General features: G+C 45.3%; 1 protein-coding gene across 1 annotated transcript; it reads right to left on the bottom strand.

Moving 5' to 3' along the window:
• Nucleotides 1–35,747: 35,747 nt before the first annotated feature.
• On the bottom strand, nt 35,748–40,276 carry LOC140586304 (serine/threonine-protein kinase PLK3-like). Its single transcript, XM_072708116.1, has 9 exons — nt 40,184–40,276; nt 39,505–39,603; nt 39,295–39,411; nt 39,075–39,204; nt 38,821–38,908; nt 38,627–38,722; nt 38,302–38,497; nt 38,080–38,206; nt 35,748–37,988 (listed from the first exon to the last, which is right to left on the bottom strand). Exons 1-9 carry the CDS (start codon nt 40,274–40,276, stop codon nt 37,852–37,854), a joined length of 1,083 nt encoding a protein of 360 aa, XP_072564217.1. The 3' UTR covers nt 35,748–37,851.
• Between the last annotated feature and the right edge of the window lie 31,813 nt (nt 40,277–72,089).

Below are 72,089 nucleotides of genomic sequence, written 5' to 3'. Positions count from 1 at the left end.
CCCCCATTCCGTGACCTGCATGCTTTCCCCCTGATTGCCAAACCACAAACACCCCCCACCCAATATGTGGCCTGCATGTTTTTGTCTCGGTTTGACTCTGCCTGCCCCCCCCGATCAGTCGCCTGCTTGTTTTTGCTAAGTCTGACTTCCTCCCCCTCGCAGGTAAAAGCCACCACCTGCAGCAATGGTGGTACCTGCTACAAGCATGAAAACGCTTCCTGCTGCGCCTGCCACCTGCAGGGTTAAAGGTCATGTCCACCAGGGGGCCAGATATTTCATCATAGTATTTTGTAATTCGGCTGCATGACACTTGAAAATATCAATTTCTGCAATAAGAATTTAATTTAAAATGATGAGGAATGACCTGAAGAGCACATGCATAGCTCATGCAAAAGTAGTGGTGGTGTACTTTACACTAATGTTAAACCTGTAGTAGATAATCCCGAAAAGGAGCGTGTTACGTTCGGGCTCGGGCGAGCCATATACATGGACAGAAGGGGTTTATTAAGGACTGGATGACGGACAGGCATAAACACGGTAACAATACAATGACGGATATGGGGAAGACTGACTCAGACGAGGACTAAATACAAAAGACAAGCTAGACATAACAGGACTCAGGTGATCACAATCAGGGCTGAACACGAGGTAACGAGGTGGGCGTGGCACACATCGGGATCGAACGGAGCGGATCGTGACATAACCCCCCCCCCAAAAGGCGCGCACTCCGGGCACGCCCCAAGGGGAGGCGACGAAGGAGACGAAACCGGGGAAACAGGACCTGGAAGACCAGAACAAAACCATCAACGAGACCAGGGAAACTGGACCGAGACACAAAACAGAAACAGGGACGAGAAGAAGGACAAGACACGACAAAGAACAGGAAACGCGGACAGCCAGACAGAGACAGGAGGGGACAGTGCATAGGCGTATGTGTTGTGAGAGCAAAGTATAAATCAGCCCTTATGCTCCCTTCCAGACCCTACTTGCGGATTCCAGCCAATCAGCTGCAGCGGCATTTAGTGAGATTGGGGGGTTGGTGGTCATAAGACAAGAGCTGCAGAGGTGACATTACCATAAAAGCTGGAATGCTGGCCTCCCTTGTTATGTGTGTGTGTGTGTGTGTTTAAGTGTGTTTGTGTGCGTGGGGTCACTAACCCCCATTTGGTGCCTAGGCCAACGAGTACCTCTGACACCAGGCTAAGCCTCGTCTCAGGCAACCCAGAATCTCAGCCCTGTCGTATGTGCATGTGTGATCCTACAGAGAGAATAACTGTATATATTTCAATTCAACTTGTCGCTTTTATTATATATTTTTATTATTCTTTATCTTGTGAGTATAAATAATCAATGACCTTTTTGTAATCAGGATGGCTGGGAGGGGGCCAACTGCACGGTGAGTAAGGGGGCTTCCAGACCCAACTGCAGGATTCCAGCTGCTCAGCTGCAGCGGCATGTAATGAGATCGGAGGGAGGCTTACAAGAGCTGCAGAGGCTCAGTCTATAAATTTTCACCAGCAGTTACTGGGTGACATTACTTCTTGTCCAGAAGATGGTTCCCTGGTAGATGCAGAGTAGATGCAGAGTAGATGCAGAGGGCCCTCCTATCTGCTGTATGTGTCCAGGTTTTGGGGCTCCTGAGAGACATCACTGTCCCCTCTTAGCCTGAATCTGCACTTTATTAACATCTGAAAGCCCCGTGTGTGTCTGACTCTAGTCTGGAGTTGCATCACTGAAGCGCTTGAACCGGCGACTTCCAAAAACAGCAAAGCAGAAATCCAGGCTACGCTGATGATGTCAGCATAGCCCACACTAGCAGAGCTGTAATGGACTGACTGCCGTCAGTGTATTCCGGCATCCTGACCCACAGCTCCGATGTCCTGCCACCAGCTTGTGTTTCCTGTGTACGGGGGAGGGTGTAGTAACATCTTGTTTTCCATTTCCCCCCACAAACACAAACCCTCATCCCTGGTGAGTAAAGCTCTCATCAGTGACGTCTCTGACCACCCTGCCCATAGTAGCCTTTCCTTTTGGTGGGATGGTGACCACAAGCTGCCTGATATTTCTGAATATTTCTCTCTTTGATATTTCAAAGTAAACTTTAATCACTTGGGGGGGGGGGGGGTAGTGCCTGAGTTAATAGGAGTCTGTCAGGCTTTAATGGGGTCTGTTTATGAGTGGGGGTATTTTTGAAAAAGTCTGGATGTTGGGGCGGGTATGAGCATGTGAAAGGTCATTAATCATTATCCATGACTAAGTGTACTAGCAGGATTGAGTCTGTGGAGGGCACTATGAAGAAAGGTCTTTGTTTTGTCCCACAGTTACAACAGCGGCATCCGTATGGATGGGATGAACTGGTTTCACTGTAAATGCACCCTGGGATTTGCTAACCCAGACTGTCATATCAGTGAGTACTACAATTTTGACCTTTGACCCCTGCACCCCAGCAGTGGCTGGCCTTAGGAACCTGCAGATGACATGGATGAGTTACTACCTGTTTAAGCGATAAGCATAGTCAGATCCAGCAGTCTTTGTCCTCGACAGACATGCATGGTCATGTGAGGCTTGCAGATGGGCCATATGACGACTGTGGCTTGGCTGTCAAATTCACCCATGAGAATGAGCACGGCTTTCACTGTCAGTATAACAGTAGTCTGAGCCTCTCAGCCTCAGGATAGCCCCATTCCGTCCTTACGATTCAACGGGTGGGATGTGGTCTCAGGCTGAGGGTCTTCACAGTCAGGATGGCCCCATCTGCTGTCCAAATGGAACAACAGCAGCCTCATGCTGGCCATTATCGAGGTCAACGTTGAGACGCAGGTGTTCCCCAAATTAGCAGGTGAATTGGATCTATGGGAGGCACAGCGTCAGCTAGTTGTGACTTCATGCTCAATTCAGCCTTCTCCTTTGGCAGAATCATGGTCTGTAGCTGCCTTTGTTAAATAAGTGATCCAATATTTTGATATGTATGTAGTTGACCAGGGCTCCGGTCCTGGAGGGCTACTATCCAGTAGGTTTTCTATCCTAACTGGCTTCTGATGAGCCGCACTAGTTCTCAGGTAAATACCAGGAGCAGGTGTGGCTCATCAGAAGCCAAGTGGAACAGAAAACCTACTGGATAGTAGCTCTCCAGGACCAGAGTTGATGACCCCTGTAGTAGACTGACACACTGGGAGAATAAATGTGTGATCATTGTTTATGTCTGTGTAGGTCCAGTAGTATTGTTTACCTTTGTAAACAAGTCCAGCAGTTCTGTCTGTAGCCATCTGCCGTAGAGAATTCTGTTTCAAAATACTCTTACTCGTCTGCCTATATGAGTGCGAGCCTGCTTCCCTGTAGACTGTAACTGGAATTCTTGTGAGCCACTTCAGCCAATGGGCTGTGCAGCACGGGCTATAGTGTCTTCTGATTGGCTATCCTCCTGGGAAGACTACCTGGTGCCGACCCTGTGCACATTCTTTTACATGCTGTCGTTCTCCTGCCTGGTGATCTGCGTCTGGTGGACGAACAAATGGATAAAAGAGTGGGATTGGCAGCAGCCAGCAGGGCTAGACAAGAACATCACCAACCAGTGGGAGGCGCTGTGGCACATAGTGCAGCAGCAGGCCAAGCACAACAAGGAGGTGCCGCAGTGCAAGAAGCTCATGTTCTCCCCTTATAGGATATGCAACAGTGAGGAGGAAGAGGAAAAGGGCAATGGACCAGTCATTGTAGAGGTGAATAAGTACTCTGAGTAGCACGCGTACCCTTTGACTGTACCCCTGGTGTGCACCATGCGCAGCTTTGCCCGTAAGCAGGAAGAACATCAACTGCACCAGCATCAGCAAGTATGAAGCCCCCTGTGAGCAACTGGAAGCCGACAGCCAACTCAGCTGGGGAGAACTGCCAAACCTCACTGGGCATCGGAGTCACGACTGGTTTACTTTTTGGAAATGATTCATGGCTTAGAGATGGAGCCAAGACTGTATATTATAATTTACTGTGTTTTATGTAAGGATAAAACTGTTATTCTTTCTCAATTTGAGGGTAAAAGAAGCCTAAGTTTGCCCACATACAGTCTTTGAAGTGGGCCTAAGATTAAACGAGTAAAAGAAGAGAAGTAGGAACTTTTTTGTTTTATGGAAAGGGGAGATATGGAAAGTGGGGGCTGGGGGGGTGGAGGAGAGACCAACACTCTAACATGCTTCTTCAAGGATTGTAACATACAGGTTGGGGGCACCTTCCCCCATAGTGTTTTGTTGATTTCTTTGTCTCGGACCAGCCAGGATTTCAGTATTTGTGTTGATAAGTGCTTCCTGAGGACCTTCACTTTTGTCCCTGTGATTAAGAAGACGTTTCTTGTTTCTGATTTTTTTTATTTTCAGACCACTGAAGAGGAATTTCTCAAAAATATACCTGCATTATGTACATATGTATATAATGAAGTCTGCGAATATTTAGGTCTGGTAAATTTTAATACATCTTTACCACTGTATAGGGAAATTAATTAAGTTTTAATTAATCATTATTTAATGATGATTATTAACTAATTGTTTTGCCGAATGGTTGGTTCCTCCAAACTCAATTGCGGTATCCCCATGAGTTACCAGTATTGCTTACTGTAGTAACCTGGGTTAGAAGGCTCGTCCAGCGAGCTGCGTCACCAGGTAATGTAAACGATTGGTAGCGAAGCTCTCCTCACGGCCGATGAGAGAGAGTCTCGCGATATTTCAGGCGAGTTTGAGGTTTCAGAGCATAGTAGCCAGATCGCACAGAGGCAGGGACTATTGTGAGCACTTAATGAACGGAGGCTGAAGTTGTGTAAAAGACATGCATTTATTCCTAACTAACACAACACTAACATAAGACAGACATTACACTTAGCATAAACAACAAACACGAAATAACAGAATAAAACCAAACATAATGTAACATGGAAATGCAGTGACCAGATTTAAATGGGTAACCTTAAAAGGGAAATACTGTTCTGCAAAGCAAGCAAGGAAGTTGGTTCACTTGGTTGCAGAGTGGGGGGGGGGGGGGGGGGCTTGGCAGTTGGTGGCAGAGGCTGATGAGCTGACGGGATGACGGCACTCAGGGAGACGCGGCGTTTGGAGTGGTTGTTGAAGTGGAGCCCCTTGGATTTTCTCTCCTTGTGAAGCTTTAGGGTAACAGTCTTTGTCTTGGGGTTGCCGTTCTCTGTTGGGTGGTAGGCCTTCACCGGCAGGCTTCAGGACGGGCTCCTTTACTGGGCTTCGTGATGGTCTGGCAATTTCTTGATGTTTTCTGGAGGGTTTCTTGCATGCTTCTCTCCGGGCTGCTCCTCTCTGCTCTTCTCTTCTCTCTCTTCCCCCGAGGCTTTGCTCTGAGGTGTCAGGTTTTATGGACTAAAGTTCATGAATAGGGATGACCAGGAACCCGACACCTGAACCAATGGCTGCCCATCTAGTTGGCGGGCTTTCGGAGTGGTGTCTGTGGCAGTCCTTTTGGTATTTATGACTAGACTGATGCCACTTTACCAATGATTTTCATTAAACTGGTATAACTTTTGATGCATACACCTTCATGGTAACCACAAGATTTGAAATCAGGAGTGATTTTCCATCAGTTTGACACCAAACATGCCATACCAGCCTGGCGGTTCATACCTCAAACCATCTGTATTAATTAATTAACAATTTGTTATATTATGTATGTTAATGAATCCCATCCGTATACAGTATCTGTGTTTTGTGTTGCACATCAACAAAGGTTGCTACTTTGGATAATTTGTACAGACACGACATTGCATATTCACATTTAAACAGCACGTCTTACCTTTAGATAGGTGTGGCCATTAGTTTGTGGTAATACCAATTTAACTTAAACATCTGGGAATGATATTTTGGTTGGTGTGGCTTAACCCAATGATCTGCTCTCCAGAATTGATGATATTGTGGCGAGAGGAAAAAGGCAGGAGGCAGATGCTTAGTCCGTGAAAGGGACGATGCACTTTTTATTAACAACCAAACAAACAAGAAGAGAGCAAGATCCGGTTGCCGTCAAGATAACCAAAAACAGCAACAGGAAGTCGAACAAGCCTTCAGAATAAGAGCACATCTGCCCTGAGAATTCTGATTGCCTATGAACCCGCTACACAGACCCCCCAGAATTCACAGAGGCAGAGGATCCCACTTCTTAGGGGGTCTGATCACCCGCCCTGACCTGCTCACAGTACCACCCACAGGAGCAGGAACAACCTGGGCTGGGGCCAGGGCCGGTGACGGGACTGAACCGCGCGGACGACCCCTACGAGGAAGCTGGCCGAGCGGCACTGGGGCATCTAAATCCAAATGGGCCGGCTTCAAATGGTCCACAGAAACGCGGTCGGCCTTACCACCCATTTCCAAAACAAAAAACTTGTCCCCAGGCTGCAGCACACGAAAAGGCCCATCGTAGGGGGGGCGCAAAGGATCGCGATGAGCATCATGTCGAACAAACACAAATTGAGCATCCACCAGATTCGGGAGAATATGATAACGTGGAAAACCATGATGTGACGTGGGTGTTGGACCAAAAGTAGCCGCAGTGTCCCGAAAAACGGAGCGCTGCTGTGAGGCCGACCAAGGAACTGACGCATCTGGCAAAAAATCACCAGGTACCTGCAAGGGCTGTCCGTAGACTAACTCAGCAGAGGAAGCCTGCAGGTCGGCCTTCGGCGCGGTCCGCAAACCCAGCAAAACCCATGGCAACCTATCAGACCAAGAAGCACCCTGAAGAGATGCACGAAAGGCAGCCTTCAGAGAGCGGTGAAAGCGCTCACACAACCCGTTAGCTTGCGGGTGATAAGCGGTGGTGTGGTGTAGAGTGATCCCTAGCTCACGGGCAAGTGCACCCCATAGCTCGGATGTGAACTGTGGTCCGCGGTCAGATGACAGGTCAGCAGGCACCCCAAAACGAGAGACCCAGGAGCTGATCAAAGCCCGAGCCACATCTGCCGTTGCCGTGGAGGCTAATGGCACTACCTCCGGCCAGCGGGTTGTCCCATCAATGATCGTTAAAAGGTGCATGTAACCACGGGATGGTGGCAACGGACCAACCAAATCCACGTGGACGTGATCAAATCGACGCACCGGGACAACAAAATGTGCCAGGGGAGCTTTGGTGTGTAGCTGGATCTTAGAGCGCTGACAAGTAAGGCATGAAGCGGCCCAGTCACGTATGTCCTTTTTCAGCCCGCGCCAAACAAACTTAGCTGAAAGCAGCTTCTGTGATGCCTTGCGGCCAGGATGGGAAAGGCTATGGACAGCATCGAACACCCGGCGCCGCCAGCCATGCGGCACAACGGGCCGCGCAGTTCCTGTTGAGACATCACAAAGCAGTGACGCATCACCGAAGGGCACATCCTGGAGCTGCAGACCAGTGTCAGCAGACCGCAACCCCTGAATCTCACTGTCAGCTGCCTGGTCCGCTGCCATTAGTGCATAATCCACACCGAGGTGGACAGAACCAACCACTGAACGTGAAAGGCAATCAGCCACCACATTGTGTTTGCCAGCAACATGATGGATGTCAGTGGTGAATTCAGAAATGAATGCGAGCTGACGCTGCTGACGTGCAGACCAAGGGTCCGAAATTTTACTCATGGCAGCCACCAATGGTTTGTGATCCACAAAAGCAGTGAATGGGCGCCCTTCTAACAGAAAGCGGAAATGGCGCACAGCTAAATACAGGCCTAGGAGCTCACGGTCAAAAGCGCTGTATTTGCGCTCACTCGGGCGCAACTGGCGACTGAAAAAGGCCAGCGGCTACCATTCCCCATTAACCAGTTGTTCATGTACTGCGCCCACAGCAATATCGGAAGCATCCGTGGTGATGGCGATGGGAGCATCTGGCAAGGGGTGAGCTAGCAACGTAGCATCTACCAAGGCCTGTTTAGCATTACGGAATGCTTGACACCGCTCCGGAGTCCACTCAACCACCGCCTTAGAAGAAACACCCTTCAGTGCAGAGTATAGTGGGCACATAATGCGGGCAGGCCCAAGGATGAAACGATGGTAAAAATTACCCATTCCCAGAAACTCTTGCAAGGATTTGACCATTACTGGCCGTGGGAAATCCCGAACAGCAGCAATTTTCTCTGGGAGAGGCATCGCCCCCTCTGAGGTAATGCGGTGGCCAAGAAAGTCAACAGAATGGACACCAAACTGGTAACATTTACAATTAACCCGTGAGCACTAAGACGTGCAAACAATGCCCGAAGATGAATCAAATGCTCATCCAAACTGGTGCTGGCAACTAAAATGTCATCTAAATAAACAAACAGAAAAGGCATGTCCCGCACAACACTGTCCATCAAACGCTGGAAAGTTTGGGCTGCATTTTTGAGCCCAAAAGGCATCTGAAGAAATTCGAACAGACCAAAAGGTGTAACAACAGCGGTCTTAGGGATGTCCTGGGGGTGCACTGGAACCTGATGATATCCCCTAACCAGGTCCACCTTAGAGAAAATGAGAGTGCCTGCCAAACGGGCAGAGAAATCTCGGATGTGTGGAACAGGGTATCGGTCAGGGGTAGTTGCATCATTAAGGCGTCTATAGTCCCCAGAGGGGCGCCAGCCACCCCCAGGCTTGGGCACCATATGGAGAGGAGAAGACCAGGGGCTGTCAGAATGTCGAGCATTCCCCAAACGCTCCAATGTGGCAAACTCCTCCCTGGCGACAGCCAGTTTCTCAGGGTCTAGGCGCCTTGCTTTGGCATGCACTGGTGGGCCTGCTGTGGTTATGTGGTGCTCTACACCGTGTTTCGCCGAGGATGCAGAACAGGTGGGTGTGGTGAGGGTGGGAAACTCTGTCAGGAGACGCTGGAAAACATCAGCCGAAGCAGAAACACCAGACAGGTTGGAAGGGCCAGCCCCGCTGAGTGTGCAAGGGAAAGAGCAAAAAGCACTGCATGAAAAGAGGTGTATCTGTACTAGGAAACTCCCGTATACACCACTGATTTTCGGGAGTATCTACAAGTACCACTGAGCGTATACATGAAATTCCACCAACCTAGGATACTTCCGGATTGATACCAATTCGGATGTATCTTGCTGAGGGATTCTTCCATGGTACAGCCATTTGTTGCCATGGCAAATAATCCACTCAAGGCTCTTTCAAGGAGACATTCACACCTCAAGAACTATTTGCATTTTACACCTCTGCACAACTCTGCTGTTCCCCATTGGTCCTTTATCTCAACATTGATTGGTTGATTTAAAAAAAAAAAAAAACAACAACCCTGACATCTATTGGGACATTACCCAGTGACTTTCCTGTTATTTGATTGGTCACACTTTTTATTTAGCCCAACCCAAGCCCTCATAGCTTAGTGACTTGATTGGTTATTGGGCAGGTATGTAGACGGACCATATACACTCCCCACCCCCACCGTACTATATATCCCACACCCCCTTTAAAAAATGAAAATAAAATTGCTTCAGAAATGTTTTTATTAAAATGAAGGCAAACACTAATAAATATACAAAGTGCAAATAAATATACAAAATGTGCAAATATCAGAGTTCCAGAAATGTATCTTCTTCTGGCCCGATTCCATCAGCTCTTACACGCTGACGGTGCGCAAGACCATAGCGCATATCCGCCTCCAATCGGGATTGAAGCTGCCGGCAAAGCTCCGACAATTGTGGGTTCCTGTGAGGTGGAGACCTCACAACCCACACCGGTCTTCCATCAACGATGGCATCCTCTTCATCGGACATCAGGTCCGAAACTGCAGTCTGCCACAGTTCTCTCTCTGCATCCGTTTGGATGACTTTAGACCTGGACTCCAGCAACTGCAAAACACACCATATGTTAACCCCTAAAAACACCCAGAGATGTACCAAACTTATATTTTATATATATATTAATTTGTACACTTACTCGTCTTCTCCTTTGTCGGTTTTTAGCCCCTTTCTTAATGGAGTCTCTTAGCTGGGACTTTCCTGGCTGAGACAAAGAATATTTCCTCCGCAATGTCTCATAGTAAGTCCTGCAGCATGCTGAATAAAAAAAAGTATTCATACATATTCAGTAGGGGTTATATATCTGGCCATTTTGAACTTGCCACGAGAAGATCGTTTTAAGGAGGAGAACATAATTTTAGTTGGAGTTATACCAGGACCTACAGAACCAAAAAACAACATCAACACTTATCTTGAACCTTTGGTGGATGAACTTCGTGAGCTGTGGGATGGAGTTCCCATATTTGATTCTTCATTTTTGGGGTGCCAAGTCTACAGAGCGGCTCTTCTGTGCCTTTCATCAGACATTCCAGCTTCACGCAAGTGTGGTGGCTTTGTGGGCCATGGAGCTTTAAGAGGTTAGTTTTCTGCTATTGTGCCATAATATCTGTTGTTTTAAAATTTAAAAGTACATCTGAGTTTAAGAGACATCATCCATTTATTGTTGTATTTGTGTTGTGTAGGATGTAACAAATGCCTGAAAACATTCAAGAAAACATCCTTTGGGGGAAAAACAGACTTCTCTGGTTTTGACCGATCATCCTGGGTCCCACGCACTTCAGAGGAACACAAGTTGTATGCTAAAATGACGGAGAAGGCAACTACAAAGGCAGCCCAAAAAAGACTGGAAGCTCAATATGGTGCCAGGTGGTCTGAACTTTTTCACCTTAAGTATTATGATGCCATACGATTTGTTGTCATTGACCCAATGCATAATCTACTTCTTGGAACAGCTAGGCACATATTCAGGTTATGGACTGAACTTGGTGTTTTAAGCACCCAAAAGCTTGAGGAAATACAAAATAGAATAGACTCTTTGAAAGTGCCTCAGGATGCGGGAAGGATTCCACGGAAAATTGCTTCTAGGTTTAGTGGGTTTACTGCTCATCAGTGGAAAAATTGGACTACTATCTATTCTCTTTTTTGTTTGAAGGGATTAATTGATGACAAACATTATGATATGTGGTATGACTTTGTACAAGCATGCATTATCATATGCTCAAGAGTTATCTCCACAGATAGACTCGAAGTAGCTAACGGGTATCTGCAGACATTTTTATCTAAGTTTGTCAGTCTGTATGGACCACTAAATTGCACACCCAACATGCATCTGCATTTACATTTAAAAGACTGCATTTTAGATTATGGACCTGTTTATTCGTTCTGGTGCTTCTCTTTTGAAAGATTTAATGGAATGTTAGGGCAGTATCATAATAACAACAGAAACATTGAGGTTCAAATCATGCGGCATTTTCAACAGAACCAACAGCTTTATATGCCATTACCTTGTGAATATGGCACTGAATTTATGAACATCCTAGCAAGCAAAAAATGTGATACTTTGTCTCCTTATGGAGCAACTGACATGATGTTGTTGAAACGAAATTCCCAGATCTCATCTGAAACACTTATTCTAGAGGATGGAGACAGTATTGAGCCACTGTCCCAATTTCAGGAAGTTGTGCTAGATGAATCTGACAGAGAAAATCTGTTATTAATGTACAACAAAATATATCCTTACAACTGTGTCTTACAGGTGTCTTGTTTGGCAAAGACTTGCTCTAAAGTTAAGAATCTTGGAGTAACTCTGTCAGTTAACAGTTGCAGAACTGAAAGGTCTGCTTGTGTTTTGGCTAAATGGTGTGCTGGTAATTCCAGCTTTGAGGAACCAGTCCTAGATCCAAATGCAGATTTCTGCCCTGGAATTATTGAAAGGTTTCTGATAGTTACTTTAAAATCTAAAGCATGTACCTTTCAGCATATTGTTGCAAAGGTGACATGGTTGCACCCTCACCCAGACAGACATTTCTTTGGGAGTCCTGTGGAAGTTTGGAGTTTGCAGGGCACACCTACTGATGCTGCTGTAGCATTTCTCCCTGTGGAGCGTATTGCATGCAGATGTGTACTTAGTACTTCAACTGTGCAGTTAAGTCACACTACAGAGAAGGTCTCGGTCATAATTCCACTATGCACAGTGGTTGAGATTTAGGCCAATGTAATTACAAATGCTTGTTTGTTTATACTGTTATTGTGCATTTTCATAATTTTTTGTCATTATCTGTAAATGTAAACCTTCACAATAAAACTTTTTCATGATATTCTGAAACAACGTTTGTTGCATTCCTCTTGACTACTATAATCGACGAAGTGTCAGACACATGTATAACAGTAATTTTCACACATTAAAAAAGGTAATCATGTCTATTGAATTTAAATTATTTTGAATGATGTGCACATTTTCTCAAAAACACAAATGAAGCTATCCTAATATTAAACGTATGGAGTAAACACAATTGTACAGACAGGGTGTTTTACCCAGTTTTTATGTAAAATATTGAAGTATCTGCTGTCCCATGGCTAATCCCCCCACCCGGCTATGATAACAAAGACAACACCTCTACTTGATAGTCATTAACATATGAAAGGCTCTTACACCTCACAGCCATCACACCTCATTGCTAGCTGTGAGGATTCCTTGAAACTTCCACCGATTCCTGTATACATCCACATACGTAAGGTATCTGGTTGTTTCACGAAATTTCCTTTTGCATGCTACCTTTCCAAGCACTCTACCTCATACATCTGGCAAACGTAGAGTTTAGCGGGGATTTCCCATACCATATTTGTCCGGATACAGCTCTTTTCATGCAGTGAAGTCTCTGCATTTATCAGGCGCTTATTTTTAACATCCACTAGCAAATTGTTGGCACACAAAAAATCAGCCCCTAACAATGGAGTGGAAACAGAGGCCAAAACAAAAACCCATCGGAAATGCTGCCCGTGAAAACAGAGTTCTACTGGCCGATCCCCAAAAGTTTCAATCGAAGTGCCGTTAGCAGCCTCTAGGGGAAAACCACGCACTCCTGACTGCATGTCTAGCTGTGAGGCGGGGAGGATGCTCACCAAAGCGCCCGTGTCGCACAGAAAACGCCGGCCAGAAACGGAGTCCTCAACGAATAGCAGGCTGCTTTGCCGTCCGGCGCCCAGCGCAGCTACAGGGCGCCGGTCCTGACGTTTCCCGGCGGCTTAAAGGAGCAGGGCGGAATGCATCTCTTAGCGCGCATACCAAAACGGGCATGATAAAAACAATGACCGGACTTAGAGTCACGCTGAGCCGCAGCAACGACACCAGGGGCAGAAAAAGTGAAATCAGCCGGTCTTCCACTGTCCAGCACAGCGCAGGACTGCCGACTGGCAATGTAAACTCTGTCTGCTTCTCTCGCCAACTCGCGGAAAATAAAACAGGGCTGATGTCTGCCCAGCAAAGACAGCATGTGGTCCATAAGTTCGGATGGCTTCTGATCTCCCAAGGAGGGCAAGGCAAGAAGCCGACGTGCCCGCTCCGGCTCTGACAACTCGAAAGTTGCTAGCAGCAGCGATTTAAAAGCCCCATACTTGCCGTCCGCTGGGGGATCCTGCAGAAAGCTCACCACCCGGGATGCCGTGGCGTTGTCCAGTGCAGCAACAACATAATAATGTTTCGTGTCGTCCTGTGTGATGCCCCGGACGGCGAACTGGGCTTCAGCCTCTGCGAACCATACAGCGGCATTGTCACACCAGAAGTCTGGCAGCTTTAAAGCCACAGCATTAGCTGTCATGCTGAGGGAAATCTCGAAACACGTACAAGGATATGTCGGGGTCACCAATGTGGCGAGAGGAAAAAGGCAGGAGGCAGATGTTTAGTCCGTGAAAGGGACGATGCACTTTTTATTAACAACCAAACAAACAAGAAGAGAGCAAGATCTGGTTGCCGCCAAGATAACCAAAAACTGTAACCGGAAGTTGAACAAGCCTTCAGAATAAGAGCACATCTGCCCTGAGAATTCTGATTGCTTATGAACCCGCTACAATATACACATTAATTCAGTCTTCTAACACAGAGCAGAATAGACCACAAAGATCAGATAATGGCCAACAGAGGTGTGCAAAAAAAAAAAGGGGGGGGGGGGGTTGTTCGACTAAACTGAGGGACCCCTGTCCTTGAGATTCATTCTGATGTCTGTAGGTCCCTAAATCTCTGGGCCATAAAAGCTGGAATGCTGGCCTCCCTTGTTATGTGTGTGTGTGTGTGTGTTTGCGTGTGTTTGTGTGCGTGGGGTCACTAACCCCCCTTTGGTGCCTAGGCCAACGAGTACCTCTGACACCAGGCTAAGCCTCGTCTCAGGCAACCCGGAATCTCAGCCCTGTCGTATGTGCATGTGTGATCCTACAGAGAGAATAACTGTATATATTTCAATTCAACTTGTCACTTTTATTATATATTTTTATTATTCATTATCTTGTGAGTATAAATAATCAATGACCTTTTTGTAATCAGGATGGCTGGGAGGGGGCCAACTGCACGGTGAGTAAGGGGGCTTCCAGACCCAACTGCAGGATTCCAGCTGCTCAGCTGCAGTGGCATGTAATGAGATCGGAGGGAGGCTTACAAGAGCTGCAGAGGCTCAGTCTATAAATTTTCACCAGCAGTTACTGGGTGACATTACTTCTTGTCCAGAAGATGCTTCCCTGGTAGATGCAGGGTAGATGCAGAGGGCCCTCCCATCTGCTGTATGTGTCCAGGTTTTGGGGCTCCTGAGAGACAACACTGTCCCCTTTTAGCCTGAATCTGCACTTTATTAACATCTGAAAGCCCCGTGTGTGTCTGACTCTAGTCTGGAGTTGTATCACTGAAGCGCTTGAACCGGCGACTTCCAAAAACAGCAAAGCAGAAATCCAGGCTACGCTGATGATGTCAGCATAGCCCACACTAGCAGAGCTGTAATGGACTCTGTCTGGACTAAATATTCCTGACTCACAACTCGGGCGTCCTGCCACTTGCATATGTTTCCTGTGCGTGGGGGAGGTTGTAATTACAGTACATATTGTTTCCCCCACAGACACGAACAATTGTAAAGCTCTTATTTAAATCATCTGGTTTGGGAAGTGAACTTTAATCACTTGGGGTCTATTTTTGAAAAAGTCTGGATGTTGGGGCAGGTATGAGCATGTGTAAGGTCACTAATCATTATCCATGTCTAAGTGTCACGGATTGAGTCTGTGGAGGGCACTATGAAGAAAGGTCTTTGTTTTGTCCCACAGTTACAACAGCGGCATCCGTGTGGACGGGGTGAACTGGTTCCACTGTAAATTCACCCTGGGATTTGCTAACCCAGACTGTCATATCAGTGAGTACTACACTTTTGACCTTTGACCCCTGCACCCCAGCAGTGGCTGGCCTTAGGAACCTGTAGATGACGTGGATGAGTTACTACCTGTTTAACCGATAAGCATAGTCAGATCCACTTGTGGGAAGACTGGATGGACCACGTGATGGACAGGCAGCTCTCCAGGGTGTACCCCAGCCACATTCCCTATGCCACCCTGTGACCCTAACTGGGACTAGCGTCTTCTGGTTTATACTTTCATTTTTTCTTTGGTACATGGAGGAATCTGATCAGTCACTGAAAGGCAGATTAGGATATGACTGGGTGGGTTGAACCAGAATGAAGTGCAGATTTATTAAGGCTCAGTTTTCAACACAGACACAGTAGAATCTGCAAAGTATAGTTTAGTTAGAAGGTTAGTTACCCCTGACTCAGCCAAGTGGCTCTTTGTGGTTTGAAAAACAGCCAACAGGAAACATGCAATGCGGCCAATGTTAATATCTGTTGTTCTGTATAGGAAACACCCAGAATGCATGTGATGTCAGTTCCAACAAAATCTGCCCCTCTAACTTGTCTGTGGTCAGTTAATTTTAGGTACATTAAGTGGTAATTGTTTTTTTTTTTTAATTTTTCATCCACGCCACCCCCGCCACCTCCAGACACACAACCCCTCTAAAAGGCTGTGGTTCGACTCTGCTGGCCTCAGTTTAGCTGCAGAAAAGACACTGATCATCAGAGACGTCCAGTGGAATCATGAAGTCCCATCAGATCTCTGCCTTCTTCCTCCTGGTGACAGTGCTGCTGTCCTCCACTCTGGCTCACAGTCTGCAGCATCTCACAGCTTTTATCAGAACTTAAGATTCATTAAATTTCTTTTATATAAGAACCAGGTTACAGACCAAATTGTGAGTTTTTTTGGTGTGCATTATTTTTTATGTATATATTCAGAGCGGCTGTATATATTTTGTATGTAGCCTGTTATACATGTTCTGTTCTTCATATCTCTCCAGATGCCAATGGACCAGAGCAGTGCTGTTTTAGATACTTTACTGGAAGACTGAGGATGGACCTGATAGCTGGATATGAAGAGACCAGAGAGGACTGTCCTAAACCTGGAATTATGTAAATATTTACTCTATTCATGGATTGTTTTGAACTATTACTGCTTTGAAATTTAAAGTGTGTTGTGTGCAAAATGTCTATAACAGAACTGACTTGTAGTTCGGGATCAGATGTACAGTATATGGAGAAGGATTCTAACAAGTGACAAACAGACTCATGTCATTTTATTTTTCATTTTCAGACTTTACACCAAAAAGGGCAATGAAGTGTGTGTCGATCCCAAAGCTCACTGGGTTCAGGGGGTGAAGAAAAGGCTGGATCAGAACTTCTTTCAGTAATGCCTCCTTCCTGCCTGGAAAAATATGAAGAACAATTTTATGAAATTACATTTCAGCCACTTTTTTATTCTCCTATAATATTTTTTCCTGTCATCTTTTGCTGCATAATATACGTCAGTATCTTTAATTTATTGTTTTTTAAAAACAGTAGCCTAATTCTCCTGTAACGTTATTTCCTATCTTCCAAATAGTATACATTTTAACTGCATATTATTGTTTAATATCTAAAGTTTTATTTAGCCAGTAGTTAAATTTGAGTTGCACATATACTGTATTGCAAACATGTTACTAAATAAAGACAATTAAAAGGTTATGGTTCAGGTTTTTCATTTACATCATTTAATTTGCAAAATAACATTCTTCTCAATATTTGAATGAATAATGTAACTGTATGCATGGAAAACAGACACATAAATCCATGTGTCCATGCTAACCCCAGTCAGAGGGTCCATTCTAACCCCATTCAGAGGGTCCATGCTAACCTCATTCAGAACTCCATGCTAACCGAAGTCCACTGTCCAAAGAGCCTACAATGGCCATGCAAATGATCGATCAGGACCATAGATCAGTGGAAGAAGGCTGCCTGGTCAATGAATCCTGCTTTTAATTGTAGTAAAAGTAGTATGTGTCAAGCATCTATGTGATGCATAAAGGACTGTTCACAGTTTTTTACATTTTGAGGAATGACTTCTACTGACCTGTAACTCAATATAGTGACAGTATGATGAGCTGCTAAGCAGCCAGTGGTTTGATTACAGGCTCAGTCTGCTGTTTATCACACCTGAATCAGGCACCTGAGACAGGAACCAGGGCAGTCATGTGTGACTCAGCATGGAAAGATTAAGCACTCAGAGACATTTCTGTTAGCTGCATATTTACAGAGCTTTATTTAATAAAACAGTATTTACACATCTACCGGCATATTTCCCTTTGGAAATAGTATAATTACACACAGACCCAAGGGAAATGCAGAACACACAGAAGTACGACACAAAAACAGACACTCAGACAATACCAGTGTTATAGGTCTGCACCTCATCCTGGGTTATTCCCTGCCTTCTTTCCTTGTGCTTTTTTTTAACTGTATATATGAGGGAGTTAATTAGTAAAGTGATGGATGGGTTAAACCCTGCTGAAAATAGCAGGAATGAACAACAGATGAAGGCAGAAGAAGGTCCAGAAGAGACACAAACTGCAGAGAAGTTTGATGATAAATCACCAGGCAGCAGTGGCAGTGATGACAGAATAGAAAGTGCACTTGGCTACTGTAAGGAACCTTCCTTACAACAGGCAGCTGACAAGTGACTGTCCTGTCCTGACTGTCCCCCTGAACACTCTGCGGACCGGGTTGAGTAACTGTAGCTCCATCTGCTATTTCTGACACCAATGATTCTATGAGGATCCGCAGACAGTCTGTTACTCCTTGTATTAATCCATTCATACTCGTCATTTTATTGTTATATTTTACACACAGGCTCCCCAGTGTGTTGTATCTGAACTATCGGGGACAGTATTATTCAGGGGAAAGTGGCTTAGCCTACAACAGGAGGGAATCAATGAGATCTATCACAGTTATTTCTATTTTTAACCCATTTATATGCAAGTTAAATTTAAATACACGGTGTCCGCATAATCAAAGCCGGCGCTCCACCTTCTAGTCATTGGAAGGTACTGCTCCCCCCACAGCTGTGCGCCTATTACATACGTCTCGTGACTCAGCAAAAAGAGGAAAGACATTTTGTGTCAATCTAATGATGAATCGCGAATTGGTGCTTCAGCATGCTTCAGCATGTCTACCAGTGTTCTGTCGATTTATGCTGCCTTGTCGAAAAATGCTACCGTAATGCTAACCGATAGCCCTAACCCTAACTATTACCCTAACCCTAACCCCCCAAAACCACTAAAACCCTTACCTTAACCCTAACCCTAACCCCTAAAACCTAACCCTAATCCCAAAACGGTGGAACTGCACATGTGCAGAAAGGCTCAATAGCATGTCTCGATTGGTAGTATTTTTCGACAGAACACCAGCACCACCAATTCACCACCGAAGGTTATTAAAAGGGCAAACTACGCTAAAAACCTGGACATGCAAGCCTTAGTTTACTTGGTAACGCTTTATATTAAGCGCACCTTCATAATGCATTCATAGAACATTCAGGGCACCTTCATAATGCATTCATAGAACATTCAGGGCACCTTCATAATGCATTCATAGAACATTAAGTGCACCTTCATAATGCATTCATGGAACATTCATAAGCAGCATGCAAGTACACCTTAACATCCTAACATCCCTTAACAGCTATAATATACATTAATAACAAACATTATATAATAATAACAAACATTATAATTGTATAATCATGTAATGTTTGTTATTAATGTATATTAAAGCTGTTAAGGGATGTTAGGATGTTAAGGATGTATACATGCATGATGTTTATGAATGATTTCTGAATACTTAATGAATACATTTTGAAGGTGTACTGAACGTTCTATGAATGTAATATAAAGAGAGCCATGGCTCCCAGCACACCTAGATCCGTGTTAGAGGAACGGTCTCATTGTGACAGGGCGCTGCAGCATCCATACTAAAACTTTTAGCTTTCAAACTTTTAGCTTTTAAGATTTAAGCTGCAAAAACCCCCACACATTAGCAAGATAAAAAGTAAGTCAGACTCCAACAGTAAATACTCTTTCTGTATTTGTTTGTTATTGATTGAGGGTGGGGGGTTACGATGTGAGAACGTCGAGACCATAACTTCATGGGACATCGTGGAAAAACTATCATGCAATGCACTTCCTGTACAGCGTAAATGGAGAAAAGGAGGGAAAACAAGCCAAAAGTGATGTGGAGTGTCACTGTGCTGGCAGGCTGATTTCCTTACATTACCCAATCAGAATGGGGGTGTATAAAACGTCTGTATCTGGAGGGTCAGTGAAAACCCGTCAGGAAGGATCAGCCCCCACAGGTTAGGAGGCCACTTCCTAATATAATCTGGAGCTGCTAATAATTCCTGTTTCCTGGCTCTCACTTTCCACTGCTCTCACTTTCCACTGCTCTCACTTTCCACTGCTCTCACTGGGGGATGCAGTCGGGACTCTAGGGGTTTAGTGCACAGATTTTTCTAATACCCCAACCCCCCATCACGTATCATATTTTGTATACTTGTCCATGACCAGATGTCCCAACTAATCATTTAATAAAAGTTCATCTACTCATCATACATGGCCAACAGCCAAGCAAACGTTTTTCACTTTGTCATTATGGGGTACTGTGTGTAGAATTTTGAGGTAAAAATTGAATCTAACCCATTTTGGAAAAAGGCTATAACAAAATGTGGAAATAGTGAAACCCTGTGAGTACTTTCTGGATGCACTGAAAACTGTGAAAAGCAATGGAAATGATGCGATAAGCTTAAGGCATGTATCTGATCTTTCCAAATCTATGAACCAGCAACCATGTGGTTACCATGTCCAAGAGAGGGACCGAAGTCTCTTCACTTCTGGGGTTGTGTAGTTCAGCAGTGAAGTAGGTGGGGGTCGCTGCTCATGCTTCAGTGAAGGTCTCGGAAACCACAGGGGCACCATGGCTGTAGACCTGGTGTGCAGAGAGGCGTGGGCTGCTCAGAAGGACAGGGACTGGGGTGCTGACCATTCACACGGGGTCTGCTCCTCAGGGTTTGCACCTGTGGTGTTTTCCTAGCAAAGTGTATTTAGGTGATGATGGCCTCTTGATGGTAATACTTTTCTCAAAGACCTTATATGTTTCAGCATGTTTATAGATCTGTGTCAAGATTGCAAAACCCTGAGGACCAGGCCTGCCTCAACACCTGATTTGATGTTTGCTAAGGCATGAGATTTTTTTGAAAGTGCCAAACTGGCATTTAGCTGGCCGTTCTGTCTTGGATTCACTCAAGCCCCTTTCAGTCATCGTACTTTTGTGCTTTTGGATCAAGACACAACATTGGGTTCTTTCACAGATATGAAGATGCTTCTGGTCTCGTGCTGGAGCAGTGCTGTGATAATTATGATCAACTTAATGTCTTGATGGCTCCACTTGGGTCATGTGACCCATGTTTCAGAAGTGAGGTTTGGAACCATTGGACCCCATGGTGATGATAATGAGGTTCTGTTTAACTTCCTGCCCAAATTAATATGCTGAATCCACCTGTGAAGGCTGTGGGACTCTCATGCGAGTCCATGGGCTGAGAACCACTGGGGCGCCATGATCTTCTCTGGCAGTAACAGAAATGAGTTTCTCCTGACTGATCGGACTGTCGATGTCTTTCTGTGGCATGGATTAAATTCAAGATCTGGCCAGACTGCGTGTTTTTGCCATGGTCTGTCTGCCCCCCCCCCCCCCCCCCCCCCCCGTTCCGTGACCTGCGTGTTTTCCCCCTGATTGCCAAACCCCAAACACCCCCCACGCAATATGTGGCCTGCATGTTTTTGTCTCGGTTTGACTCTGCCTGCCCCCCCGATCAGTCGCCTGCTTGTTTTTGCTCCGTCTGACTTCCTCCCCCTCGCAGGTAAAAGCCACCACCTGCAGCAATGGTGGTACCTGCTACAAGCATGAAAACGCTTCCTGCAGCGCCTGCCTCCTGCAGGGTTAAAGGTCATGTCCACCAGGGGGCCAGATATTTCGTCATAGTATTTTGTAATTCGGCTGCATGACACTTGAAAATATCAATTTCTGCAATAAGAATTGAAGTATTTATAATGAAAAAAGTTGTAAATAAAGCAATTTCCCACAAACATGTCTGTTCATGAGTGATTTAACAAGCAAGGATGAAAATGATGAGGAATGGCCTGAAGAGCCATGCAGAGCTCATGCAAAAGTAGCGGCGGTGTACTTTACACTAATGTTAAACCTGTAGTAGATAATCCCGAAAAGGAGCGTCATTAAAGTTGCACGGCTTGCTAAGTTTTGTTTCTTATAACAATATAAATGTTCTAGCGAAACGTAAACCCCACGCTCTAGGTGAATTTTGTAACCAAGATTTATAAATAGCGGAACTGTTTTGAAAAATAACATTGCTTATGAAAGCAGGCAAGTCAGAATTTCAAGTTAGAATTTCATTGTACCTCATACACATAATGCCGCTTTCTTACAATCTTAACCTGCCATTAAATTTTGAAGACGCTGTACACAGAGGGACACAATAGTGCTCTCAATTTTCTCTTGCCTCTGAAAATATACAGCTCTACCGGCCATTCATTCTTAAACAATCAGATGTTACTTTAATACTAACTGCCGTATATAAACAGATAATCCCGTGACAAAAGGTGACCGTAATGCCACCCCAGTTTTTGGTGGGATTGCATCTCGTGTACATGCATCTATGACGTGTGGAATGAACACAGAAAACATGTGGCAGCCATGATGCACAGGCGTATGTGTTGTGAGAGTAAAGTATAAATCAGCCCTTATGCTCCCTTCCAGACCCTACTGCAGGATTCCAGCCAATCAGCTACAGTGGCATGTAGTGAGATTGGGGGGTTGGGGGTCACAAGACAAGAGCTGCAGAGGTGACATTACTTCTTGTCCAGAAGGTGGTTCCCTGGTAGATGCAGAGTAGATGCAGAGGGTCCTCCCATCTGCTGTATGTGTCCAGGTTTTGGGGCTCCTGAGAGACATCACTGTCCCCTTTTAGCCTGAATCTGCACTTTATTACCATCTGAAAGCTCCGTGTGTGTCTGACTCTAGTCTGGAGTTGTATCACTGAAGCGCTTGAACCGGCGACTTCCAAAAACAGCAAAGCAGAAATCCAGGCTACGCTGATGATGTCAGCATAGCCCACACTAGCAGAGCTGTAATGGACTGACTGCCGTCAGTGTATTCCGGCATCCTGACTCACAGCTCCGATGTCCTGCCACCTGCTTGTGTTTCCTGTGTACGGGGAAGGGTGTAGTAACATCTTGTTTTCCATTTCCCCCCACAAACACAAACCCTCATTCCTGGCAAGTAAAGCTCTCATCAGTGGCGTCTCTAACCACCCTCCCCATAGTAGCCTTTCCTTTTGGTGGGATGGTGACCACAAGCTGCCTGATATTTCTGAATATTTCTCTCTTTGATATTTCAAAGTAAACTTTAATCACTTGGGGGAGGGGGGGTAGTGTCTGAGTTAATAGGAGTCTGTCAGGCTTTAATGGGGTCTGTTTATGAGTGGGGGTATTTTTGAAAAAGTCTGGATGTTGGGGCGGGTATGAGCATGTGAAAGGTCATTAATCATTATCCATGTCTAAGTGTACTAGCAGGATTGAGTCTGTAGAGGGCACTATGAAGAGCTTTGTCCTCATGCATGCATGGTAATGTGAGGCTTGCAGATGAGTCCCTCCGCAGACTGTGGCTTGGCTGTCAAACTCGCCCGTGATAATGGAGCACGGCTTTCACTGCCACCATAACTGGTCTGAGCCGCTCTACCTCAGGATAGCTCCATTTCATCACCTTAGGTTTCAGCAGGTGGGATGTGGTCTCAGGCTGAGGGTCCCCACAGTCAGGATGGTCCCATCTGCTGTCCAAACAGCACAACAGCAGCCTCATGCTGGCCGTTATCGAGGTCAACGTTGAGACGCAGGTGTTCCCCAAATTAGCAGGTGAATTGGATCTGTGGGAGGCACAGCGTCAGCTAGTTGTGACTTCATGCTCAATTCAGCCTTCTCCTTTGGCAGAATCATGGTCTGTAGCTGCCTTTGTTAAATAAGTGATCCAATATTTTGATATGTATGTAGTTGACCAGGGCTCACCAACTCTGGTCCTGGAGAGCTACTATCCAGTAGGTTTTCTATCCTACCTGGCTTCTGATGAGCCACACTAGTTCTCAGGTAAATACCAGGAGCAGTTGTGGCTCATCAGAAGCCAAGTGGGACAGAAAACCTACTGGATAGTAGCTCTCCAGGACCAGAGTTGATGACCCCTGTAGTACACTGACACACTAGGAGAACAAATGTGTGATCATTGTTTATGTCTGTGTAGGTCCAGTAGTATTGTTTACCTTTGTAAACAAGTCGAGCAGTTCTGTCTGTAGCCATCTGCCGTAGAGAATTCCGTTTCCAAATACTCTTACTCGTCTGCCTATATGAGTGTGAGCCTGCTTCCCTGTAGACTGTAACTGGAATTCTTGTGAGCCACTTCAGCCAATGGGCTGTGCAGCACGGGCTATAGTGTGTTCTGATTGGCTATCCTCCTGGGAAGACTACCTGGTACCGGCCCTGAGCACATTCTTTTACATGCTGTCGTTCTCCTGCCTGGTGATCTGCGTCTGGTGGAAGAACAAATGGATAAAAGAGTGGGATTGGCAGCAGCCAGCAGGGCTAGACAAGAACATCACCAACCAGTGGGAGGCGCTGTGGCCCATAGTGCAGCAGCAGGCCAAGCATAAAAAGGAGGTGCCGCAGGAGTGCAAGAAGCTCATGTTCTCCCCTTATAGGATATGCAGGAGAGACTAACACTCTAACATGGTTCTTCAAGGATTGTAACATACAGGTTGGGGGCACCTTCCCCCATAGTGTTTTGTTGATTTTTTTGTCTCGGACCAGCCAGGATTTCAGTATTTGTGTTGATAAGTGCTTCCTGAGGAGCCCAGGAAATCGGGGAATACAGAGTTTAATTATAAACAAGGCAGGCAAAACGCAGACAGACAATACAATGACCGTATTGGGGAAGCAAACTGAAACACAGACTAAATACAGAGGACTAATGACAACAACCAGAAACTGCTGATCACACGGGGATTCCACACGAGGTTAACAAGGGGGCGTGGCACACGGAAGGTGCGGACGATCGGGGCATGACAATTACTTTCATTTGTCAGTTGTCAATTTTTTTTATATAGTTTAACAAAATATGCAGCGTCCTTCTTTATCTTGAGAGTATAAATAATCATTGACCTTTTTGGCTGGGAAGGTGCCACCTGCACGGTGAGTAAGGCGGCCTTCCAGACCCTACTGCAGGATTCCAGCCAATCAGCTGCAGCGACATGTAATGAGATTGGGGGGGGGGGAGGGGGTCACGAGATGCAGAGACTCCATCTATAATTTTTCAGCAGCAGATACCAGGTGGCCGTATTTCTTGTCCAGAAGATGGTTCCCTGGTAGATGCAGAGGGCCCTCCCATCTGCTGTATGTGTCCAGGTTTTGGGGCTCCTGAGAGACATCACTGTCCCCTTTTAGCCTGAATCTGCACTTTATTAACATCTGAAAGCCCCGTGTGTGTCTGACTCTAGTCTGGAGTTGTATCACTGAAGGGCTTGAACCGGCGACTTCCAAAAACAGCAAAGCAGAAATCCAGGCTACGCTGATGATGTCAGCATAGCCCACACTAGCCCCACTGTAATGGACTGACTGCCGTCAGTGTATTCCGGCATCCTGACCCACAGCTCCGATGTCCTGCCACCTGCTTGTGTTTCCTGTGTGTGGGGGGAGGCTGTAATAACATTTTAATTTCTATTTCCCCCCACAGACATGACCAATTGTAACCTTCACCCCTGGCAAGTAAATCTCTTGGTCAGTGGCTTCCCTGACCACCCTCAAGCTGCCTGATGTTTTTGAATCAAATTTAAGTCGTCTGGTTTGGGAAGTAAACTTTAATCACCTAGGGGGGGTAGTGTCTGAGTTAATAGGAGTCTGTCAGGCTTTAATGGGGTCTGTTTATGTGTGGGGGGTATATTTGAAAAAGTCTGGATGTTGGGGCAGGTATGAGCATGTGAAAGGTCATTAATCATTATCCATGTCTAAGTGTACTAGCAGGATTGAGTCTGTAGAGGGCACTATGAAGAGCTTTGTCCTCGGCGGGCATGCATGTTAATGTGAGGCTTGCAGATGAGTCCCACCGCAGACTGTGGCTTGGCTGTCAAACTCGCTCGTGATAATGGAGCACGGCTTTCACTGCCACCATAACTGGTCTGAGCCTCCCTGCCTCAGGATAGCTCCATTCCATCACCTTAGGATTCAGCAGGTGGGATGTGGTCTCATGCTGAGGGTCCCCACAGTCAGGATGGTCCCATCTGCTGTCCAAACGGCACAACACCAGCCTCATGCTGGCCATTATCGAGGTCAACGTTGAGACATAAACTCATGTCCTCCTCTAACAGGGCTTGCAACGGGGAGGAGGAAGAGGAAAAGGGTGATGGACCAGTCACCACAGAGGTGGACAAGAACTCCAGGCAGCACACGTACCCCTGGTGTGCACCATGCGCAGCTTTGCCCGTAAGCAGGCCTATGGGACACTCAGCCCCAAAGACAACCACAGGAAGAACATCAACCGCATCAGCGAGAACCTCAAAGAATAGAGTGACTCTGCCCGGCCAAAAAAAAAGTTGCCATTTGAATTTTTCATTGGACCTCCTTTAGCTGTGATTATGGTGCACATTTATCATGGCATTGTTTCCACAAGCTTATGCAACATCTCACCCTTTTATTTTCATCCAGATTTGCATTCATTTCTCACCGATAGCCTCCATACGGCATCGAGGGAGGTGCGGTGGTGCAGGTCCAGGGTTTGAGCCTCTTCCTCAGCTCCACTTGTGTGGAGGTCCTGTGTTCTTCCTGTGTCATCATGGTGTTTCTTCTCGTCTCCCCCCATACCAAAGTGAACTAAAGCCAAAATATCCAAGTATGGGTGCCCATGGCCTCTGGGATAGCCCCCCCCCCCGAATAGGACCTTTTGTGAGATACCAAAACTTTTTGTAATGAAAAGTAAAAAGGGAAACCTTGTTCTGGGGGCCAAATAAGTTTCTAGATGGGCTGGATCTGGCCATTTGCTGACCTTTAAAAGAGGGCATGCAGGTTTAGAAGATGGATGGAAAGGCATACAGCTACAGTTTAACCTTTTCCTGAAGCAGAGTATAAATTCCAAAAACAAGAAGGAAGAGGTGGTTCCAGTATTTTGTGGGAAGAACACCCACAAAAGAAGTGAGGTTTGGAACCATTGGACCCCATGGTGATGATAATGAGGTTCTGTTTAACTTCCTGCCCAAATTAATATGCTGAATCCACCTGTGAAGGCTGTGGGACTCTCATGCGAGTCCATGGGCTGAGAACCACTGGGCTGGGAGTAAAGGACGGGGACATAGTGAGTTAGGTAATTATGGGGCCAACTCAGTGTTGTGTTTGCAAGATGTTTGCCCTTCTGGATGCTTGCGTCCAGTCGGACTTCGTCTGCGAGCGATGTGGGTTAGTTGACTCACTCATGGTCCAGGTTCGTGACCTAGAGGAGCGACTGGCTCTCATCCAGCATAGCAATGAGTTAAAGGAGAGAGTTAATACGCCTTCTAGGGAGACTATGTGTACGTCACAAGCGGGGAGGGGGGAGAATGATGAACAGGTAGGTCGAGAGAGCTGGGTGAACGTAGGTCGTAGACGTAGAAAAGGGCGTACACAGTTCACAGAGGCGGCATCACCTGAAGTAACGGTTTCTAACCGCTTTCAGGTGCTTCCAGCTTTAGAGCCGGAAGAGACTGGGGAGGCAGGTGGGCCCTTGGGCACCAAGGAGCCACCTAACCCCAGTAGGAGGGAGGTTGTGGTAGTAGGGGATTCAATTATAAGAGGTGTAGATAGTTATGTGTGCACCCGTGATAGAGGGTCCCGTACGGTGTCTTGCCTGCCTGGTGCCCAGGTAGGGGACCTTCCAGATCGAGTGGACAGGCTTTTGGCCCCAGCCGGGGTGGATCCAGTGGTCGTGGTGCATGTTGGCACCAATGACATAGGAAAGGGCAGAAGGGCTGTTCTGCAAGATAAATTTATAGAAGTCGCGGATAAGCTTAGAAGCAGAACATCCACGGTGGTATTCTCTGGAATACTTCCCGTGCCACGTGCAAGTCAGGCAAAATTAGCTGAGATAAGGGGATTAAATGCGTGGCTAAAATGGTGGTGTAGGAAAGAGGGGTTCAGGTTTATGGGGCACTGGAAGACCTTCTGGAACAGGTGGGACCTGTTCAAGCCGGACGGGTTGCATCTGAACCATAGGGGAACCAGTGTATTGGGGAGGCGTATGTGCAGAATAGTTGAGGAATGTTTAAACTAGGGACTGGGGGGGCAGGGAGGTCAGTTATGAATTTATGTGGGGAGAGACGGAAAGCCCAAATAAATATTAAAAGTAGACAATGTAAAAGGCCTACCATTAGTGGTCTGTATTTGAATGCTAGGAGTATTAGAAACAAAATTAATGACTTAGAGGCTTTAATTTCTTCAGACAATTACGACATTATAGGAATAACTGAGACATGGATGAGTGACAATGATGGTGATGAATATAATATGGATGGTTATACGTTGTTCCGTAGAGACCGGATAGGCAAGAAGGGAGGTGGTGTTGCAGTATACGTAAAAGAAAACTTGCAGGCAAGGGAACTCACTGATAAAAATAAAAATTCAGAAGCTGTATGGATCAAACTTGATGCTAAAGATTCAAATGGCCTAATTGTCGGGGTTTGTTATAGGGCACCTAATGTAGCTGTAGAGGAAAGCAGAATATTATATGATGATATCAGGATTATGAGTAATAAAAATGATGTGGTGGTTATGGGTGATTTTAATTTACCTGGGATACAGTGGGACACAGTCTCTGGCTCTTCTGTAAATGAACTTGAGATGGTGGAATTAGTACAGGATTGTTTTTTTACTCAGTTTGTTAATACTCCTACCAGGGGAGAAGCCCTTCTTGATCTCGTTTTTTGTAATAACCAGGATAGGATTGGAAAATTAGAGGTTTTAGACCCATTGTACGGTAGTGATCATAACATGGTTAAATTCGAGGTTAATTTTAGTGTCCGAAGAGCAAAGTCTAAATTAAAAGTATACAATGTTAGGAAGGCTAACTTTAATGGTATGAGACGGAAATTAGAAACTGTAAACTGGACAGAGTTAAATAGCAAAACAGTTGAAGAGGCATGGGAATTTTTCAAAAGCACATTGTTGCAAGTGCAAGAGGACTTCATACCTGTTTCCAGCAAAGCTAAATCTAGGAAACGACAACCAAGGTGGTTTACTAAGGAAATTAAGAATAAAGTCAGGAGGAAAAGGGCTCTGTTCCACAACTGGAAAATAACTAATGATTTCAAAATCAAGCAGGAGTATCTAAGTCTACAGGCAGAGTTAAAAAATGACATTAGGCTATCAAAGAGGGATGTAGAAAGAAAAATTGCATTGGAGGCTAAGCATGACAGTAAAGGTTTCTTCCAATATTTTAACTCTAAGAGAGCACTAAAAGCTGAAATCACTAATTTGCAGGATAGTAAGGGCCTTATAATTGATAACGAAATTGATATGGTAAACGAGTTTAATGATTATTTTTCAAGGGTGTTCACAATAGAGAACACAAGTAATTTACCACCAATTAATACGAATACAGCATCGTCTATGACCAATATATGTATAACTGAGGTTGATGTGATACTAAGCCTAGCTAAACTCAAAATAAATAAATCGCAGGGGCCTGATGGCATCTTACCTTTAGTCTTGAAAGAGATGAGGGATATTATTAGCCAACCTTTGACTTTAATATTCCAGAAATCGTTATCTGCGGGTGTGGTACCATCAGATTGGAAGCATGCTAATATAACACCCATATTCAAAAAAGGGGATAGAAGTAATCCAGCAAACTATAGGCCAATCAGTTTAACTAGCATTACTGGAAAAATAATGGAAGCTATAATTCAAGTGAAAATGGTAGATTACCTAGATGCAAATAACATTATAAAGGATAGCCAACATGGATTTAGGAGAGGTAGATCCTGCTTAACGAATCTGCTTGAGTTCTTTGAGGAAGCTACAAGTGAAATTGATCACAAAAAGGCCTATGATGTGATTTACTTAGATTTCCAGAAAGCCTTTGATGTTGTCCCCCACAAACGGCTCTTGTTAAAGCTTAAAGCTGCAGGAATTTTAGGAACTGTGGCAGCTTGGATCAAAAACTGGCTAACTGATAGGAAGCAGCGAGTAGTTATTAGAGGCACTATGTCACAGTGGGCCTCCGTTTATAGTGGGGTACCGCAGGGTTCAATTTTAGGACCACTATTGTTCCTAATTTACATTAATGATATTGACACGAATACATACAGTAAACTGGTTAAATTTGCAGACGACACTAAGGTGGGCGGGGTAGCAGATACTAATCAAGCAGCAGAGAGGCTTCAACGGGATCTGGATTTAATTAGCGAATGGGCTGATACTTGGCAGATGAAATTTAACACAGATAAATGTAAGGTAATCCATGCAGGGAGCAGAAATATACAGTACAGATATTTTATGGGTTCCACTGAAATAAAGGTAGCTGATTACGAGAAAGATCTCGGTATGTATGTTGATGCTTCCATGTCCCACTCTCGCCAATGTGGGGAAGCAATAAAAAAGGCGAACAGAATGTTGGGTTATATCTCTAGATGTGTGGAGTTTAAGTCAAGGGAGGTGATGTTACACTTATATAATTCCTTGGTAAGACCCCACCTAGAATACTGTGTGCAGGTTTGGTCACCATACCTCAAGAAGGACATTGCTGCCTTAGAAAAGGTGCAACGAAGAGCTACGAGAATGATTCCTGGTCTTAGAGGAATGTCTTACGAGGAGAGGTTAGCGGAACTGAATCTGTTCAGCCTTGAGCAAAGGAGACTAAGGGGGGATATGATTCAGGTCTATAAGATTCTAACGGGTCTGGATGCTGTTCAGCCAAATGACTATTTCAATATTAGTCTAAATACTAGAACTCGTGGCCATAAGTGGAAATTAGCGGGAGAACATTTTAAAACAAATTTGAGGAAGCACTTCTTTACACAGCGTGTAGTCAGAGTATGGAATAGTCTTCCTGCTATTGTAGTGGAAGCTAAAACCATGGGTTCCTTTAAATCAGAGCTAGATAAGATTTTAACAACTCTGAGATATTAGCTAAGTTCTCCCCAAACGAGCTTGATGGGCCGAATGGCCTCCTCTCGTTTGTAAATTTCTTATGTTCTTATGTTCTAATGCATATAATCAGAGATCCCCAGTCAGATGCTTTCCAGTATTTCCGTCCTTTTACTGAACATGGGACTCCTGTTAACTCTACTGGAGGTTGGACCACACAGTTAGGTTTTATACACATATGTAACTGAAGAATGCGTTATGATTGGCTCTTTAAGTGTTTTCATAAACCACGTTACTGTACACACACACACACCAGACAAACAATAATAGACAATAATAAATATTAAAATCCCTCTGGGTTAAGAATAAAAAGCCAATAGACAATAGTCACAGTAAAAAAATCACACTGATTTATTTAAGACACATATGACAGCCAGGACAAATGAACATTTAAATTTTTATGATATAAAATAAACATGATATAGCATGATTAAAACACATTAAATTATTAAGCATAATTATCATTTATTGACCAGATTTGATTGATTGAACTTAAATACAAAGAGATTAGCCCATACATAGCTAATTTTTTTTACAAACAAACAAAACCATATTCGACCCCCCACCCCACCCCTCAATACACCCTGAGACAGCACCTCAAAGGAGACCAACAAATGGTCACCGGCACACCCAAGCCCCAAAGGGCGCAGCTAAAAAACTGAGGAGAAAAGAGATAACATACTTAAATCAATAAAAAAAAAAGGAATACAGCTTCAGGACGTGACCCGCAGCCAGTCCTCTACCAGCTGCACGTCACGGAGCCAGCTCTGGATCGTAGAAGCAGACGAATTGTTAATCCGGGCCGCAGAGATTTCCAGCAGAAGCAGATCAAGAAAGGTGGACTTCCAGACAGTGGGAATGGCACGATCAGGAGACTTCCAACGAGAGGCTAATAACAGCTTAGCCGCTAACGAGGCAGACATCAGGAGCCTCCGCTGGAAGCGAGATAGAGAGAGAGAAGAGAAGTCCAGGAGAAGAAGGACCACGGGAGACAGAGGGATGGGAGAGGAAAGAACTGAAGAGAGAGATCTGGCCACATAATCCCAAAGAGCAGCGCTGCGGAGACAGTCCCAGAACATATGAAGAAAGGTACCAGGGACCTGAAGGGGACAGAGGTGACATAAGGGGTCAGGCTCTAAGCCCATGAGATGGCGTTTCCGGGGAGTGGGGTATAATCGGTGAACAAACTTAAATTGTGTTTGCTGGTGATTGGGATTTTAGAGCAGTTTTTAATATTATGAAAAATAACACTCCAAGATAGGACAGGGGTGTGAGAGAGCTCCCTCTGCCAGACAGAAATTATGGGGAGAGGTTATGAGAGGATCTGGGAGGAGAGAATAGAGACTGGACACGGGCTTAGAAACGGGGGAAAAGGACAGAGCAAATCTGCACAGGGGTGAAGCGGAAGAGGCGAGGAAAAGAGATATTACAGGCCCTAAGCATGGACCTTAGCTGGAGGTAGAAAAAAAATGAGGAAGAGGGAAGATTAAATGTGACCTTAAGGGACTGGAACGATTTGAGACCAGAGCTGTCAAAAATGTCACCCAGGGTGGAGATACCCGACTGAGACCACGGCGAGGAAGAGATGGGGTGGCCTCCAATGTTCAAGACAGGATTGTGGAGCAACGGAACGCTGGGATGCCATTATGGGAAGGGGCCCAACAATTTCTCAACCCTTCTCCAGGTGCGAAGCGTCTGAGAGATAATCGGACCGGCTGAGGCAGAGATGGATTTTAATTCAACAGGGAGGAAAAGAAGCGAGGCTAGACGATGGGGGAGAGCATATTCTGCTTCGATAGGAAGCCAGGCGGGTGGATGTTGGGGAGGACTGATCCAGCTCCAAACCGGCCTCAGGGTAAAAGCAAGGTGGTAAAATTCTAAGTCCGGGAGAGAGACACCCCCATCCAACCAGTCGCGGATTAGGGTAGAGTGTCTGACGGAGGGTCTCTTGCCATCCCAAAGAAATGTGGAAATAGCAGACTTGACAGAGGCCCAGTACCCAGGTGGAGGGGAGAGAGGAAGCATGGAACTAATAAAATTAATTCTCGGGAGCACGTTCATCTTAATAACGGCCAGCCTAGCCCGAAATGAAAGGGGAAGAGAAGACCACGAGGAGATCGAGGCTTTAATGCCCTCGAGAACGCGGCGGAAGCCAGCAGCTGTGAGCTCTGGGACTGACGGATAGATGTCCAGCCCCAGGTATCTGAAAGACCTCGCCTGGGGAATAGAAGGAGGAAGTGAAGAGGTGTGGCAGGCAGGATTCAATGGAAGGAGAGAGGATTTTGCCCAGTTAATCTTATAGCCAGACAGGGATTCACATGTTTGAAATAGGTTAAGGACATGAGGAAGATCTACAGGAGCGTTGCCAAGGTAGAAGAGCAAATCATCAGCGTATAAAGAAACTGACTGAGGGACACCTTTCACTAGGATGGGGGAAATAAGGTCTGAGTGGCGGAGGGCAGCAGCCAGAGGCTCCAACGACAGATTAAAGAGCAAGGGGGAGAGGGGACAGCCCTGCCTGGCCCCCTGAAGAAGCCGAAAAGGAGGAGAGATGTTGGCATTGGTCAAAAGGACAGAAGAGGGGGAGGAGTAAAGAGTCTGGACAAGGTTGTTAAAATAAGGGCCAAAGCCCATTCTATGCAAGACTCTCCACAAAAATGACCAATTCATCCTATCAAAAGCCTTCTCTGCTTCTAGGAGGGAATAGAGACTGGACACGGGTTTAGAAACGGCGGAAAAGGACAGAGCAAATCTGCACAGCGGGTGAAGCGGAAGAGGTGAGGAAAAAGAGATATTACAGGCCCTAAGCATGGACCTCTGCTGGAGGTAGAAAAAAATGAGGAAGAGGGAAGATTAAATGTGACCATAAGAGACTGGAATGATTTGAGACCAGAGCTGTCAAAAATGTCACCCAGGGTGGAGATACCCGACTGAGACCACGGCGAGGAAGAGATGGGGCGGCCTCCAATGTTCAAGACAGGATTGTGGAGCAACGGAACGCTGGGATGCCATTTTGGGAAGGGGCCCAACAATTTCTCAACCCTTCTCCAGGTGCGAAGCGCATGAGAGATAATCGGACCGACGGAGGCAGAGATGGATTTTAATTTAACAGGGAGGAAAGGAAGCGAGGCTAGACGATGGGGGAGAGCAAATTCTGCTTCGATAGGAAGCCAGGCGGGTGGATGCTGGGGAGGACTGATCCAGCTTCAAACCGGCCTCAGGGTAAAAGCAAGGTGGTAAAATTCGAAGTCCGGGAGAGAGACACCCCCATCCAACCGGTCGTGGATTAGGGTAGAGTGTCTGACGGAGGGTCTCTTGCCATCCCAAAGAAATGTGGAAATAGCAGACTTGACAGAGGCCCAGTACCCAGGTGGAGGGGAGAGAGGAAGCATGGAACTAATAAAATTAATTCTCGGGAGCACGTTCATCTTAATAACGGCCAGCCTAGCCCGAAATGAAAGGGGAAGAGAAGACCACGAGGAGATCGAGGCTTTAATGCCCTCGAGAACGCGGCGGAAGCCAGCAGCTGTGAGCTCTGGGACTGACGGATAGATGTCCAGCCCCAGGTATCTGAAAGACCTCGCCTGGGGAATAGAAGGAGGAAGTGAAGAGGTGTGGCAGGCAGGATTCAATGGAAGGAGAGAGGATTTTGCCCAGTTAATCTTATAGCCAGACAGGGATTCACATGTTTGAAATAGGTTAAGGACATGAGGAAGATCTACAGGAGCGTTGCCAAGGTAGAAGAGCAAATCATCAGCGTATAAAGAAACTGACTGAGGGACACCTTTCACTAGGATGGGGGAAATAAGGTCTGAGTGGCGGAGGGCAGCAGCCAGAGGCTCCAACGACAGATTAAAGAGTAGGGGGGAGAGGGGACAGCCCTGCCTGGCCCCCTGAAGAAGCCGAAAAGGAGGAGAGATGTTGGCATTGGTCAAAAGGACAGAAGAGGGGGAGGAGTAAAGAGTCTGGACAAGGTTGTTAAAATAAGGGCCAAAGCCCATTCTATGCAAGACTCTCCACAAAAATGACCAATTCATCCTATCAAAAGCCTTCTCTGCGTCTAGGAGGGAATAGAGACTGGACACGGGTTTAGAAACGGCGGAAAAGGACAGAGCAAATCTGCACAGCGGGTGAAACGGAAGAGGCGAGGAAAAAGAGATATTACAGGCCCTAAGCATGGACCTTAGCTGGAGGTAGAAAAAAATGAGGAAGAGGGAAGATTAAATGTGACCATAAGAGACTGGAATGATTTGAGACCAGAGCTGTCAAAAATGTCACCCAGGGTGGAGATACCCGACTGAGACCACGGCGAGGAAGAGATGGGGCGGCCTCCAATGTTCAAAACATGTATATCAAAAGCCTTCTCTGCGTCTAGAGAGAGAAGGGCAGCAGGGAAGGGAAAGGAAGGAGCAGCGTGAAGTACATGCAGCAGGCGACGGATGTTGTCGGCCGCATGACGGGATTTAATAAAGCCAGTTTGGTCCGGGTGAATCAATTTGGAAATCACCGCCTGCAGTCGACGGGCAAGCACCTTGGCAAACAGTTTGATGTCTGAATTCATCAGGGACAATGGGTGATAGCTGGAGCAATCTGAGGGGTCCTTACCCTGTTTGAGCAACAAAGTCATCAAGGACTGATTAAGAGAAGGATGGAGATGGGAGGCAGAAATAGCAGAATTCAGCATGTGGAAGAGCGGGGTAGAGAGCTGCTTCCAGAAGGCAGAAAGAAGTTCAGGAGGGAGGCCATCGGGCCCTGGAGACTTCCCAGGGCTCATGGAGTCCAGAGCCTCTTTAAGTTCTGACATCGAAAGGGGAGCCTCGAGCATAGAGGCTTCTGGGCCTGAGAGACAAGAAAGAGGTACAGAATCAAGAAACAAATCAGGGTCAGAGGGTGGAGAGACAGTGGGAGGGGAGAATAAATGAGTAAAATTGAAAAAAGCTACTGTTAATTTCCTGTGGGTCAGTGGTGAGAGCTCCATCCTTGGTTCTAACAGAAGAGATTGTGGAGAAAGAGTCACATTGCCGGAGCCGAGAGCCAACAACTTACTGGGCCTAGCACCCAAGACATAATATCGAGACCTAGTGCGATGAACCAAAAACTCGGCACGGCGTGACAGAAGAATATTTAGCTCTGCCCTTGTGTTTAAGATGAGGGTCTCATGATCCGGATCAATCACTGCAGGACGAACACTCTCTAAGTGAGTTAGGCGCCTTTCGAGATCACAGATCTTCTGGCGACATTCATGAGCCAGGCCACTGGCAAAAGCAACCGTGGTGTCACAGAGAAAGCCCTTTATCGCCATCCAGCAGTAGACTGGGTCATCAGTTGAGCCTGAATTAATTGAAATAAATTCTTCAAGTCTAGGGATCAAATAGGATATATATTTGGAGTTTCGAAGCAAAGAAGTATTGAGCTTCCATCGTGGGGCCCGAGGAGAAAGAGAAGGTACAGCTAAGTGGAGGAGAGCACACTTGTGGTCAGATAAAGAAGAAGAGATCAGAGAAGCCGTAGAAACAGCGGGGGCAACAGATCGAGAAACAAAGATGTAGTCTATGCGAGATTGGGAGTTGAAGCGGGGTGAGAAGAAGGAAAATTCTCTAGCGGAGGGTTAATTAGGCGGAATGAGTCGACCAAATTCAGGACCTCCACGAATTTATACAGGGAACGTGTAGAGGGGGGCAGCAAGGCTACCCACGAGAGGGGGAGATTTATCAAGGACAGGATCATGGACAGCGTTAGCATCAGTTCCAATAACAAAGTCCAAGTCTTGAAATTTAAGAAGGTGGTCAGAAAGATCCTGAAAGAATGAGGTGCGTGGGGCAGTGGGAGCGTATGCAGCAACAAAGCAGACCTTCCTGCCCCCCAGGTCGGAGAGGGCATAACAGTACCTGCCATCAGCATCAGCCCCGGAATTGAGAATATGAATCTGAAGGGTCCGCCTCACCAGTATGGCCACCCCACATCTACGCGAGGAAGCTGATGAAGTGGAGACAACCCTGTAGAACCTGGAGGCCGCCCGCAGTGCATCTCGCTGGAGTAAATGGGTCTCAATTAAAAAGGCAAGGTCAGCGTGCTGCCTTTTCAGAAATTCAGTCACACTGGACAGTTGTTGTTCGGGGGTATTCAGGGCCCTAACGTTCCATGAAGCTATATTTATATTGACCATTATCAAAACAGAACAGACAGTAAGGTGTAAACAAGGAAAAAATAAAAAATAAAAATAAATAAAAGTCTCAATATGCCAGGCATGCACCAGAGGCTGAATGCCCTGGTCGGTCAACCGTAACTTTAGGAAGTGTGTCTCAGGGAAAACCCCCTTCCCACCCCCCCAAACAAACACAACAATTCCCCAAACCCATGCTCCAGACCGGCAACGCAGCAGCAACATTAAACACAATAGAAAGGTAAATGGTTCTGCTGCCAGGTCCAGAACATCTACCCTCCCGCCCCCTCCGACCGATGTCGGAAACTGCGCGCACGTGGCGCCCGAAGCCAAGCCGCAAAACACACTGACTGTGCGCACACGTCCCCCACCTCTTTCTGAGTAACAGCAACGGAAGTAAAATAAAACTGACCCCGTGCCACTGCTTGCTGCCCCGTGTACAGAGCAGGAAAAAACGGCAAATGGGAGTAACCGTCAGCGAACTGGGCAACAGCAGTACAGCAAACGTCCAATTAATATAGTAGTAGAAGCAAAAAAAATAAAAAATAAAAAATCACATAACAGTACATTAATAATAAAATAAAATAACTGGCGTATAGGGGCGAGAAGAGGTTTCGGACCGGCCGTACAGCCTGTGGGCACGGTCAATGGCTGGCAGGAAATTGGGAAGATGGGGGAAAATAGCCGGCCAGAGCTTATTAAGGAAAGACCGCATATCGCCCCCTTCGCGCCCTAGCTTAATCCAAACCACTTTAAGATTGAGGCGACGGCTGCGGTCCTCAATCTCCGTGATTTTGTTATCCAGGGAAAGCAAAGCCTTATTAAAATCAGCCAGCTCCCTGGAGTGCCGATCGGTCACAGCCTTCACTGAGGCGACTTCTTTTTGTATAGATTTAAAGTCTGCCCTCAGCGAGTTCAGGTCAGCACGGAGCTCCGAATGGTGTTGCTGGAGCGTGCCATTTAGCGAGTTCACCTGTTCGGAAACGAAGTTCTTCATCTCCGCGAGAAAGGGAGCCAGGAGAGGGGAAAGGGCCTCCTCAGTAACGCCGCCATCAGAGCGGGGAACTTTCTTCTCCGGCCTGGAAAGGGCTGGGCGAGGTCTACGCTGATTAGCAGCCATCAGGAGGAATAACAGGGCAAGCGCCGAAATCGTGCGAAATTGCGAACGGGAGAGTGACAAGGGGACAGACTAAAGGACAAAAAGGTGGATGGGACGCGCGGACGAGCAGAGCTAGGCAGCCATTAGCGACGAGCGTCCCCATACATAGCTGATACCTAGTAAGTTGGCCCAGCCCTCGGAATATTTTTCCGTATGTGACCCTCACTAAAAAAAGTTAGGACAGCCCTGCTGTAGACGAAAGGGCCGCTGTTCTCTCTGCTGGGTTTCATGTTCAATTCACAGTGGGGCATATCTGCAAGAACACATGGGAAAATCAGGTATCTGAGCCTGATGAACTGAGAGATACTAGACTAGCAAGGTTTGTGTTGAAGGAGCTTACTTACCTTTGGGTCTCCTTTGTCGAAATATGCGGCGGAACAGCCTGACGAAGAAGTGCTTTACACGTTTAACTGTGCTGAAACTTGGCACCTTGTGGTAGCTGTTTGATGGGATTTCCTCAGGAGTGAAGCCCTAGGGTTGTAGTTTAAGATGTTTCGGTTGAGCAAAGCAATTCCTCAGGACGCATGAATACTATTGAACTCAGCAGACCAGCAGTTTGCATGTACCTTAGTGAAGAACGTATGATTCAGGATTTGCTCCAATGTGGGCCGATCCTGTGGATTCTTTTGCAGGATCCAAGAAATCAATTTCTTGGCTGATGAGGAGAGGGACTTGGGTAGAGTGTACTCTACTTTAGTGACACGCTGCTTGATTTCTTCAGCGTCGCCATCAAAGGGGTATGCACCAACAAGCATCGTATACCTGTATCGAGAAAGTCAGCAACGGCATTTGAGTTTCATTTGCATATAACAACATTCTGCATTGGTGCATTTCAGATATCATTCTTGACTCTGGCTCTGACTGTGAGGACGATTGAGAAGGTATACATACATGATACACCCCAGCGCCCAGACATCTGACTCTGGCCCGTGTCCCTCCATCTTCCACACTTCAGGAGCCGCATACTCTCTCGTCCCACAAAAGCGTCTACAACACACACAAAAGGAAAACAGTATACATGTGTTTCAGCCTGCCGCATGAGCAATTTGAAAGATTTGCTGGAGAATCTAAGAAAAAGAACCCACTTCTGCCTGCTTTCCAGTGGCTCCAGCTTGGTGGCCAGTCCAAAGTCGGCCACTTTTAATTCCAAGGCCTCCGTTAATAATAAGTTCTCTGAAAGACCAATGACTCAAATATTTCACCTAATAACACCAGACATTAAACAGTTGCAGAATACAACAGCAGGCAGCAATCATATAAACCACACAGGAAATGCCATGTAAAATGCCAACACTAACATGTGAAGAATTAAACAAATCACGTGTGCAGGCACACATACCTAATTTGAGGTCCCTGTGGACAATGCCTTTGCCATGGATGTGTCGTAAGGCCCCAATGAGCTGCCTCATGTAAAACCTCACTTCAGGCTTGCTCAGGATTTCTCGTTCCTGAAGGAGGTCTAGCATCGACTGGAATGGGAAAAGAAAGGATGGCGTGAGTCGACATAGAGTCTTAACCTTAACAAACTGTCTGCAAAGGCCAGAAACAGCTGGGCTCACCCCCCTACTGCACAGCTCCATGAAGATATACAAGAATTTGTCATCTTCTACATGATGGGAGAAGTTAACAACATGCTGGTGTTGCAGCAGCTTCAGCAGCACCACTTCTCGGAGACTCTGAAATGTCAGACGTGTTACCACAATGAGCATAAGGGAAATGCAGTTTAACTGTGGAGGGGGCTGACTTCAAGCAGGATTCAGACCACATACCTCTTTTATTCCATCAGAGTGCTTTATCGGAATCACCTTCACTGCAAATATCTCTCCAGTGAAAATGTCCATCATCTTGAAACATTGGGCAAAACCTCCCTAAAAACACAAGTGCATTAAGAATTTAAGAATTTCTGCCATACGTAATTGATTACCCATTTTCCGTAATCTATGAAAAATAATTTTTCATCCCGCTCCCGCAGAAATGTGTAATATTTCGACCCGCTCCCGTCCGCATCTGTTATGATTTGTCCAGCTCCCACCTGCTGAATCCCGCAAGCAAGGCTGCTGAAGTATAGGGTGTGCCAAAAATACCGGACACATTTTAAATGCTATAATATCTTGGCTTATAAAAATTAAATAAGGTATCAAATTTTTTTTTATCTAACTAGGCTACAGACCTGAATTAAAAAATATCTAAACAGTCTCAATAGAAACATTTCACAGTCAAAATGAGAGAAATATAGGGAAACATTGAAATTTGTGGCGCGGCTCTGCGTTTATTTCAACTAGAGGTCTGCGCAGGACTGATATTTCATCCCGCTCTGGCACAAGAAACTGTCAAATGTAGACCCGCGCCGCGTCCTGCGAGTACCGCGGGCGTCCCGCCCCGTTGCAGACCTCTACTCTACAAGACAAATTGTAACTTAATTATCTACGGTATCTTTATAGTACATACTTCTCCCAACAGTTCGAGTCTGCGGTAAAATCGCTCATTTCTGTGATCAAAGATGATCTCAGGAACTTCGTGTCTCCGCTGAGGACAAGCCATGTTGCAGTAAGACAGAAACCGACGAAGTGGCGTCCAGTAACTTGGCAACGGAACAAGGTACGTTCCATAATTACGTAACGCATCGGAAATTCGAACGAAAACATGAAAAAACTTTTTTTCCCTTCATAAAATCACAGGTATTACATAAAACGTTTCTGCAAACACACCCATTGGCATTAGTTCGACCAAAAAAAAATCAGTTTCAATAACTCACAATATACACCTCTAGTTTTCATGAGAATATTAAATCAGCCATCCGACACGCTTTTACTGTCAGGTACCCAAACCCAAAGGAGGGAAAAACACCACGCGCGGCGGCTGTAAATGGCGCGCGGAGAGGAGGCCGGCAATTAGCCAATGAAGCTATTGCCATGGTATTATTTTATAAAGGGGAATCTAAGTTGCATTTAGTTAAGTATATTTATAATTTAATTTAGTAATCGCACTCTTATTGTGCTGGCGTAATATACTTAGTATACGATTAATAACAAAAAAGGAAAGGTGAAAAATATATACATATATACACGATTCTTATGATAAGCAAGTCGCAAGCACGGACACATTTTAAACGCTATAATATCTTGGCTTATAAAAATTAAATAAGGTACCAAATTTTTTTTTATCTAACTAGGCTACAGACCTGAATTACAAAATATCTAAACCCAGTCTCAATAGAAACATTTCACAGTCAAAATGAGAGAAATATAGGGAAACATTGAAATTTGTGGCGCGGCTCTGCGTTTATTTCAACTAGAGGTCTGCGCAGGACTGATTTTTCATCCCGCTCTGGCACAAGAAACTCTCAAATGTAGACCCGCGCCGCGTCCCGCGAGTCCCGCGGGCGTCCCACCCCGTTGCAGACCTCTACTCTACAAGACAAATTGTAACTTAATTATCTACGGTATCTTTATAGTACATACTTCTCCCAACAGTTCGAGTCTGCGGTAAAATCGCTCATTTCTGTGATCAAAGATGATCTCAGGAACTTCGTGTCTCCGCTGAGGACAAGCCATGTTGCAGTAAGACAGAAACCGACGAAGTGGCGTCCAGTAACTAGGCAACGGAACAAGGTACGTTACATAATTACGTAACGCATCGGAAATTCGAACGAAAACATGAAATAACTTTTTTTCCCCTCCAAGAAATCACAGGTATTACATAAAACGTTTCTGCAAACACACCCACTGGCATTAGTTAGACCAAAAAAAAAAATCAGTTTCAATAAGTCACAATATACACCTCTAGTTTTCATGAGAATATTAAATCAGCCATCCGACACGCTTTTACTGTCAGGTACCCAAACCCAAAGGAGGGAAAAACACCACGCGCAGCGGCTGTAAATGGCGCGCGGAGAGGAAGCCGGGAATTAGCCAATGTAGCTATTGCCACGATATTATTTTATAAAGGGGAATCTAAGTTGCATTTAGTTAAGTATATTTATAATTTAATTTAGTAATCGCACTCTTATTGTGCTGGCGTAATATATTTAATATACGATTAATAACAAAAAAAGAAAGGTGAATAAAATATATATATATGCGATTCCTATGATAAGCAAATCGCAAACACGGACATCGTTGATCTCTGGAAATGAAAGTTAGTTACAATAACGTAGACCGACAATTTCCCTTTGTGGCATGCAGCGAAGGATGTATTTAATGTTTCTTTGCAGCTTGTTTTACTAAAATGTAAATCCGCAAGCTGTGCATTCTATTGATTTGTGTGTGGAGTTCGCATGTTGTCCCTGTGTCATCATGGGGCTTCTTCCAGGTTTCCCAGTTTCCCCCCACAGTCCAAAAACATGTGAAGTTATTCAGAGTTACCAAACAGCCCATAGTAGTGAGTGACTGTGTGTGCTTGGTGATAGGTTGGAGCCCCATCCTGGATTGCTCCTTCCAGGGCAGGGTGTGCCAGTGCTTTTCCTGGGTGCTGCCTCACAAAAAAGATCTTGACCTGGTTTCATTTTGAGACAAATTGGCCCAAAATTGAAACAGCAGCACTAGGTGGCAACAAAGGAAGGATTGGACGGCTATAGACGACAATTGACCTTGTGAACACAGAACCTCTAAAAGTATTCAATGGATCTTTTCCAAACTCCCCATGAACATTGTGGGGCCAAAGATGATTTTCACCTCTCTGTGAAAGTTATCATGTGGGATCTCACCATACAATTTATCTGTAACAATCTGTGAGAAGGTTGGAAAAAATTATCATGGGAAACCCCCCCCCCACTCAGTACATTTTATTGTATCAAAAGGGATCATCAGACTTGACAAACATTTTTTGGAGGCTCAGTCAAGGTTGAGAATCTCTGGTATAGGTGATGATCTGAGACATTTCACACCAAAACTGAAGCAGTATCACTTGATGATGGCAGCTGAAAGGACCACAGACACAGATCTGCTGAACCTGATTACATTGAGAAAAGTCACACAATGTCACACAATGTTGGGCTTTAGTTGTTACAGGTATTTTATACCTCCCTTTGTAATTAGATTGATAATCAGGTACTTTGAGGCAGCATACAATGATTTTTCTAATCTGAGATAATAGTTAAAACATATTAATTGTCACCCAAACCTCTGAACATGTCATTTAAGTCTGAGGTAATATTTCCAGCTAATTATTGTTCTTTATCCTGCTTCTATAAACACTGTAAGAGAGATTTGTGTTTACTAATCTCCTGACAAAGTGAGTGAAGATCATGTCTGTGGTCAGAGTTTGTTTCACGTGCATTAACTGGTGATCGTGTGGCTGCAGTGTGACTCAGTGGGTTACGGTGCTGTGTCTGTGAGCCTAAGGTTGCCTGTTTAAATCCTACGACTTCACAGTTGGGCCCTCGAGCAAAGACCTTAACTCCAATTGCTGCAGGGACTCTGCTTTTTCAAAAAGAAGTTTGTTGCTTTGGATAAAAGTGCCTGCTAATACATATTAGATAAATGTTTATTCCTTTTATCTATCATCCACCCCCACCTCAGACACACAGCCCCTCTAAAAGGACGTGGTTAGACTCTGCTGGCCTCAGTTTAGCTGTAGAAGTGACGCTGATCTTCAGAGACGTCCAGTGGAATCATGAAGTCCCATCAGATCTCTGCCTTCTTCCTCCTGATGACAGTGCTGCTGTCCTCCACTCTGGCTCAAGGTAAGTCTGCAGCATCTCACAGCTTTCATCAGGACGTTGTCAGTATCTTGGATTTTAATAAAGATCATGGACCCAATTGTGAAACATGAACACAGTTTCTCTGGGCGTATTTCTCATGTATGTATGTATGTATGTATACATGGCTGTATATACTTTGTATGTGTATCTTCATGTCTGTCCAGATGGCTGCAGACCATTTAAGTCTAGGACTTATAGGATTCTTTAAATTTCTTTGATACAAGCAAGGTTACTGACCCAATTATAAGTTTTTTCGCTGTGCATTTTTCATGTATATATTCAGAGTGGCTGTATATATTTTGTATGCAGGCTGTACATATATACATTTTATGTTCTTTATGTCAATCCAGTTGGCAATCTGTCGGTGTATTGCTGTTTTTTGTACTTTCCTGGAATACTGAGGATGGACCAGATAGCTGGATATGTAAGAGACCCGTAAGAACTGCATTAAACCTGGAATTATGTAAATATTTACTTTACTCATGTATTGTTTTGAACTATTACTGTTTTGAGATTTAATATTTGTTGTGTGCAAAAAATCTATAACAGAACAAAACATGATGAATGAATTTTATTACACTTGAGCTTCCATCCATCCATCTTCCAAACCGCTTATCCTTCTGGGTCGCCGGGTCGACTTTAATTCATTTGTAAAATTATTTTCTGTCATTTTCCAAGTCATATAAAATGTTACAGCGTGTTATACTTGAATATATTGGGTTTTAATTCTTTTATCAGTATTTTAATTATAAAACAACATTCTGGTACTTGGTGGGCATCTGAAAAAGACTATTAGAGAATCATGCAATTAGCATAATATAAATGTATCCATTCTCTATGTGCGTGTCACGCCCACATCAGACCCCGACCACACCCAGCCTCACCAGAACAGCCCCGCCTACATACACATCACCTGAAAACACTTAAGTAATCAAACTTTTAAAGTAAATTCTTGCCAAAATATATGTTCAATTCAGCACTTAAAAGACATGAATTTGTTATATTTGCACTACACTCAAATTTTATGCTCTGATGTTCTTAGCTTTTCATCTACACTCAATCCTTCAATATTTCAGTTCTTATTTGGGGGATTTTCTCCCATTCGTCCTTGCAAAGGGCTTCTGATTCTGCAAGATTCTTGGGTTGTCTTGCATGCTCTGCTTTTTTGAGATGTATCCACAGATTTTCAGTGATGCTTAGGTCGGGTGACTGAGGGCCATGGAAAACCTTCACCTTGAGGTATTCCATTGTAGATTTTGAGGTGTGTTTAGATCATTATCTTATTGTAGGACCCATCCTCTTTTTAACTTCAACTTTTTGCTGCTGGAATTTGCTGCATGAAATTTATTCAAATCCATTCTTCCCTCTACCAATGACATGTTCTCTGTGCCACTGGCTGCAACACAAGCCCAAAGCATGATCGATCCACCCCCATGCTTAATAGTTGGACAGGTGTTCTTTTCCTGGAATTTGGTATGTGGCCAAAAGGTTCTATTTTGACTTCTTCAGTCCACAGGTCTTGTTTCCAAAATGCATCAGGCTTGTTTAGATGTTCCTTTGCAAACTTCAGATGCAGAATTGTGTGGCTAGGATACAGGAAAGGTTTTCTCCTGCAGACTCTACCATGAAGGTGACATTTGTTCAGGTACCGCTGCACAGTAGAACGGTGAACCACCACTCCAGAGTCTGCTAAATCCTCCTGGAGGTCTTTTGCGGCGAAATGGGGCTTTTTATTTGCTTTCATAGCAATTGAATGAGCAGTTCTTTCAGAAAGTTTTTTTGACCTCCATCATTTCTGTTAACTGCCATTTCTTAATAACATCATGAACTGAGGAGACATCTATCTGGAAATGCTTTGCTATCTTCCTGTAGCCTTCTCCTGCTTGGTGAGCATTAATTATTTTAATTTTAAACGTAAACGTTATCTGAGGGCTGATCTTGGACTGGCCAAACTTTTGCTTCAGACCCTTTACATCTTTTGTTATTTTGTACCTGTGAACGATGGAAATAAAATTTAATCTTGCTTAAAATATGAAAGAAATGTGTCATCATTAACTTTATGATTATACTTTTGGTGATCAGTTCATCTTCTGCTGACTTAACAGACATTTTAAGCCCAAACTTTTGCATGCCACTGTATGCTTTTGAAACAAATAACCTCAGAATTTCCTCATTTAAAATTTTTGGAAAACAAGAACAGGATGAGCTAAGAACATCAGAGAGCGCTGAGCCAGAAACCAGGGGCACCAGTGAAGCTGAGGTTGACCAAGAGGTTGGAGATGAGCTGTTGCACAGCGAGATGTTTGATCAGAAGGAAACAGGAGTCCCACCTCCTAACTAGGCAGACACTCTCGGGTGAGGAGAGCCTTCGCCAGGCAGAGTTGGAGTGGCAGGTCCTCCAGGCCCGGAAGCAGGAGATGGCAGGACCAGCGTTGGCCTGGCATCTGGGTAAGGAAGCCGTACAGACCCAGATGGAGCAGATCCAGGCAGCCGAGCGGCACAAGGAGAAGGAGCTGGCGCGTGTGCGCCTGGAGAACATCAAGCTGAAGGCGGCATCGCCAAGGGTGAGAGAGCACTGTCTGCCAAGAAGGGGCTGGCGGAGGGGCTGCACAGCTGAAGCTGGAGAACCAGACGTACAGCGGTAAGGTCGAGCGAGTCGCAGAGATTCTGTTGCTGCGCGACAAGATCGCAGGTGCTGTGCACGTGCTGATGCACGCCACAGAGAAGCTGCGATGGGTGCAGATGGCACTTGCAGCTGACCTGGCAGAGATGGAGGCGGCGGTGGCACGGTCACGTGACTCTCTGACATGCGGCAAGCGGGCTCGGGACAGGGTGCGGGCAGACAACCTGCGGCTGCGCCAACGCAGTGAGCTGCTGGGGAACAGCGTGCTGCTGCGAGACATGGAGGAAAGGGTGGGCGATGTCATGGCGCTGGAGGTCAGGCTGGGGGCGCTGAAGAGCAGCAACTGCAGAGCTGAGAGGAAGGTGGGGCCGGTCTGGGACACACCGTAGTGGGAAGGACAGGCAGGCAGACAGATAGACAGACAGACACACACACATGTAAACTGTCACACATGCAGGCTTTCAGATCTATTAGTGATGGACTAATATTTAGCATCATTACGGATGTCATTAGAGATTTTGGGCCCCTAACCCAGACCAATTGCATTTTAGGGCCCCTGTAATCATCCTAACTGCAACCCCCCCCCACCCACCCCCCTTTTTGGTGTCCCTGAACATCACCATGCTTAAATATGAAAAAGGCGATTTGTAATTTAATGCAGTTTATTTTAAAAATCAGTTTTTGTAACAGATTGAGTGGTAGCTGAATCCTCAGCAAAGATGGATTCCTTTGCAGTACATTGCAGTTTAACACAGCAAACAGCATGTTCAACAGTGAGATTTCCCCCAGATGTGTAAGACAGTTACAAGATGATTGTAGAAGAATAAAAGACAAATTTGTTTCTCTCACTCTGCATGGTTCTCCCTCGATTCCTTTGTGTGAAAGTTTCAGGTTTTATTGTCACAAGTGTGCAGAGGAACACAGTGAAATTCTTATACCACAGTTGCAGGGGGGGGGGGGCGGGTTGAGCAGTGGGATAAATAGCAGTGTGATACAGGACAAGACAGTGCAGTATGAGAATGAGCAAACATGTAAGAAGTGCAATGGGGATGGAAACTGGCCACAGTATAATAAATACTAATAGAGTGCAGAAGTGGAATTTTAACAATGTGCAGTACAATGCAGTGGGGGGGACAGATGCAGGCCACTGTCTCGGTCACTGTCTTGAGTAGAGAAGCTGTCCCTGAAACAGGTGTGTGGGGGGGGGTGATGCACCGGTAGCGTTTCCCAGAGGACAGGAGTGTTAAGGGGGTGTGAGCTGGGTGGCTGACGTCCCAGATGATGGATCCCCTTCTGTCAGTCTCACTGGATGCCAAATGCCAGAGTGGCTGATCGGCAGGATCCATGAGACACACAGACACATATATGCAGCTGAGCGTAAGCTTGGGGGGTCACAGCACAGGGTCAGACAGTGTGCAGTGTGCAGTGCCCCTGGAGCAGGGATACTTTACTTGCCATTTGCACAAGTACAGGATCACTGGAATCCCTTAGTCTCCACATATCTCACCTTGCTCTCTTTGGGGCACAAACGCAGATCAAATGTTAGAGTACAAACGCAGGGTCAGCCATTTATTTTGGGGGATTAAGGACCCAACAGATATGCCAGTAAGTTGTCTAGGATTCAATCCAGCGACCTTCTGTTCACTGATACAACCTCCTTATACCTGTAACACAGTGTTGGAACCATTTTTAAATTGCATATCTTTATTTTATTTGATAAGCTTGTAATAGACAAAATATAGCCTGTTTTGTATATATAATGATGCCTAAATGTAATCTGTCTTTCTAAATGCCTGTATATTGCTATATCGTATATAGGTCCCAAACCTTATTTAAATATGAATTCATTTGTCATATTGGGGAGGGGCATGTTTTTCTGGCGGAGGGGGATACAGTTTTTGGACCATTACTGACGATCGCTTAGAAGTTTGTGTAAGTGCCCTTTTCCAGGAGGGATCTACGCTTCCAAAGATCTCGGAGTCGAAATTAAGTAGCCATTCTGTTAATTTAAAGCAGCTTCGGGTAAGACACAGTTAACGCAAACCGCGTAGCCTATAGCTTATACATACGGGTATAATGAATAAGTTTGTTTGTAAAGGCTATTTAACCAGGAGTTAATAATGAAGGCGACGCACCTGTTTATGAGTAAGTCACACGAAAAAGGCCGAACTCAGGCAGACGGTTCCGTTGCCTGATGTCCAGGACAGAGAGACTCAGGCCATAAGGCTTCTCAACTCAAACTAACTCTGGTCCTTCTGTACACTACGTTCGTTTGTACTGGAATGCACATATACTGCACATGTTCACTTTACTGTACAAATAACTTTAGTCTGTACATCCTCGCCATTACACTCACCATTGCACTATTTTTTAGATTTTAGATTGTATATTTGGATTGTATATTTTAGATTATGTACTTGGTTCCATAGAAAACACCCCGAATGTGCAGGTAGCTCTTGTCACACACGCAGCATTCTACAGCACCAATGCCATGATTTCAGGGAGGTTAATGTAACACTTTGGCTTAACTGTAAAATTTGCAGGAGAAAATACTTAGTGTGAGAGAATGAGATTGGACCCAGTTGTGAGTGTCTCACGGTCAGTTATGGGACATTTGACAGCCCTGGAGTCATTGGTTCTAACAAAGGCATTGGATTAATTTAATCAAGTGCATGAATCTGTTCAAATACTGCTGACTGACGATATTATAGAAAATGAGAGGATCGATCGGAATGAGTCCATAATGGTCACTTTTAAGGGCCTTGAAACTCAGGTTCATCCACATGTACTGGTAGATCCCTCTGTGCTTTCAGTGTTTCAAAAGGATCAAATCTGTGAAAGTCAGCAAAGTGTAGCTCTAATGTATCCTGTTCTATATCATCTGCTCCTGTGGCAGTTCTGGGTGGGCCGGGGGGGGCACCTGCATTTTATAGCTTCATGACTTGGACCTACTGTAGGTGTCCATTACAAAGTGATTTGTAATTTTGAAAAAAACATCTAGAGTCCTCATTACACATTAACGGTTCATTTTACAATGTAAAAATCTAATTGATGTCCCCCCCCCCCCCCATTCAAATGGACCAGAACCTCCAGTGATGTGCTTGTGAAAGACAATGCAGCCTTAGAAGTGATGGACGACTTAGACTGTCTGAAGGGTAGGGGTAAAAAAATAAAACAGGCACCTTCCCAACACCCCCCCCCCCCCCCACACACACACACACACACACACACACACTAGTAGAATCGTACGCTATGTGTGGTGAAGTAATGTTAGTCCCTGATTAAGATTATTCAACTAGAGTTTTGTCGGCTAAAGGAGACTGAAACTGCGAGCCCTTGGAAAATGTACCTGGGGGATCAGTCAGCTGAGCTCATGGATGCTGACCTGTCATCCCTACATTTTGTGACAATAGGAACAATCTCTAAAACGCAGCTTTGAAGCAGTGGCAGCTCCTGCCAAATCTCTCTCGGGGGTGATTGTTAAGATGATGACTAAGGTGACCCTTTTAATAGGTAAATTAACAGCTAACTAATCAGGCAAATGTTACATTGCATTGTTCAAATTAGTCAGCTAGCTAACATGATATTTTCACGCTGCACTGAACAATTAATATTTTTTTTGGTCATCTCAGTGAAACAATACCACCAGTAACCACTAGATGTCAGAATAACACACCTGCTCCTGGTATTTACTAGTGTGGCTCATCAGAAGCCAGGTAGGATAGAAAACTTGCTGGATAGTAGCTCTCCAGGACCGGAGTTGGTGACCCCTGCTGTACAGTGATTGTGGACAGCTATGTCCAAAATTTATAATTATTATCTACATTGACTGACCAATCTACTGTGGTTATAATCAGATATATTGTCATCTATCAGTTTGCACTCATAAAAACCTTCATCATGAAGAGCGATACCTGCTTTTCTGTTAATTACATAAAATTGAGTGAAGTCCTCGCTCTCACAATAATCTGATTCGGTCTTCATCAATTTATTCTGATTACTATGACCAGGGCCGGCCCAAGCCTTCAGGGGCCCTAAGCAGAATTTTATTTGGGGGCCCCTCTGTGCCACCAATATGACTAATTATTGTCAATCCTTTATTATTCGCACACTATAAATCTAACACACCCAATATAAATTTTATTTTTTTGTAGCTGTGTTGCTTACATCATATCAATGTTTTTACCCTTGCTATGATCTTCAATTGTAACAGCAGCAAACCCACAGGAGCAGTCAGGTGTTAATTTGCACTTTAACATTCAAAGTCTTGCAGTACCATTTGGCATACTTAATGTGGTGTACTGAAAAGTGGCAAAATAAACTAGTAGACAATGCTCTTACTGTAAACATTTTAACCACTTTAATTTTTCTTTTTTTACAACATGTAAAAAGTGCAATACAATCAACACAAATAAAATAAATAATAAAATATATGGCTAACGTTAACCACTTTACTTTTGGTCAGAAAATTTTGCAACATTTAAAAAGTGCAATACAATCAAGTACAATATAATAAATAATAAAATATAAAGCTAAATACCAAAGAACTACAAATTAGTCAAATACAAACAGGATATTTTTATATGAAAAGACAAACTAACTCAACTTTACATTCCACCTCAATATTCCACTTTCCTTAGAATTTGTGTTTCCTTGCTTTTCTGGAGGTAAAGTCGTTTATGATATCATTATAAGATGTCTAATGGGCAATTATGTTATTAATACTAATTAGTGCAAGTCCACTCAGTCTTTCTTGGGCCATGGAAGATCTCAAATAGTTTTTGATCAGTTTGAGTTTGGAAAAGCTCCGCTCTGCAGATGGAGAGTGCAGGCTATCCGGAGATAACAACAATAACAACAAACAACAGTTATTTTAACATCAACCTATATGGCACCGCAGCGAGCCATCTGTACACCTAAAACATTAAGACATAATGATATAATAACACAGACCCCAAACTTAGGCCAGTCCAGTGTAAGTAATGTTAAACTCTTATCAGTACCAAAGTTATAAAACAGAAGCTTATTTTTTATTATTCATCGGTAATTTTTGTCCGTCTCATCCTTTGCACGAGCATGAATCGACGAGCCGTTAGCTGCCGCTGGTGATCGCTTAAGCGGGTTTCAGACCGAACGCGGCATGCGCTGCGCTCACCGCGGGGTTTGCGCTTCCTCCTAAAAAACAGCGAGTGCGCTTAACGCGCCGCGCTTGCCGCGGGGCTCAGCGCAAGAAGTAGGCGTGGTTTTCTAAACTCTCCTGTTTTGTTGTTGTCCCGTCCCGCGGTCAGTCACGACAATGTATAAAAGAAAAGCACTAGCTCTGTTAGCACCAAGAAAGAATAGGCTGTGGGTGCATGAGACCCTCATATACAGAGAGCAGCTTGGGGAATTCAGGCTGGTAAAGGAGCTGAGGTAGCCTGGGGACTGGAGGGGGTCTATTCTGTGAGGATGGGGACATATTGTAGGAGGTGGCCCTCTCCCTGACATAAGGCTCCAGGAAGCTCATGATTGTTAAGTACTTCCAAATTATTTTCTGCTCTGCCCCTTGTTGGAGTCGAACTCTGCCAGGTCCGTTTATGAGAAGAGATTCACAGCACAGTCGAGGAGTAGTTGCAAGTCACCAGTTTATTGTCTATTCTGATTATAATCAGGGAGCGACCATCTGACATACATTCAGCATGTACAGGAAGAAACTCTAACCATAGCTGTCGGCTCTGGGTCTTTATACAGTAGGCCTTTTCGGGGTGTGGCCCCCCTTGTCTGTACTTTTCCATCTACGTGACTACAACATATTTCAACATTTGTTCTAGGTAGCCAGCGAGTACATATTCCCCCCCCCCCCCCCCTTAATATTGTGCAACAGTTTAAAACAAGCATTGGTTATCTGATGGATTCTTATCCTCCTCCACAGCACATAACTGGGCAACACAATAGACAACTACACACACAACTTAATTTCTTCCATCTGTAAATTATAAAAACATCTGTACCTCATGGCACATCTGCACCTTACCTGGTCTGCACCTATGGCACTTTATTTATTACATGGTAAATGCATATTCACTTCTGTATATAGATGTATATAAACTCATTTTTCCTCTTTTTATACTTATCCTCTGTTAGTACTTATATACTCATCCTACGTCTAGCACAGTCGGAGTTCAGCCAGGGAAACACATTTCACTGTATGTTGTACCAGCTATAACTACATGTGACAAATAAAGAATCTTGAATCTTGAATAAAGTGGTACAGTTTGCCGGGGTGGCTTCTCGGGTCAAGGCTATCATACAGCCGTAGCCCCAGGTGTCTGAGACATATAATGGGCCCGGTTCTGTGTAGAGCTGGGGTCTGGCCGAGGCGCAGGCCACACAGCCCTCCATCTGCTGTTCTTTCGCTGTCTGGGCAATCCAGGCCAACCAAAGGTTGCCATCCTTGTACCCAGTGGACAATCCCAAAATGTCCAAAGGATTTAGCCTGGTATAATCTATTTGAAGCACCCTGGTCCCATTGATGGACGGGGATACGTCAGGCCCTCCCGGGGGCTGTATAACCTCTCTGGGAGGGTCGACAAACCAAATGCGCACTATGCCCCAGGGGTCCTGTCCGGATTGATCAACGCCCACCAGAATGGTCAGCTGGTCCCCTGCTGTCGGGGGACGGTAATACTCTCCCACAGACAGCGCCAGTGGATTAAAGCCCAATTTTCCCGTAGAGGCTACTCTGGAGAAGGTACTGTAATGTTAGTCCACCAGTCCCTATTATATACTGGACCAAAGGGCTCCCAGGGCCCAGTATACTTAGCCACCATGTCCCAGTTGCCGCACCCCACGAACCAACGTCTCACCCACTGTTGACCAGTACTGCACCCAGTATGATAGTAATAATCTTAACAAAGCCACACATCATAACCCCGGTATGACGCATTCTGTTCCTGGCAATCCAGCACGTCACATAAGTCGAACACGAAAGTGGTGGGGGTGCCTCTTATGTACACACAATACATTGGTTCCCCCCACAAGTCCCCTTTTAATCTTGAATCTCTGCATCCTGGTCCTGATGATCTGCGACGGACGAGGTGATGAAAATCAGGCCAATTCACATCATAATCACGCTACAGACTCAACTACCATACATTTATTTAGCGTATAACATTTCAGTTTTTAAATGACCTGTGGCGTCACTAAGACCACATTAATAACACATTAATAACTGGACGGTGTTTCTATTAATCACATGATCAAGTCATTAAGTTCAATCAAGTCATTTGAGTTGAGGTAACATTAGTCATGTTGACCTTGAATGTGACAGATTGCTGGCTGCCCCAGTTATAAAGCAGATTGCATTTGATAAAGCCAAATTAGTGCAAACCCTTCTCGAGCCCATACAGAGTACAATACAGTGCCTGCAGTTTGAAAAAAAATGCCTTAACATGACAGAGTACTCCACAGAACATGGCCTGATGCTGATTGGACTATGATATTCAGATGCAAGGCAAACTGTCTACGTTAGAGTAACTGTCTACGCTAGAGTAACTGTCTACATTAGAGTAACGGTGTGGTAGATAATTCCCTCCCTTTCCCATTCTGGTGGTGCGTCGTCTGGTCGCCCTAAGGAACAGACTGCCCCTGCTTTAAAGGATGATACATGAATATGAAAATCACTAAATACATGCGTTAAATCAAACAGCACATAATATACTGGGTTCACCGTCCAATCAAACAGGCAATTACTGCAGTCAGCTAAGAGCTGCTAATGATCGTACTTACAGCAGTAATAGCAGTTATCCAGGTACAGAATGACTTCCTGCAGGTACTTGCACTCTGCATGTTCTCCCCATGTCATGTGAGTCTCCTCTGGTTACTCCAGGCCTCTACTGGGTCCAAAAACGTGGACAGGTGCCTTCTGGGATGGGTTTGACCCCATAGTTGATAAGTGATTAAAATCTTGTTTTCTGTGTCTTTGTAACATATGACAATGGATTCTCTGACCTGAAACAAGAGTTAACACAACTTATTCAAACATGTCATCCATGATACCATAAGTATGCTTTCCCGATTAAAAATGTGCCATTTTAACAGTATGATTTAATATTTCTAGCTAATTATTGTTCCTTGTTCTGCTTCTACAAAACTATGAGAGATTTGTACCCACTGTAACCCTTGTTTCTTGATGAGTGGGTAGCGTGTGCCAGTCTCCCTCTCTGACTGTGGGTAGTAAGCGGGCTACAGTTTCTGTAACGATTACGTTTAATAATCACCAACACGGCAGCACAACACCTTCCAACTTCTTCTCCCAGCCGCTCACCACTGTTCCCCTCTAAACCCGTCCCCCTGTGTACCCGGGCAGCTAGGAACTAATAAAACGGATAACCAAGAGAACATACTGAACCTAAATATAACACACGTAAATATAACCGAAATAATAAAGTGCTGTAACTGATTATAAATAAAATAAAATAATATTAAATCTGATCATTCAACATAACATTGTAATGTAAAATAAATATACATTAACCTCAATAAACAGTCTTCCCCTGCTGTGGTAGAAATGTCCTCATTTCAACAAATCACGTACGAACCAAAAAAAGAAATGGAAATGAAAACCCTGTATACGGCCAGTAACGACCAACCATCCAGTAACCAACAACTCAACATATGTACATTTCGTCAACTGTCGTTAAAGTTGGTCTTGGTTGTCTTAGCACAACACGACGTGAAACACTGACAAAGAAAACAGAGCATCTGCATAGTAGTAGTAGTCCATGGCCTGAGACATGCGCAAACATTCTGGCCTGTGCAAACGGTACAATATCAAATAAGAACATAAATCACAACACTTAAAGAACAACGAACATGTAGGGGCCATATGTGTCCCTCCAAAGCTCTTTAAGTGACAAAGTCCTTGTATTTAGCTGGCTGCCGAACCCAGCGTCCATAGCGGGACGTGACCTGCAGGGGCACCTGGGGCAATGAATTGGGCCTACGAACATCCATCGGGGCAACTGATGACGAGGGAAAGGGGAAAGAGGGGCAAGGACTGGGAGGCTGCGAACAGGGGGGAAAATTGTTCTGAGGAGCAGCCCTGGGTGGATTGGACACCGGCTGCATTCCAGCCGTGGCGGAAACATGTGGGGGAACAGGAGGGCGAAAAGGCAGGGCACCCGACAAAGCAGTAAGAGAAGAGGCTGAGGTCACTGCTCCACCCCCATCAGTTGGCACGGAGGGTGCCTGATTGTTGGCAGGAGAGGTTAGCAAAGTCCCTTTGTAGGTTTTTAGTCGATTATGGTGAACAATCCATGTCCGTGAGTGAGCGTTCCTAGGGTTGGTGATCTCATAGGTAACGCCAGGGTGTCCGTCTCTGCTCAACCGACGCTGGACCACAAATGGCCCCTTCCACCTGGGAGCAAGCTTGTTCATCTTTTGTGCTGGGTCATCCAGGAGAACAAGGTCACCCGGTTGGTGAGGGTGAAACACCACTTTCCTGTCATACTGAGCCTTTTGGTGCTGTTTGTTTGCACCACTGTTCAGGGCTGCATCCTTGAAAGCACATGACAATCGAACAGCAATCAGCTTGGCATATTCTGCTGGTGAACCAGGTGTGGGGGAAGTCACAACTGGACTACAGTTCAACACAATATCGAGCGGCAAGTTCGGTTCTCTGCCATGAACCAGAAAGAAGGGGGAAAATCCAGTGCTCGTATGAACACTTGAGTTGTAGGCGAGTTCAACTTGTGGCAAGTACTGATCCCACTCACCTCTAGAATGCGATATATACTTTGCAAGCTGATCTTTCAGCGTCCTGTTCAGTCTCTCTACCATACCATCGGACTGTGCATGATATGGAGATGTGCGTGTTTTGGCAATACCCAATAAGGCGCACAGATGCTTAATGAGGTCTGATTCAAACTGCCGTCCTTGGTCCGTGTGAATTGACTGCGGCAAGCCATGTTGTCTTATGTAGTCTTCAAAAATGCACTTTGCCACAGTAGTGGCACGCTGATCCTTCAATGGAAAGAGGTTAACATACCGTGTGAAATAGTCCATTACTGCCAGAACATACCTGTTACCTTGTGTGGTGACAGGCAGCTCAGTGATGTCTGCAGCAATCTTTTGGAAAGGTCTCTCTACTTGAATGGGCTGTAGCGGGGCTCTTTCATGTGGAGTGGGAGATCCACGTGTTTGGCATGGCAAGCATTCTGTACAAAACTTGTGAATGTCACGGGACATATATGGCCAGTAACAGATGCGTCTGGCCCTCAGCAGTGTGCGCTCTGCGCCTTGGTGACCACTAAATGGGTTACCATGCAGTGTTGCAAGAGCTGTGGGGATGAGAGTTGCGGGAAGAACAACTTGGAAGGAAGCAGGTGCACATGGGCCTGCTTTGATCTTCCTGCACAGGATCCCATGCCGAAGTACCAATCTGGGGAACTCATGCCAAAGTTTGGACGCACTGCCCTCTAGCCATGTGATGACTTCACTGAGACATCCATCCTCCCTCTGCTGGTCCCGCAACTTTACCAAGTCCACTGACAAAGTGTGACGGACTTCAGAGAAAAGTGGGGCAATGTTGTCATTCCTGTCACTGTCAACAGGGGCAATCCTGTCTCTGGAGGTGATAGTCGAGATAACACACTGAACAGCTTTGCTTTGAGTGTCAGTGTTGGGGCGACGGGACATGGCATCTGCATTGGCGTGTTGTTTACCTTCCCGGTATACGATGTTGTAGTCATATACATCCAGCTCGAGTATCCATCGACTGCGTCTGCCAGTCGGATCATTATCCACTGAAGATTTCTTTAGACTCAGGAGGGGCTTATGATCTGTGACCACTGTAAAAGAGCTACCGGACAAGAAGTGTTTAAAGTGCCTCACAGACCAAACAACTGCCCAAAGTTCCCGGTCAAAAGTAGACCACCTTCTTTCAGAAGAGCTGAGTGTATGACTTGCATAGGCTATGACGCGTTCCTTATTGTCTTGTCTTTGAGCCAGCACTGAGCCAATATTATCCTGTGACGCGTCTGTGTACAACAAGAAGGGCTGGGTGAAGATGGGATGTGCCACTACAGGTGGGCAAGTGAGAGCATGTTTCAATGACTGAAAAGCATCGTCACATTCAACAGTCCAACTGAATATTGCCCCTTTTTGGGTGAGAGCATGTAGTGGGGCAGCAATGAAAGAGAAGTTCCTGACAAACCTACGGTAGTAGGAACACAATCCAATAAATGCCCTCACCTCTGTAGTTGTTCTGGGTGTAGGCCATCCACAAACCTTTTCAAGGTTCCTTGCATCAGGCTGGAGTCCAGAACTGGAGACCACATGCCCCAGGAAGGTGACCTGTGGTTGTGCTATTTGGCACTTCCTGGCTTTCAACTTGAGACCAGCAGCACGGAACCGGCTGAACACCTCTCCAAGGCTTTGTAGGTGGTCCGCAAAGGAGCGACTGAACACAAGGACATCATCCAGGTAAATTAAACATTCCTTCCAATGCAGGCCATGGAGCACCAGCTCCATCAGTCTCTGAAAAGTGGGTGGAGCATTAGTGAGGCCCATGGGCATAACTTTAAATTGATATAGGCCACTGCCTGTGGTGAACGCAGTTTTCTCCTTGTCATGTGGATCAAGCTTGACCTGCCAATATCCACTTGATAAGTCCATTGTAGTGAACCAGCACGCACCGGACAGGCTGTCAAGTGCATCTGCTGGGCGTGGCAGGGGGTATGAATCTCTAATGGTCACTGCATTCAACTTCCTGTAATCAATACAGAATCTGTAGCTGGCATCTTTTTTTCGGACAAGAACAACAGGCGAGGACCAGGGGCTACAACTTTCCTCAATGATGTCCTGTGAAAGGAGCAGCTGCACCTGCCTGTCTATCTCCATTCTCATGTTGGGCGAGGTTCTGTATGCTCTCTGTTTGATGGGTGGAACCTCTCTGGTTTTGATGCAATGTTGGACTACGTCAGTGCGTCCATAGTCATGGTCATTAGCACTGAAAATGTCACTGTAAGTCAGCAGTAAAGTTTCAAGCTGCCGTCGCTGCTCAGGAGTAAGTTCTGCCTGATTAAGGTCAACATTTGGGACTGACTGTTGAGGAGAGGGCCCTGTGGTCGAAGCAACTGTGGCCACCTTAGCTTCTACTACACAGTAGTCATTGTTACTGTCTGTTCCTAGTGGATGGAAATCTCCTAGCCTAGTGTCACCTGGAACCTGGAGGTCAGCATTAGTTGGGTTCATAACCCTAACATAAATCAGTCCTGCCTGTACAGGAGCAAGCGTACGTGCAACTAACAGACCTTGGTAGCCTGGTGGATCTGGCTCTAGAATACCCGTATAATAGGCTTCAACCTCAGGCATGCCAACAGCTGGCTGAACCTTAGCTAGAAGGGTCATCTGTGACATGGCAGGAACTAAGACAGGAGCTAGGGTGACAGCGCTGCAGCTCAGAAGAACTGTCTCCGTAGCGCACAGGAGGGGGACACTAGTGCGATTCCCTACCTTGAAAATACCTTCACCCAAGTCAACAACAGCATGATGCAGGAGTAGGAAGTCCCAACCTAAGATCACCGGCTGTGTAATGTTCCTGATTACCTGGACTGTGTGGGTGAAAACCTCATTGCAGAGCCTAATGGTGATGGGAAGTGTGCCAAGGTTGTCTAAATAGTCACCAGTCACTGACCTAGGAAAGAGTTGAGAGCGCTGCATGGGTTTTGTTCTGAGAGATGGAATAGACATTCTAAAGGCCTCACTAATCAGTGATATGTCTGAACCTGTGTCCAGGTATACTGTAGTGGCAACGTTCTCAATAACTGTCATCACATAACACCTGTCGTTGGGCCTCATCACCCGCAGCAGCAGACACTTGGCCCTCAGCATCTGCTACCACTCTTTTCCCGAATCAGAGGGATCTTCCGTGAAACTCACACGATGGCTCCTTTCCCTATTCACGAGGTATCGTTCTCTGGCTGAGCGTGCTTGGGGTGAGTCATAGCTGGGTTTGCTAGTGTAATGTGGAGGAGAATAAGAGGCATGTCTAGAGGAGCCACCTCGGGGCGTTTCCCGTCCCCTGTAGGGGTCAGGTGAGTGGCGCCTGTCCGGGCTGTAGTTTCTGTAATGACCATAGCTGCTGGCAGAGTGGTAGTCACGCTGACGATATGGAGAAGGTGGAGGTGTAGGGGAGCAGTGTCCGTCACGGCGCGAATACCTGGGGCTCAGAGGATCGCCGTATGACCTGCTGGATCCGTGGTAGTTAGGTGCAGAGGAGTAGGTACCCCGTTCAGGAGACAGAGATGGGGAGCGTTGAGAACGTTCTCTCCCACGCTCATGTTTGAGTTCGGGTGCAGGGTTATATTCACGTCCGGAAAAACCAGCACGGGCAACACCGGAACTGGCGGAGGGCTGACGATGTCGCCCAAGCTGAGTGACTTCCAATTTAAGTGCACGAACATCATCTGAAAGCTGTTTAACAACATCAATAAGGTCTGGAGATGGGTCTGAGTGACGTTTGCTATGTTTGGTGGATACCATAGCTGAGAGTGGTTCACCCTGTGATGCAAGGGAAGTGGTAGGTGTAGGTGTTTGTGAAAACATTGGTGGAGGAAGGAGTTTTAAGGCTTCCTGTGCACGTTCCCACTTACATGCAACAGCCAATGCATCTTCCAGTGTGGCAGCACCATGTTCATGGCATTTTGCTTGAAGAATGGGATCCAGACCAGCAATAAATCTTCTGAAACGTTCCATTGTAATAGCTGGCTTACCGTAGTTAGGGAATGCTTCCAACACCAGCCTTGTAATTTCTGCCGCATAGACCTCTAAAGGCTCCTTGGGCGCACGCTGTCGGGCATTTACAAAAGTCTGAAAGTGAAGCAAAAATTCCTTCCGCCCAAAAACCTCATTTAGCTTAGCTGCACAATCCTCATAATCCTGCTGCACCTCTGGTGGCAAAGACAGCCAATAGGCTAATGCATCTCCACTAAGACGTGTTGGAAGAATAGTGGCAATATCTGGTGGCTGTCCATCTGCACAAGCTCTAACTGCTAGCTCCAGTCTAGTTTTCCACAGAGGAAAACTTTCTTTATCCTTACCATCTCCGTGAAAATATGGCGGCAACTCAACCCTGTAATGCACCACGGTCTTTGTTGTTGCGTCTCGTTGGGCCGCGCTGCGCGCACCGACATTTTGAAGCAGATCGTTATCCTCGCGATCATTAACAAACGACTGCAGCGACATACTTATGCACTAAGTATCCTACGACTATCAAAAAAAATTAAAATAGATAAGCGCTCCACTGTTGTACCTCAGGCAGCGCCTGTGTAACTGTGCAAGAGCCCGTGTTAATACACAAACAACTCACAGAGTGCACATGCACACTGCAGCCATTTTCCGCGCAGAACCGAGTTGAATGCCTTGGCGAATTATTCCGAAGATAAAGAAACACCGCTGCCACCAGCCTGTAACCCTTGTTTCTTGATGAGTGGGTAACGTGTGCCAGTCTCCCTCTCGGACTGTGGGTAGTAAGCGGGCTACAGTTTCTGTAACGATTACGTTTAATAATCACCAACACGGCAGCACAACACCTTCCAACTTCTTCTCCCAGCCGCTCACCACCGTTCCCCTCTAAACCCGTCCCCCTGTGTACCCGGGCAGCTAGGAACTAATAAAACGGATAACCAAGAGAACATACTGAACCAAAATATAACCGAAATAATAAAGTGCTGTAACTGATTATAAATAAAATAAAATAATATTAAATCTGATCATTCAACATAACATTGTAATGTAAAATAAATATACATTAACCTCAATAAAATTACTGCAAAGCATAATAATAATATAACATAAATCAGTGACATACACTTAATTAAAATAATCCAAAAATAATGTGCACAGTAAATAATGTTACACCACTAATCGCTTGACGTGCATTAAGTGTTGAATATCTGGATGAGGTGTTCAATTGAATGCAATGCTTGTGATCAGAAGGTTGTGGGTTCCAATCCTAAGATTATGAGAGTGATTTCACCATTGGGTACTTAAGCCAGTGTCTCTCGAATCAGTGTGGGGGGACACTCAGACGGTCCATGTTTTTGCTCTCTCCCAGTTCACTGAGAGTTGGGAGGGAGCAAACACCTGGACCGTCTGGCGGCCCCGAGGACTGGTTTGAGAAACACTGACTTAAGCAAGGCTATTAACTCTAATTGCTCATGGTGCTCTGCCTTCTCAAAGAGTGAAATTTACTGTTATTACTTATGTAACTCCTGCACTGCCAATTTTGCAATAAAAAAGGACATGGAAGCCTTGCAAACCAAGAATCATTGTTTAATAAGGATGTCTGTAGACTATTCAAAACGCAGGGAGCAGCCAAACTGTGATTTCATGGAAATTTTCAAAAAGGCATCAAGAAGGTAAAATACAAATATTCAGAACTACATCTGAACAGCAACATCTGCTAAGTCTGTCACAGACTAAAAATGCAACAGCTCTCCACCCTCATCCAAAGGGACACCCCAGTGCGTGAGAAATACCACAACTTCTTTGCTCACTTTGATAGAGGAAGCAGTGAACCTGCCAGCAGGACCTCAGCATCTGAGAGCTGGGCCAGTCAATCATACAGGCTGTCTGAGAGTGAGCAGATACTGAACCTCCACACCAGTCAGACACACACTGCACAGGCTCAGTGCCAGCAGGCAGTCAGGCTGGATGTAGTTTGGACTAATTGGACTCTCCCTGCCCAGAGACGTCTTACTGTATGTGGAAAAACTGCTATCTGGCAAATGCTGCCCAAACGACAAGCCTAAAAAAACTTTTCCCCCACAGCTGTAGCCAGACTGTCCCACTTCTCTGCCACTGCCCCCCGTCTCGTAAATGATACACCGCCCCCACACCACACCATAGAACCAACCCATGGATTCAGACACCATTCTGCACTGCTTCACACATACCAAACATACAGCTCTGGAAAAATGAAGAGACCACAGCAACATTTTTTGTTTCACTCATTTCTCAGTTCATGGGTATCCGTGTGTGAATAGTTTTGTAGCGCTGGTGAGATGGCACTGCATAGAAGAACCTATTAGTATTTCCCAGCATGCTCGCCAGACATTGTTGTAGTAAACAGTAACGCTGAATCTTCAGTCTATGTAAGTGTGTCTGTCTATGTTTGCTCTGTTCTGTGCCAGTTTCCCTGCCCTCTGTAAATCGTCACCATCTGTGTGTCTTACATTCCAGTGCATGCTTGTTATTTGTGTGGTTCTTTTAAGGACCATAATTAAAGATTAGCTCCAACTGAACCCATCTGGCCTCATCTCTTCTCTGCCGCTGTGATGCCTCAGTCTGCTAAGTGCTACACTGGTGTTAGAAGTGGGATGCAGGAAGTGGTCCCAGAGCCGCAGCATGGAGCCCCGTGTGTAACTTGCTGCGAGGAGCCACAGCATGACCATAGCTGTGTGCAGGACCATCAGAGGCAGCAGGTGGAGGCTGCTTTGTTTGGCTGTGAGGAGGCGTGTCGCAGTTGGGAGGCCCGGCTGACTCAGGAGCGCCATGAGCTGGATGAGCAGTGGGAGCGGGAGCAGCAGAACCCGGAGCGCCATGCAGCTGGATGAGCAGTGGGAGCGGGAGCAGCAGGACCCGGAGCGCCATGCAGCTGGATGAGCAGTGGGAGCGGGAGCAGCAGGACCCGGAGCGCCATGCAGCTGGATGAGCAGTGGGAGCGGGAGCAGTAGGACCCGAAGCGCCATGCAGCTGCTCCAATTTGTGTCGCTCCTGCTTCACAGACTCCACAGCCACTATGGGCACAAAGCAGAGAATAATCCAGGGTGCATAGTGTCCATCTGAAGCCTGCATGACTGTATAACTAACGCCGACTACAAGGCAGTTTTTTGGTTCACTCGTCTCAGTTTACGGCTGTGTGTCAGATTTTTATATTTTTTTTTAACTGAAACTGGTTAAAAAACCTGGTTTTTCTCTATTTCTCATTAATGAAGGGCTTCTTCCTTGCTTTATGGGACTTCAGTCCTGCTTCTAGGAGCCTGATATGAACTGTTCTAGCACTGCACATCACACCTGCACTTAATGTTTCCCATTCCTTTTGAAGGTCACTTGAGGTCATCTGCTGATTTATGAGGCACTGACGGACAAGTTGTCGGTCATCTCTGGCATTAGAAAGTTGCGCCCTTTACCCGGCTGGTTTCTAGTAGTTCCCAATGTCTCCTGCTTCACCGTGTTCTTGTGTACTGCTGTACATTTGAAGCAGCCTGCCTCGCAGTGTAGCCTTCTGTCAGCACAACTATGTTTCCAGAGCAGTAGTTATATTAGAAATATTAGAAACCTACATATATTGCATATTAATTACCTTTGCAAGTAAAAATGAGGATCCATTGAAATGTATTGGCTATTTCAACTAGTTTTATGTTTCATCTAAAAAGGGATGTTGAATATATTTTCCTGTATGTTTCATATATTATCTGTTGTTTTTAACTATTTTCATGGAAGTTTTCTTCATGCCGCTGTGGCATCCTGGCAAGTGGCATGTGTTTGGAGGAGTGGAAGCAAGGATCAGCGAAATGTGGGTCAGCAAGACTTGTATTGTGTTTGGTTACTTATGGTTAAGGTTAGGGCTGGGTAGGGGTTAAGGTTGTCATTGTCGGAATTAGGGTTTTGCCCATAGAAATGAATGGACGATCTCCACAAAGATATGATTACAGGTTTGTGTGTGTGTGTGTGTGTGTGTGTGGGGGGGGGGGGGGGTGATAGGGGCTACAGCTTTGGGGAAGAAGCTGTTTCTCTGTCTGTGTCCTGATGGTCTTCAATCTCTTGGCCGATGGAAGGGGGACAAACCTTAGTGGGTTAAGTCCTTGATAATTTTGCTGGTCCTCTTGAGTTGGCGGCTGATATAAACTGTATCTAGGTTCAGGAGCCAGGCTTCCACAATCCTTGGTTTCCTGGCTCTCCTAAAGTCCACAACGATCTCCTTTGTTTTAGTAGCGTTGAGGACCAGGTGTTGATCCTCCACTCATCTTCTCCTGATATCAGTCCCACTATGGGGGTGTCATCAGCAAACTTCACTGTAGTGTTAGAGGAGTGGATGGGTGTGCAGTCGTGAGTGAATAGGGTGAATCAGAATCAGAATATCTTTATTGTCATAGTAATATGTACAAAGAAATTAGGTGCAGTCCTTGCGGCGTCAAAGAATTATACAATAAATTACATATAAAAGACATATTGCACGAGACATATTTCACATAAAAGACATATTGCACGAGACATATTTCATATAAAAGACATATTGCACAAGATTGTATCTATTGCACTCTAGTTGTATGAAGGTGATTAAGTGTCATTCAGTGCCCTGATAGTGACAGGGTAGAAACTACTGTTCAGTCTGTTAGTCCTTGTTTTGATGCTTCTGTATCTTTTGCCTGTTGGCAGCAGTTGGAATACGTCCTGAGCGGGATGTGAGGAGTCTTTTAGGATGTTTTCTGCTTTTCTGAGGCAGTGTGCGCTGTGCAGTTCATCCAGAGAGGGTAAAGGGCAGCCGATGATCTCCTGGGCAGTCTTTACAATCCGCTGGAGTGATTTCCTCTACATTATTGCGCAGCTAGAAAACCACACACACAGACAGTAGCACAGGATACTCTCAATGGAACAGCGATAGAAGGACACCAGCAGTTTTTGCTATTTTTCCTGAAGACTCAGGAAATAAAGCCTCTGCTGAGCCCTCTTTGTCAGCCCTGCTGTGTTCACACCCCAGGACAGGTCCTCCGTGATGTGATGTGTTCACACCCCAGGACAGGTCCTAAGTGATGTGATGTGTTCACACCCCAGGACAGGTCCTAAGTGATGTGATGTGTTCACACCCCAGGACAGGTCCTAAGTGATGTGATGTGTTCACACCCCAGGACAGGTCCTCCGTGATGTGATGTGTTCACACCCCAGGACAGGTCCTCCGTGATGTGATGTGTTCACACCCCAGGACAGGTCCTAAGTGATGTGATGTGTTCACACCCCAGGACAGGTCCTAAGTGTTGTGATGTGTTCACACCCCAGGACAGGTCCTAAGTGATGTGATGTGTTCACACCCCAGGACAGGTCCTAAGTGATGTGATGTGTTCACACCCCAGGACAGGTCCTCCGTGATGTGATGTGTTCACACCCCAGGACAGGTCCTCCGTGATGTGAACTCCCAGAAAGCGGATGTCTGACACTCTCTCCACACAGTCCCCTCTGATGTAAAGTGGTTTAATGTCCGTTTTCCTTTTCCTGAAATCCACCACGATCTCCTTGGTCTTAATTGTGTTCAGGAGCATGTTCTAATCTGTGCACCATGCTATCAGCCGCTCCACTTCGTCCCTGTAGGCGGACACATCCTCCCCAGAGATAAGCCGAACTACAGTGGTGTCGTCTGCAAATTTGACGGGCTGGGTTAAGAACACAGCCGTGTGGTACTCCTGTGTAATGGTGTGATCTGGAGGCTCCATGGAGGAGGCGTGGTCTGGGCACTGGGGTGGGGTGGCATATGGACTGAAGCAACGAGCAATGGTGGGCCTTTGATAACAGAAGGGGTTGGCCTATGAGGAGGAGTGTCTGTCAGGGAGGGCACTGGCTCAGGAAAGCTTGGGTGGTAGGGCCAAGCTGGGGGGCTGTAATGACACAGGTGAAGCTATGAGGGGAGATGCTGAGTGTGTCTCTGACACTCCAGATGGGGTTTTATTCACTGGCAGCTCGAGAGAAAGCTGAAGACAAAGTTACAAGTTACACATTTATCTACCAGATATTTACAAGAATTATTTCCAGTCAGCTGCCGGGATGTTCATCCCAGTCAGCAGAATCATTCTGGGCCGGATGTAGCCTGCATACACCATTTTCATCTGGCCCTCTGACGACATGGAATGAGCAGATCATTGCTGGTTTCCGCTGGGACACTTCAGCCAGAAGAGGCACAAATGCAGATGCAGTTTCTGAATCTCACACAGAAGTAATACTTGTTAGGGCCACTTGACAGCCAGACCTCTCTGCAGTTAATTCCCAGCCCTGGTCAGGTTTTATTCTTGTTTATATCACATTCACCTAACCACCTGAATGTCTTTAACCCTACGGAATGAACCAGGGGCCCATATTTATTTTTCAAAGCACAGACGAGCTTAAGCAACATGTAAATTTACACACACACAATTTCTGATTTTTTTCTACCAAGCACTTATCAATTTAAATGAAAACCAATCTCAATACTGTATACTCTTCTTAACCACGACGTAAAGACTGGTAATAAAAATGGTCTTTCAGCAAGAGTGTCAATGTAAAGGCAGCACTCATGGACACAGATTGTACAGCTTCCTATTCTGCATAAGGCAATTGGCCAGGGGCCCAAGGCAGGGATTTACCCAGGATGCAACAGTGTCTATCTGCAGCCCAGAAGACTACAATAAATGCCAGTATAAGTATAACGCCTGCTGTAAGGCCTGCCCACCTGACAGTAATGTTGCACTATAAATAGGGAAGTTTAGTATTGACTACCCTCTCCATCAATACATGAACTGAGGACAAACATAATGATGAATACATTAGGTTTTAATCAGTTAGACTTTATCCAAAAATATCCAATTGAACAGAAAAAAATATCTAGGTTAGACGGCTACTTAAATAACCAGTCTTTGTCAGTTAATCTACGCAGGTTTACGCCATTGAGTTTTCTTGAGAAAACAAACTGGTTTATGTGATTTAGAAAAGTACCAAACATGCCTCCCCCTACAAGTTACACCCCATACTCCTTCCCTCCCTGTCTTGCAATCTGCAGACAGCCCCCCCTCTAGGACGGGGTGCCAGTCCATCGCGGGGCAGACTCACACAGGTTTTAGAAACCCAGGCTTAGCATTTAGAAACCCACCGTGTTAGAGGATGGTATGCCACAGATATCAGTCTCTAGCTCATTTTACTCCTAATGATTCTTCAGAATCCTTTGGGTTGCTTGAGTTAATTGATGTTGCCAGTTTGCTCATTGCCTTTGGTACTGTAGTGGTACTTATAGGTGTGTAATGCCACAGGGATCCTGAATCATCCTCTTCAATGGGTAGAGTACACCAGGGTTGATATAAAAGACCTTCATGTGTAATGTGAGCTTAGCTGGGAGCAGAAACAAAATGGCCATTGTTAAGATTTTTCCATAACCTTTATTTCAACCATACAGTAGCACCTGCCCACCCCCTTAGTGGTCCAGGCCAGCAGGTCCCCCACTCAGGAACCTATCAGACAAATCCAAAGCCTCCCACGCAACCACTGGTCATCAAAAAGAACAGATCCCACCAGGGTCTATTTCAGTGGTGACGCATGTGGGTTTTAGAAATAAACGACAGCCTCTGACTATATCAGGGGAAATGGCTCCTTTATTAACCTCTTCAACCTGCTGAACACCGTACCCTTCGCTCCTATATCCCTTTAACTCCACTCCCTGGCGGTATCCTTAATGTTCCCATATACCGTATATTACCTAAAACATCTTAATGTCACCACATGTCCCCTTCTTTTTTTTCCAAACTTTATTTATTGGTTTTTTAAGCAGTACTGAATTAAAACTGTGCCCCAGATGTGTCCCTGATGCGGAAACCAGCAGTGGTCTGCTCAAGTGCAATCATTCCATGTCTTAAGTGGGCCAGATGAAAATGGTGGATGCAGGCTACAGTACATCCGGCCTAGTGCTGTCTGGGAGCTGCCCGTATGTGGACATTTGCCGTCTGGGAGCTCATATGTGGACATTTGCCGTCTGGGAGCTGTCCGTATGTGGACATACGACCAGGTAGTGATCAGTTGACAGCTCCGCCCCTCTCTTCACCCGAGTGTCCAAGACATGCTGCTGCAAATCCGATGAAACGACTGCAAAGTCGATCATCGAACTGCGGCCTAGGGTGTCCTGGTGCCAAGTGCGCATATGGACACCCTTATGCCTGAACATGGTGTTCATTAAGGACAATCCATGACGAGCACAGAAGTCCAACAACAGAACATCACTCGGGTTCAGATCGGGGGGCTGTGCCTCCCAATCACGCCACTCCAGGTCTCACTGTCATTGCCCACGTGAGCATTGAAGTCCCCCAGCAGAACAAGAGAGTCCCCAGAATGAGTGCTCCAGGGTGTACCCCAGCCACGTGACGGACGGGCAGCCCTCCAGGGTGTACCCCGGCCACGTTCCCTATGCCACCCTGTGACCCTGACTGGGATAAGCGTGTAGAAGTTTATATAATCAGTTTTTCTTTGGGACATGGAGGAATCTGATCAGTCACTGTAAGGCTGATTAGGATATGACTGGGTGGGTTGAATCGGAATGAAGTGCAGATTTTTTAAGGCTCAGTTTGGCTTCAACACAGACTACAGTAGAATCTGCCAAGTACAGCTTAGTTAGAAGGTCAGTTACCCCTGATTAAGTCAGGTGACTTCATGTGGTTTGAAAATCAGCCAATTGGAAACATGCAATGCGGCCAATGTTAATATCTGCTGATCTGTATAGGAAACACCCAGAATGCATGTGATGTCAGTCCCAGAAATTTCTGCCCCATCGTCTTGTTTGTAGTCAGTCTATTTTTCGTGCTTTAAATGCTAAATGTTTCTTCTTTAATCTTCCATCCACCCCCTCTAGCCACCTGCAGTCACACAACCCTTATAAAAGGTCGTGGTTCAGCTCTGCTGGCCTCAGTTTAGCTGTAGAAGCGGCACTGATCTTCAGAAACGTCCAGTGGAATCATGAAGCCCCATCAGATCTCTGCCTTCTTCCTCCTGATGACAGTGCTGCTGTCCTCCACTCTGGCTCACAGTAAGTCTGCAGCATCTCACAGCTTTTATCAGGACTTAAGATTCATTAAATTTCTTTTATATAAGAACCAGGTTACAGACCAAATTGTGAGTGTTTTTGGTGTGCATTATTTTTTATGTATATATTCAGAGCGGCTGTATATATTTTGTATGTAGCCTGTTATACATTTTCTGTTCTTCATATCTCTACAGATGGCAGTGGACCAGATCAGTGCTGTTTTACATACTTTCCTGGAATACTGAGGATGGAGCTGATAGATAGATATGAGGAGACCAGAGGGGACTGTCCTAAACCTGGAATTATGTAAATATTTACTTTATTCATGTATTGTTTTGAACTATTACTGCTTTGGAATTTAATGTTTGTTGTGTGCAAAATGTCTATAACAGAACTGACTTGTAGTTCGGGATCAGATGTATATGGAGAAGGATTCTAACAAGTGACAAACAGACTCATGTCATTTTATTTTTCATTTTCAGACTTTATACCAAAAGGGGCATTGAAGTGTGTGTCGATCCCGGAGCTCACTGGGTTCAGGAGGTGAAGAAAAGGCTGGATCAGAACTTCTTTCAGTAATGCCTCCTGTCTGCCTGGAAAAATATGAAGAACAATTTTATGAAATTACATTTTTTTATTCTCCTTTAATATTTTTTCCTGTCATCTTTTGCTGCATAATATATGTCAGGATCTTTAATTTGTTATTTTTTAAAACAGTAGCCTAATTCTCCTGTAACTTTATTTCCTATCTTCCAAATCATATACATTTTAACTGCATATTATTGTTTAATATCTAAAGTTTTATTTAGCCAGTAGTTAAATTTGAGTTGCACATATACTGTATTGCAAGCATGTTACTAAATAAAGACTATTGAAAGGTTATGGTTCAGGTTTTTCATTTAAATCGTTTAATTTGCAAAAAATAACATTCTTGGTTGGGGAGCATGTGGAAAAAACATTAAGAGAAATATACAATGTAAGAATGAATAATGTAAATGTATGCATGGAAAACAGACACATAAACCAGTGTCCATGCTAACCCCATTCAGAGCTCCATGCTAACCCCATTCAGAGGGTCCATTCTAACCCCAGTCCACTGTCGACAGAGCCTACAATGGCCATGCAAATGGATAATAATAAAAACTTTATTGATCCCTGTGGGGAAATTGTCTTTATGTCCCTCTCAACTTGCACTTTGTAAATTAAGTTGTCCACAAAGGGCAGCCACCCATAGCAGTACCTCGGGAGCTGAGGTTTAAGGGCCTTGAGGTTAAGGGTTTGAACCAGCAACCTTGTGATGCAAGACATACAGGCTTAGCCCACTGAGCCACACACAGCTCCAGTTATGTTTGGAGGAATGACTTCTACTCACCTGTAACACAACATTATAACAGTATGATGAGCAGCTATGCAGCCAGTGGTTTGATCACAGGCTCAGTCTGCTGTTTATCACACCTGAATCAGGCACCTGAGACAGGAACCAGGGCATCCATGTGTGACTCAGCATGGAAAGATTAAGCAGTCAGAGCCACTTCAGTTAGCTGTATATTTACAGGGTTTTATATTTACACATCTACTGGCATATTTCCCTTTGGAAATAGTATAATTACACACAGACCCCAAGGGAATGCAGAGCAGACAGAAGTACGACACAAAAACAGACACATAAATCAGTGTCCATGCTAACCCCATTCAGAGGGTCCATGCTAACCCCATTCAGAGGGTCCATTCTAACCCCATTCAGAGGGTCCATTCTAACCCCAGTCCAGTCGACAGAGCCTACAATGGCCATGCAAATGGATAATAATAAATACTTTATTGATCCCTGTGGGGAAATTGTCTTTATGTCCCCCTCAACTTGCACTATGTAAATTAAGTTGTCCACAAAGGGCAGCCACCCATAGCAGTACCTCGGGAGCTGAGGTTTAAGGGCCTTGAGGTTAAGGGTTTGAACCAGTGACCTTGTGATGCAAGACATACTGTACAGGCTTAGCCCACTGAGCCACACACAGCCCCAGTTATGCTTTGAGGAATGACTTCTACTCACTTGTAACACAACATAATGACAGTATGATGAGCTGCTTAGCAGCCGGTGGTTTGATCACAGGCTCAGTCTGCTGTTTATCACACCTGAATCAGGCACCTGAGACAGGAACCAGGGCAGCCATGTGGGACTCAGCATGGAAAGATTAAGCACTCAGAGCCATTTCTGTTAGCTGTATATTTACAGAGCTTTATTTAATAAAACAGTATTTACACATCTACTGGCATATTTCCCTTTGGAAATAGTATAATTACACAAAGACCCCAAGGGAATGCAGAGCACACAGAAGTACGACACAAAAACAGACACTCAGACAATACCAGTGTTATAGGTTGGCACCTCATCCTGGGTTATTCCCTGCCTTCTGTCCTTGTGCTTTTTTAACTGGATATATGAGGGAGTTAATTAGTAAAGTGATGGATGGGTTAAACCCTGCTGAAAATAGCAGGAATGAACAACAGATGAAGGCAGAAGAAGGTCCAGAAGAGACACAAACTGCAGAGAAGTTTGATGATAAATCACCAGGCAGCAGTGGCAGTGATGACAGAATAGAAAGTGCACTTGGCTACTGTAAGGAACCTTCCTTACAAAAGGCAGCTGACCAGTGACTGTCCTGTCCTGACTGTCCCCCTGAACACTCTGCGGACCGGGTTGAGTAACTGTAGCTCCATCTGCTATTTCTGACACCAATGATTCTATGAGGATCCGCAGAGAGTCTGTTACTCCTTGTATTAATCCATTCATACTCGTCATTTTATTGTTATATTTTACACACAGGCTCCTCAGTGTGTTGTATCTGAACTATCGGGGACAGTATTATTCAGGGGAAAGTGGCTTAGCCTACAACAAGAGGGAATCAATGAGATCTATCAGAGTTATTTCTATTTTTAACCCATTTATATGCAAGTTAAATTTAAATACACGGTGTCTGCATAATCAAAGCCGGCGCTCCACCTTCTAGTCATTGGAAGGTACTGCTCCCCCCACAGCTGTGCGCCTATTACATGTGTCTCGTGACTCAGCAAAAGAGGAAAGGCATTTTGTGGTATCTTTCGTGATTCAGCAAAAGACGAAATGCATTTCATGATTCCACAGAATCAGTTTCATCCATGAAATGTAGGCAATCTAACGATGAATCGCGAATTGGTTGAAAATCAAGGTAAATGTATAATTTAAACCGGCTGATATGGAAAT

This window comes from Paramormyrops kingsleyae, unplaced genomic scaffold (assembly GCF_048594095.1).
Source record: "Paramormyrops kingsleyae isolate MSU_618 unplaced genomic scaffold, PKINGS_0.4 ups38, whole genome shotgun sequence".
Taxonomy (NCBI): domain Eukaryota; kingdom Metazoa; phylum Chordata; class Actinopteri; order Osteoglossiformes; family Mormyridae; genus Paramormyrops; species Paramormyrops kingsleyae.
Note: the sequence above shows the minus strand (reverse complement) of the source record. Positions and strands in the feature narration are given on the sequence as shown.

Bases quoted from the DNA above. Each gene is read 5' to 3' on its own strand.
- LOC140586304 (XM_072708116.1), bottom strand. From the start codon at position 40,276: ATGGCTTGTCCTCAGCGGAGACACGAAGTTCCTGAGATCATCTTTGAT. The intron at 39,604-40,183 runs GTATGTACTATA...TTGTGTTTTTAG, and splicing joins GACTCGAACTGTTGGGAGAA to GGAGGTTTTGCCCAATGTTT. The intron at 38,207-38,301 runs GTACATGCAAAC...CTACAACCCTAG, and splicing joins ATCATACGTTCTTCACTAAG to GGCTTCACTCCTGAGGAAAT.